The sequence below is a fragment of the Balaenoptera ricei genome, chromosome 8 (assembly GCF_028023285.1).
Source record: "Balaenoptera ricei isolate mBalRic1 chromosome 8, mBalRic1.hap2, whole genome shotgun sequence".
NCBI classification, from domain to species: Eukaryota; Metazoa; Chordata; class Mammalia; order Artiodactyla; family Balaenopteridae; genus Balaenoptera; species Balaenoptera ricei.
This window is the reverse complement of record NC_082646.1, coordinates 111051621-111121588: the sequence shown is the minus strand read 5'-3', so window position 1 is coordinate 111121588 and position 69968 is coordinate 111051621. Positions and strand designations below refer to the sequence as shown.

General features: G+C 55.7%; 2 protein-coding genes across 12 annotated transcripts in view; one reads left to right on the top strand and one right to left on the bottom strand.

Moving 5' to 3' along the window:
• Positions 1 to 18016, top strand: part of SHANK2 (SH3 and multiple ankyrin repeat domains 2) — a 552759-nt gene extending 534743 nt beyond the window's left edge. For all 10 annotated transcript variants that reach the window (XM_059932287.1, XM_059932286.1, XM_059932284.1 and 7 more), the window contains 2 exons: positions 1419 to 3825; positions 12849 to 18016. In XM_059932287.1, the coding sequence (XP_059788270.1) occupies positions 1419 to 3825; positions 12849 to 13419 (2978 nt within the window). In that variant the 3' untranslated portion in view covers positions 13420 to 18016. The remainder of the gene's footprint in view (positions 1 to 1418; positions 3826 to 12848) is intronic.
• A 16325-nt stretch (positions 18017 to 34341) lies between these two features.
• On the bottom strand, positions 34342 to 68518 carry CTTN (cortactin). Of its 2 annotated transcripts, XM_059932277.1 has the most exons (18): positions 68392 to 68518; positions 64456 to 64552; positions 62005 to 62091; positions 61795 to 61868; positions 59627 to 59756; positions 55574 to 55684; positions 54499 to 54553; positions 53432 to 53542; positions 50728 to 50838; positions 50072 to 50182; positions 49226 to 49336; positions 47915 to 47970; positions 44097 to 44166; positions 41873 to 42012; positions 39099 to 39188; positions 37043 to 37184; positions 36160 to 36231; positions 34342 to 35647 (listed from the first exon to the last, which is right to left on the bottom strand). In XM_059932277.1, the coding sequence occupies exons 3-18, from the start codon at positions 62089 to 62091 to the stop codon at positions 35511 to 35513; spliced, it is 1608 nt and encodes a 535-aa protein (XP_059788260.1). In that variant the 5' UTR covers positions 64456 to 64552; positions 68392 to 68518; the 3' UTR covers positions 34342 to 35510. The 2 variants fall into 2 exon arrangements, with proteins under 2 accessions (XP_059788260.1, XP_059788261.1); XM_059932278.1 differs by lacking the exon at positions 49226 to 49336 and having other exon boundaries at positions 68392 to 68517.
• Between the last annotated feature and the right edge of the window lie 1450 nt (positions 68519 to 69968).

Genomic DNA, 69968 nt, shown 5'->3' with positions numbered 1-69968 from the left:
TCGGCCTCTGTAATGTGAACGTGACCGTTTACTCCAGAAGGCGTATTCTTAAATTATGGCTCCTCGCGAACGTAACTGTGAGGCAGCCAGCACGCATGCGCGCTCAGCGAGAAGGCCTCTGAGCAACCAGCCTGGCGCTGCCAAAACGCCCTCCCACAAGGAGCATGTGAAATTTGGAATACCCTTATCGAATGGCAGTTTTCACTGGAATAAATTACTGTAGTTTGTCCTAGGAGCTTTTTTGATTTGAAGTAATTCGTTTTGTTTGTTACCTCTTTGAAAAACCTGCACGCCCCCCACGCGAGACCCTCGTACTTGACGTCTGTCAGCATCCGTGTCTGTGTGCCGCTTCCCGTGTCCGGAGTGCGTTCTGTTGATGTTTTTATATCTTGAACTGTCGGAAAGAATCTGGAAGTCCACCCAGTGGACACACCAGAGCTCTGGGGCCCAACGCGGCCGGATGCGGCCATCGCCCCTGCGGGCCCTCAGCACCCTCCCTCACCCAACACCCACGGGCTCCATAGGTCCAGTCCTCCAACTCGGACTGTGGTTAGTGGAGACCATGGTAAACCACCGGGCCTCTCAGCCCAGCCCAGAGGGTCTTAGGACCCAGAGGGGTTCGCTGGGGCAGGCGGCCGAGTGTTTGGTCAGGATCCTGCTCCCGGCTTGGGTTGGGGTCTTGGGTTAGAGGGTCTGGGCGTGTTGCAGCACCTTCTGCCAGGGCCGCTCAGCCATCCTCCTGAGGGCCTGGGGAGCTCCAGTACCCTTAGGGGGCCCAGAGAAGTCAGGCAACAAAACGGGTTCCTGTCGCGCAGGCGAGGCCACCCCAGGGTCCCCATAGGCACAGGGCTCTGCTCGAGGGCGCCAGGCCTCCCCGCATACCTGCAGCACCTGCAGGACGTCGGTGCTCCGATGCCCCCGGGACAGCGGCACCATCCGCGTCCCATCAGCCAGTGCAGCCACTTGTGTTCCCTGTGCCCTCGTTTCCGACATGCAGCTCGACAGCCTCAGTCCCAAACCCGAAAACACCCGCCGGGGGCCCTGGCCAAGCCTGAAGGGATGGATGCCCCCTGATGCAGGCCACCCCTGCCCCCGACACACGCTCACACGTGCGCACACGAACCCCGGGGAGTCACGCGCCCTCCCCGGCTCGCACCCGTAGCCCTGGGCACCATCTCAACAGCACGCACTCCGTGCCTCCTGGGGCCTTTCCCTTTTCTTTCTTTTTTTTTTTTTTTTTGGCTCGGAATGGGCCACGTGACCTCTTGGCATCGTGGCTTGTGCTGCATTCTGTGAACGAGTGTGCATCGTGATTCTTTGTGAGTCTGCAGAGACACAGCGTGTCGCACCATCCTAGGAGTTTACTGGGGTGTTTGTTATTGCCGTGATTTATATCTAAACCTGCCTTCTACTTGTAGGAATAACGGGGGAAGAGCGGCAATTTCTGGCCCCTCCGATGCTCAAGTTCACCAGAAGCCTGTCCATGCCGGACACCTCCGAGGACATCCCCCCCCCGCCACAGTCGGTGCCCCCCTCTCCTCCACCACCCTCCCCCACCGCCTACAACTGCCCCAAGTCCCCAACTCCCAGAGTCTACGGGACGATCAAGCCCGCGTTCAATCAGAACTCCGCCGCCAAGGTGTCCCCGGCGGCTCGCTCCGACACCGTGGCCGCCATGATGAGGGAGAAGGGGCTGTACCTCCGGGGGGAGCTGGACCGCTACTCCCTGGACTCCGGGGACCTCTACGGCCGCCACGCCGCCGCCCAGGCCAACTTCCGCGGCAAGAGGGGCCAGATGCCCGAAAACCCGTACTCCGAGGTCGGGAAGATCGCCAGCAAAGCCGTGTACGTCCCCGCCAAGCCCGCCAGGCGGAAGGGCATGCTGGTGAAGCAGTCCAACGTGGAGGACAGCCCCGAGAAGACGTGCTCCATCCCCATCCCGACCATCATCGTCAAGGAGCCCTCCACCAGCAGCAGCGGGAAGAGCAGCCAGGGCAGCAGCGTGGAGATCGAGCCCCAGGCCTCCGAGCAGCCGGGCCAGCTGCGGCCCGACGACAGCCTGACCGTCAGCAGCCCCTTCGCCGCCGCCATCGCCGGGGCCGTCCGCGACCGCGAGAAGCGGCTGGAGGCCAGGAGGAACTCGCCGGCCTTCCTGTCCACCGACCTGGGGGACGAGGACGTGGGCCTGGGGCCGCCCGCCCCCCAGGCACGGCCCTCCACGTTCCCCGAGGAGGGCGGGTTCGGCGAGGAGGACGGCACCGAGCAGCTGTCGTCACCCACGCCAGGGGCAGCGACCAGGGAGCCCGAGAACCACTTCGTGGGTGGTGGCGAGGCCGGAGCTCAGGGTGAGGCCGGCAGGCCACTGAATTCCACATCCAAAGCCAAGGGGCCCGAGGGCAGCCCTGCAGCTCCCCTCAAGGGCAGCAATGCGGCCGGCCCCGAGAATTACGTCCACCCGCTCACAGGGAGGCTGCTGGACCCGAGCTCCCCGCTGGCCCTGGCGCTCTCCGCGAGGGACCGAGCCTTGAAGGAGTCCCAGCAGGGCCCCAAGGGGGAGGTCCCCAAGGCCGACCTCAACAAACCTCTCTACATCGATACCAAAATGCGGCCCAGCGGGGAAGCGGGCTTCCCTCCGGTCACCAGGCAGAACACGCGGGGGCCCCTGAGGCGGCAGGAGACGGAAAACAAGTACGAGACGGACCTGGGCAAGGAGCGGAGGGACGACAAGAAGGCCATGCTCGTCAGCATCGCGGACGCGTCCCAGCAGAAGTCGGCCGGGCTGCTGATGGTCCACACCGCGGACGCGGCCCGCTCGGACGACTTCCTGCAGGAGGAGGAGGAGGATGCCGACGCAGACACGCAGCCGGACCGCCCGCCGTCCGAGGTGCCAGAAGGTGTTCCCGAAACTGAAGGTGCTTTACCGATCCCCGCTGGCCCCGAGCCCGCGGCCGCCGCGCCCGGCAGGACCGTCGTGGCGGCGGGCTCCGTGGAGGAGGCGGTGATCTTGCCGTTCCGCATCCCTCCCCCACCTCTGGCATCCGTGGATCTGGATGAGGATTTTATTTTTACAGAGCCATTGCCTCCCCCCCTGGAATTTGCGAACAGTTTTGATATCCCCGATGACCGCGTTGCTTCTGTCCCCGCACTCTCAGACCTGGTCAAGCAGAAGAAAAACGACGCCCCCCAGTCCCCTTCGCTGAACTCCAGCCAGCCCACCAACTCTGCGGACAGTAAGAAGCCAGCTGGCCTTTCGAACTGTCTGCCCGCCTCATTCCTGCCACCCCCCGAAAGCTTGGACGCCGTCACGGACTCCGGCATCGAGGAGGCGGACAGCCGGAGCAGCAGCGACCACCACCTCGAGACGACCAGCACCATCTCCACGGTGTCCAGCATCTCTACCCTGTCCTCCGAGGGCGGGGAGAACGTGGACACCTGCACGGTCTACGCAGACGGGCAAGCGTTTACGGTTGACAAACCCCCAGTACCTCCTAAGCCAAAAATGAAGCCCATAATTCACAAAGGCAACGCCCTTTACCACGACGCGCTGCTCGAGGAGGACGTGGACAGCTTTGTGATCCCCCCGCCGGCACGCCCACCGCCCCCCGGCGGGGCCCAGCCCGGGACCACGAAGGTTATCCCGCCGAGGACCTCCAGGCTGTGGGGTGACATCTCGGAGGTCAAAAGCCCAATTCTCTCCGGCCCAAAGGCGAACGTGATTAGTGAGTTGAACTCAATCCTGCAGCAAATGAACCGAGAGAAATCGGCAAAGCCGGGGGAAGGACTGGACTCGCCAACGGGAACCAAGCCTGCCAGCCTCGCTCCAAGGTAAGTGCCGCGGCCGGCGTGGGCGCAGACCATCCCGAGCCGGGCTTTCCCGTCCCGGCCAGTGCTGACCAGGAAATGCCCTTGGGAGCGACGGCAGCGGACACGGAGAGGGAAATTCCTAGAGCCTTCTGTGTCGGCCGCCTCTGTCGTACACTCACGTGCTCCTTTCTCGTCCCCTGGACGCCGGTGCAGCAGAGCTGAGGGTGCAGCAGAGCTGAGCACATCTGGCCCGGCAGGACGTGGCCCCCGCGTAGAGACACGTGACGAGACACAGCCACACAGGCCATCCCCACCTTGGCTTCCAAGGAGGAGCCCTGCTCTCTCCTCCCGCGTCCTCCAGATCTTGGCCAGGACCCCTCAAAGGCCATTCTGGAGCCTCACCCAGGGGTTGCAGCGGAGGGGTGCACCGGCCGGGGGTCGAGTGAGCAGCGTGTGTGTGGTCACATGTGCGTAAGGGGCTCTTTTGCCCTCCTCCCATCACTAACTGGTCTGAGGCCGGGGAGGGGCCGGGTTGCGGATCCACTAGTGAGCTCAGAGTGAAACGCAACCCCGGAGCCCATCCTGACCCAGGGCAGACATCGTGGAAGAAAAGCATCCGGTCCTCCCCACGTGGGTGCTCACAACATCAGGCAGAGCGTAAGGCACTGCCTAGGAACCGGGGGTCGCACATGGGGGGCCAGTCCTAAACCCAACCCCAGGGCTCTGTCAAGGCACACCACACTGTAACAGGCCCCCAACCCCCTGCCTGTAGCTGGTGGATGATCCCCACCAGAGCCCGGTGCCTCCGGCCATCACTCACAGTTCTCGGTTTCCTTCAACCAAGACACACACCACTTCTCGGGTCCCCAGGCAGCAGGGTTCTTCACGTTCCCCCACTGATGTTTACTCTCAGGTTTCATCATCTCAACTAACGAAGTTGTTCTTCATACTCCTTCTGGGCAGGCGTTTGATTCAAACATCTAAGTCCATTAATAGCAATGTCACACTACGGCTGGGTCCTGCGAGCAGGCTGAGAGCCACAATTTTCCCGGTTATCGTTCGGTGTGGGTGTAAGTAAGTTACGGGGACAGCTCCCACTACTCCTCAGAGGAATGTCGATGGGCCAGTCTCGGTAGAGAGAAGCACGCCGACCCCACCGTCCTTTAATGGGGCACCCATCAGTAGTGGCGTTCAAAGAGCACCCCAGCTGAACAGAGATTCCTTACAAGTTCCCTGTTTCCGGTGGACGTACGTACACACATACCTGCAAGTATTACGTGCTTGAAAGTCTCAAGGCAATGTTTAAAACTGGCTCCGTCCTGTAATAGTACCGGTCTTTAGCTGCTAGGTTATGTGGAAGTACAACAATGAAGATGTTTATCGCTGTGTTTCATATTTTACAAAACACTTGGACGTGGGTGAGTAATCTTTCTAACAGCTGCTGGAGAGCATGTATAATTATACCCATTTTTCAGAAGGGGAAATGGAGACTCAAGAGAGGCCAAGCGGCTTGTCCATGTGCACAGCCAGCAGAAGACAGAGCCAGGACCAGGCCAAGGTCTTCTGACTGGCACTTCCCACCGCTAGCGATGTCTGAAGTATGGAAGATGCAGAAGGGCACCAACTCTAGGGCTGCTCGGGCCAGTGGGGCAGCCTGCACGGCACCGTGCTCCCCGGAGCACTCCCACCCAGGAGACCAGGGGCCTCTGAACGGCATTCAGATCGTAGGCCTCCCCTGCTCCTCTCCTGGCTGGGTGAGCTCCTTGGGGCTCACAGGAGAGGGGGTCTCCGAGTTGCAGGGGTCTCTAGGGTTTCCCTGGGTGGGAGGGGCCTCAGAGCAGGGGTCAGCAGGCAGAATCCTATCGGACTTCTTGAGAGCAGCTGCAAGACCGATTCTGTCCGACCCAAGCTCAGCTGCCAGGAACAGCCACCTCCAGTCTCTTCTGTTATTCATACCCCAGTCCATCACGGCACAAGCATTAGCTGGCATCTATTATGCACTCACCAAATGCCGGGCATCGTGCGGCACAGGCACCAGAGGCAGGGCCTGAACCTGCTCCCACGGTGCAGATGAGCGAACTGGGGGTCAGAGAGGTGAAGCCCTTGGCCATAGGCACTCGGCTGGAAGGCACAGAAGCACTCCGACCTACGGAGCTGCCTCAGGGTTCGACTCCTCCCCTCTCGCTGGAGCCAGGGATTAGCCTGGAAGAAAGGCGCTGCTACCTAACCGAACATCCGCAGGGCCGAGCTCACCGGGGCAGGGCTATTCTCAGGCCTTCGGAACCCCCCTTGAGTCCAGCTGAGCACCCAGAAGTCTTCTCTGCTTACCTGGTGACTGATAATCTGCAAGGGTGGTCACCAGGCGGCCTCCAGCACTGGTGACCTCCCCGAGGCGGTGTCCCCTCCCCTTCCCTACTCACTGCTAAGGGCTACACTGAGTTGGACCAGGAATAGGTCGGCCTGAGGCCCAAGGACAAGGAGAAAGGTCAGTCACTGCAGGCACTAAGCTGGACACTCGCCTGCCTACTCTGGCTTTTCCGATCTCACGGCCTCATCGGGCAAAGCCCAGTGGACGTGAGCTGCAGCCAGGAGGTGGACTGACCAGGGTAAGCAGGGGGCAGCTGCTCGGCAGAGCCACCGGAGCGGGTGACCGAGCACCGGGCACCGGGCACCAGGTCCTTCTCATGAAAAGGCAGCACTCAACTACATTCTCCTTCTCTCACACACACTCACTCCCTGGGACAGGCCTCCGCTTCGCTGGGTCGTGCCTTCATTGAGAGGCCTGGGATTCAGCCATTCAGGCATCAGACAAAGCCCAGGACGCTCCCAGCCAGGGCTCACCTGCTTGGGTGTCTCATCGCTACTTTTTTTTTTTTTTTTTTTTTTTTATTTATTTATTTATTTATTTATCTATGGCTGCATTGGGTCTTCGTTTCTGTGTGAGTGCTTTCTCTAGTTGTGGCGAGTGGGGGCCACTCTTCATCGCAGTGCGCGGGCCTCTCACTGTCGCGGCCTCTCTTGTTGCGGAGCACAGGCTCCAGATGCGCAGGCTCAGTAGTTGTGGCTCACGGGCCTAGCTGATCCGCGGCATGTGGGATCTTCCCAGACCAGGGCTCAAACCTGTGTCCCCTGCATTGGCAGGCAGATTCTCAACCACTGCGCCACTAGGGAAGCCCCCTCATCGCTACTTTTAAACGCATCTACAAATTACGAGCTGTGAATGGCCCTGGGCAACATGAGGCACGAAACTGGATGAAGGAAATTCCTAGTAAGGGAAAAGAAATGAGTTTTTCTAGGGAAAACTGAAAACCGGCCATGCTCTTTGAAACGACAGACAAGCAGCAGTGCAAACACCCCATTTCCACAGAAAGAAGTTCGATCGCCAAAGAAAGGGACAGTTTTTTGAGCTGCTCCACAATCGTTTGTCCGCTAAGAGGGCAGAAACCTCAGGTGACCCTGCCCCTTTGTAAGTTACTTTTGCCCTCGGGTTCTTTCTTAACTCTGAGGTGCGGTGACCCCGGGCAGGGTCAGGAAGAAGAGGACATTGAGCGACTAGGCCCTTGCTTACTGGGGTACATCTGACTTAACCTGAGTCGTGCGTGGGTTTCTGCTATCACGTGTCCCCCGAAATCAGGGACGACACGGGCTCTGCCGACATCCTGACTACAGACGTGTTGGCGAAAAGAAGACGATCACGTCATTTTCTTTACTACCTAGCGTTCGCGGCGTCCCCCCAGGCCTGATCCGGAAACACCTCCTAAGAACGAGGCCTCTGGGGTGATCGGCTGCTTCTCCGACTCAGCACCGCCCCAAGCTGCCCCACGGGCTGGAGGCCCGGCACAGGCCCGGACCTTCCCTGCAAAGCTCAGAGCTCGAGAGGATGACCGCGAGCGGCCGGAGAGGCGCGAGAGCGCTGCCGCCACCCGCGAGCACGGCCTTCCCCTGCAGCGGGCGGCCCGCCGGGCGGAGCCCTTTGGAACTCTAGACACACGAGCAGCGCTTCCCTCGTTTCAGGGCACCTGGTGTTTTCCATAAAGTCACAGAGCCGGGTGAGGTTCCCCAGGTACAGAGCTGGGAAGCCAAATGAGCCAGAGCCCAGCCCCGTGGCCTCCTGAGGGCTTCTTTGTAGGAGCCCAGGGTCAGGCCTGAGGGGGAACAGTAACAAAAGGGGTGCACAGTCAACGAGGCCAGGGCCCCGGGAAGCTGGGCGCAGATTTAGTCACGAACTGTTCACTGGACCAGGGGTTACTGACTACCTCAGTGTGCCAGGCACCGGGCTGGGCCCCAGGATTCCTCACTGAACAAGAAAACATTCAAGGTCTCTCCTCCTCTGAAGGGCTACATTCGCAAGGAGGAATGGATAAGAAATAATAAACAAGACGAACCCAAAGTGCGCAGGCACTGCGAAGGGATGAAGATGTCCCAACGGGTCAGCGACCATGGGCAGGACGGAGGTGACCCTCCTTAAGGAAGTGGCATTTGAACCACCTGAAGTACTCAACGGAGCCAGCTGGGCAGAAATGCAGGAGCAGAGCATCCCGGGCACCAGGACCAGCAAACACGAAGCCCAGGCACTGGAAAGTGCTCTCCACGCTGAAGAGACTGGCCAGACCCGAGGGAGGGCTGGCGGGGGAAGGGTCCCCGAGGGGTCCCGCGCGCCGAGGGGAAGGGCTGGGTTGCGTCTGAGCGGTGGCAGCCACCGAGGGCTCGAGCAAAGGCTCGGCCTGAACTGACTTTCGTTTCATGAAGGTGACCCAGCAGCTATGCAGTCAGGTGGGTCACAGTGACACATGGGAGCCCATGAGCAGGCCCATGTGGGGTCCCGGGGCCTCTGCTCCGGAGACAGCGGGTAGATGATGGAGTCTGACACGTGCACTTTGACCTAAAACAAAGGGGCTTGACCTAGGAAACCCCGGCATCGTTTTTGAAGCAAGATAAATCTGTCCTTTGTCAGCACTGCAGGGGAGCGGAAGGTCGGTGTGGGTTTGGCTTTCATTCTCTGGCTGTTGGGAGGAGGGTCAGAGCAGTGAGCGGATGCCTGCGGGGGACCCACTGGCTTCCGTCCAGGGTGCCGGCAGCGGCTCAACCCCCCGGGAGCCCCTCTGGTTCACCCAGACTGGCCTTCGCTTCCGGGAGGCAACGGCGGCGCTCCAGGTCCCCCGGGGGGTCCGGGCCGCTTGCAGGGGAGCGCTGGCCGGTTCTCAGGCGATGCCCTCCGGCTTCCGGCTGCCCCTGCCTGGCCTGGCCAGTGGCACCAGCTCCTCGCTGGCTCTCCGCAGTATTATCCTGAGAGCCTCTTGGTTTTAAAATAAATCTGTCTGGGTTGTTAAAAAATGACCTCTGCCCAGCCGGCCCCAAAGCACAGACTTCAAAGCTGACTCGGTAACAGAAGCTGCTTAATGGCACTTTCATCACCTCAGCGCCGTCACGGAGGCTTTACCATTTCACGGCAGCAACTGAAACGTTCAGGCAGTGTCAGGGACTGGAATCGTGGATAAGGCGGTGGACACCAGGGAGGGTGGTCGTGAAGCTCGCTGTCGCCTGTTTCCTCGTACACGGGTTCGTGAAGGGGCTCCTCTGGTCCGGCTGCAGCATTTTATCCTTCAAGTCTGATTCTCACGCTCTCAGTTCCCAGTCTGGACGCCAGGACCAGTCAGCCAAAGTGTATCAGGGGATGGGTACCTCCCGCTGGAAACTGGGTGCCTTCCCACCTGCTCAGATGTGTCGAGAGGGCTGCTGAAGCCGAGGCAGCCCCCTGCCCCCGCCCAGTTCCGACCCCGTCTGCTTGGCCGAGTCACGTCACTTCCTGATCTGGGAAACCAGCTTCCCACATCCAGCCACCGTTCTGCGGGCCAGGCCCGGGACTGCAGACACACAGGGCCTCGCGGTGCTCAGAGCCGGGAGCCAGGGCCAGGCTCAGGCCTTGTGCAGGTCTGTTGACGCCTTGGGCCACTTTCCCCGTCTTTTGAACCGCCGACCTTTGGAGGTGCTATAAAGATAGAAACTAAGAAGAGAGCAGTTTGGAAACAAGTGCCATCTGACACGCAAGACAGGGGTTCCTCACGAAAACCCTACAGTCACTAGAAGGCAGAGGTCCGGCGGGCGTGCTGGAGAGAGGCTTGTGCGGGACGGGTCCGGAACCCCAGCACCGGCTCGCTGAGCGGCCTCTGGCCCACAGCCCGTCACTGCTCGACAGCCGAACTGCATTTGTGAACACCATGGGGAGGCCGCTTGAGTCCTCACTTCCCCGACCCCACTCAACTCAGCTGACCGATGAACTAACGGCGCCTCTCAGGGTGTCAGTTAACCCTCCATTTCTGTTTTAATCCTCACATTCCCATAGGGATTGGATTTAAGAGGCAGGATAGAGAGTAACAGCCCAAGAGAGGGCGTGTGTGTGCGAGTGTGTATGTGTCTGTGTTCTAAATCGGGGCAACAGTTTCTTGTGTGTTCCGCCCGGGAACCCAGTGGTTGCTTAGCAACATAATGATCTCTGCAACCAGGAGATCCAGTGAATGATACCCGCCTGATTAACTGAGAGTCAATCAAGCCGCTGAGAAGGAGGGCAGGGTGGACCGGCCCCGGGCAGGCCTCCACTCGGCTCCTCAAACACGCTGGTTCTTTTCCACGGCGACAGTCCGCAGGGCCGTGGGTGGCCCCAAGCATGGGGCCAGATCTGACAACCCCCTTTATTAGCTGCCGGGCTCTCCTCTCTCGGTGTAGACTTCACGCAAAGCACGGCCTCCCCCAACCAGGAACGCTGATCTGTCCTTCCTAAGCTGCAGGAGACAAAGGCAGCCCGGGAGCCCAAGTCTGGCTATCAGCACTGAGCTGGCTCTCAGGGGACTTCAAGCAGAGGCTGACGTCATCCTCCTTCTTAACATTTTCCTGGATGCTTCTCTTTATGTTCACATCATCCCCAGCCAGGGAAGGCACGGTTGTGAGCTTCCCATGCTAAACACGAAAGCGACGCCCCTTGGCGTTCTCTTCCGGGCAGCTCTGTGCTCTGCCCGCTCCACTCGGTGGCCGGAAGAGGAGCAGCACAGGTAGACTCTCGGCCAGCATCTGTGCCATCACTTTAATTTCATCCATCGAAAAAAGCTTCTTTTTTTAACTGTAATTAATTTTGCAGTGCTGTCTCAATCCATTCCATTTTGTCATTTCCATTTGCTCCCATGATGGGTGGTAACAGAAGAGGGTCGTGCTGAACAGAAGTAAGTGCCGTGTGCAGAAAGCTCTTCTCTCTGGTGTGTTCTCCTGTCCCTCGTTCTCACTGCCCACCCATCTGTTTGCTTCTGACGACACACACAGCTGCCTGCAGAGCCTTCCTTTTAAAAAACATCCCAACTACCTGGGAATCGCTGGGGTGTTCCCACAGGAGGGTAGTGCTGACACCCACCTCTGGCTCAGAGAGGCCCACTGTTACAGGCTGCTGGGTTTAGAGCAGTTGCTGTCACTTGGGGGGATTAACTTGCCTCTGCTTCACAAAGCCCGACGAACAAGGTCACTTCCCAACTGTACTGCCCCAGTCGACCCAGTTAGGGTCACAGGCCCAGCGCCACGCAAAGTCACCTTAGAGCAAGTGCCACGTGCTCCTGTGAGATACTGACCCGCTTCACAAAAAACCCCTCTCCCGCCTGAAGGTCCTAATTAACAACTCAAACCCCCTCTGGGTGGAGCTGCTTTACCACCTCAGCTTAGCTGTTGTCTCAAAGTGGTTCAAATGAGCCTTCCCCAGACAGGTGTGCCCACAGGCGTGGGGCAGGCACGGAGGGGAGACGGGCCCTCCGGAGTGGGAACTGGGGAGCATCTTTCAGTCCTACTTGAGCACCAGAATTTGCAGGTTAAATCCTAAATCCCCGCTGTACGCACAGCCCACCTCTCTCTCTCCAGGACCGAGGTCTGGGGACCGGAGGGGTGGCTCCCGCTTCTTGCGGGTGACGCCCTGGACCAGGAAGGCTCCTGTTTCTTGATTCTGAGTAACAAGCCTGGCAGTAGCGGAGGGGTCATCCTCAGAGTCTCGCCTGGGGCTGCCTTTACCTGCTGGTGCCCAGTACACCAGTACAACCAGTGACCAAGGCCCCTGGAAGTTCTCAACAGGGGTCTCCTCTGTGTAACAGATCCGGCCCTGGAGCCCCTGGCCCTCCAGGAAACCGTATCCGAACGCCCGGTGGGGGATGGGGGCCCCAGCCGCGTGCACCCCCCGCCCCTGGAAATGCTCCTCCTCAGGACAGGATCGAAGCCTGAGTCGGCACAGGTCCCCCCTCAGACCTGCTGCTGCTTCCTCACGCGGAGATGCCATACTCGACGTAGCATCGAGTGGGGAAGTGTCACCAGGCTGAGAGGCACCTCGGTAACCAACTGGTAGTTTCACCCAAATGTATATCCGTGGCAGAGAAAACAGACAGACAGCAGCAAAAGGACAGTCCAGAGCGCAGACAGACTGGGGCCCCGGCTCCGGCTCACTCCCGCCCGTGAATAAAGCTCCTCGTCCCGACCCTGACCCTGACCCTGACCCTTTCACGCTGGCGCGGCGGCGTCCGTGAGCGCCCCCAGGGAGCCGCGGGGCTTCCCACGCACTGAAACAGGGCCAGCCCGCGCGGTGCCCTTCCCTGCGCTTGTCCTTTAAGCCAAAAAGCCTCAGCTCTGGCAGGCGGTTAAGAGGGAGGGTCTCTCCTCAAGGGTGCCCCTCCCTCTGCTTGCTGAAATGGAGGCAAAAGATGCCACTTCCTCAGGCGGTACTGGTGTGGCACAGACACGCCCCGGCCAGGGAGCAGGACTTGGTTCGGGCCGTCTCCAGGTCTCCCGGCACCCCCCCCCCCCCACCAACAACCTGCCAGGCTCCGGTGAGTGGCCGCCCCGTGTGCTCTGGTGCCTCCCGCTCGTGTCCCCCCACCCCGCCCCACCCCCGGCATGGCAAAGCGTTTGCTCACTGCCGGTGCACCTGCCGTCAGACGCTCTGGTGTGGTTTGGGTGTCTCCCGCCCCCTCCTCGGGACGTGGTGAGCGGACTTGTGATGGTTTTCTCTGTTGCTGCCGTTTCAGAGGCCCAGAGGTCATGAGCACCGTCTCAGGTACACGGAGCACGACGGTCACCTTCACGGTTCGCCCTGGGACCTCCCAGCCCATCACCCTGCAGAGCCGGCCCCCAGACTATGAGAGCAGGACCTCAGGACCAAGACGTGCCCCCAGCCCCGTGGTCTCGCCCACAGAGCTGAACAAAGAGATCCTGCCTGCGCCCCCGTCCGCTGCCGCCGCGGTTCCCTCTCCCACCCTCTCGGATGTCTTCGGCCTCCCAAGCCAGCCCCCTCCCGGGGACCTGTTTGGCTTGAACCCAGCGGGACGCAGCAGGTCGCCATCCCCCTCCATACTGCAACAGCCAATCTCCAATAAGCCTTTTACAACTAAACCTGTCCACCTGTGGACCAAACCAGACGTGGCGGACTGGCTGGAAAGTCTCAACTTGGGCGAGCATAAAGAGGCCTTCATGGACAACGAGATCGACGGCAGCCACCTCCCGAACCTCCAGAAAGACGACCTCATAGACCTGGGCGTGACTCGGGTCGGGCACAGGATGAACATAGAAAGGGCTCTGAAACAGCTGCTGGACAGATAAGGGTGGCTGCGCTTTTCCTTTACAGACTCCTTGTTATAAATAGAGATGGGCTTGCACTGAAGTGTCTGGATGGCGAGCGCCAACCCCGTTCCGCGGGCTGGTCTCCTGCTACCCAGAGACATGCCGTGTGTCCCTGGCGTGGCTGAGCAGGGGCCTTCAACCCCCCGGCTCTCTGTGTGGGCTCCTTGGGCTGTTTCTGTCAAAGAGGGGACCAGGGGAGGGAGAGCTTCTAAGGTGGAAAGGTGCGCAGCTTGCCTCCTGCACGCAGGCGACCTGACCTCACGAGGCCCAGGAGATGCCCGCCGCCGCGCGGGCCCCTTGCTCCTGCAGGCAGACCCCACTGCACTCTAGACACATACCTCCCGCGGCCTCCTCTGCCGTCCGGCAGCTCCGCCCGGGCCCGGGCGCAAGGCCTTCCTCAGCCTGCGGCCCCCTCGAGGGCACTCACGCCCACGTGCTCCTTTCCTTCCTGGACTTGGCTCGCAGCGAGATGCCCGCGGATGTGTGTAGCCGGTGCCCCTTTGGAAGGTAGAGAAACTTTCCTCCCGTGGATCCTTTACCCCGTCTCCTCCGACGTGCACCCGTGGTTCTCTGGCCATGAGGTTCTTGGCAGTGGTGGGTTGTCCGAATGGGATCGTGCCCAGCTTTGCTTAGCTTTCTTTCTTTCTTTCTGCAAATCTGTTAGCATAATTCCAAAGTGGCCAAACAGATGTCACATGGAGTTAGTCAAAGCACAAAGTCACGATTCCAAGGAGGAGGGAGACCTGGCCGTGGGAAGCAGCCGGCGTGCAGCTGCTGGGCCCAGAGTGTCCGCAGGAGGGGAGCAGCTGTCTGCCAGGAGCAGCTCCCCAGGAGCGTGGGAAGGGGCTTCTCTGCCTTTCGGCCTTTTTTAAAATCGAAAGCGTGTTGAATTCCGCAAAGATCAGAGCAGGCAAGCAACCACTTTGACACGCAGGATGACACAGGGCTCGCGGTGGGCGTGTGCCGCGGCCACCCCCAGTTCTGAGCCCGGCCAAGGGGAAGCATCACAGCTGAGACAGCCCCTTTGTCCCCCCCCCCGAGGCCAAGGAAGACGGGACTTAGGAGCTTCTCCCCTTTTCCTCTGAGCGTCCAGGAATCCCACCAGCTTGTCTTAATAGTACAGCAGGTTTTCTTGAAAACCCAGCGGGTGTGGCGCAGAGACAGAACCCAGGGTGAGGGTGCAATGCAGATGAAGGAAGGAAGGGCAGAGCAGAGAGGTCTCGTGGGCCGCCAGCCCGGCCTCCGGCCAGGCTTTCTTGGGCCCCGCCGCATTCTTTCCCCTGGAGCCCCTCCCCGGTAGCAGTACCTCTGATGTCCAAGGGAGGTCGCCACGGGCACACGAGCCACAGGACACTCAGTCAGGGGTCAGCATGCTCTCCCACATATGGAAGAAACTCGAATATCAGGTTTTTGGCTTTTATTACGATTTCAGAACTAGCCTAGCCCATCTCTAATTATAAAAACATGGTTTGTTTTTTTTCCTTTTTTTCTTTATGCTCACAATCAAGTGTCTGATTAGGTCTGGAACAGCTCTAGAATGAATACGTAAAATTTAGCGATTTAAAATCATCTCTTTCTTTACTGCAAGTTTAAATAGTTGTACAGATAGTTTATAAGCACAATATTTTAAGAAAAAAAAGTGGCTGGTCTACTAGGCAGCCTTTGTGCCACTTCAGTGCTAGAAAGTTAAAGAAAAAAAAACTTTTGTGATTTAATAATACTATTTCTGTGGAATAATTATAAAAGTATGACCTTTTTAAATCAACCTTATTTGGATGCATCTGAACCAGCAGAGCTGTGTTATATTTTCTATCTTTGCTAGAACTTCGTCATCGAAGGACAATTATTTCTTCAAAAGTGGTTGTAATTCACAATGCAGCAGTTTCTCCCAAAACACACACTCTCACCACACACCCCGTCTTTCCAGCCACATGCCCCTGAATTGGAAACTGAGTTTCGGACCTTCTTTTCCAAAACCTTCTGCAGGTCCATCTTTGTATCTGAAAGATCCATTCCAACTTGAAATCAATTGAATATTAAGGCGCTTTACTTCCGTGTACTTTCAATTTTTCCATCATGAGATGAACAAATGTTACCCTAGAGAAATTTCAAGCCAAGATACTACAGGTGGCCTGCTGAGGCTGCCCGATAGTTCAGAAAATGTAAAATGGTGGTTTGGCCATTATCTGTCTTCCATTTGGTGATACTGCAAAATCCAGTAAGTACACCACCTCACCGTGGCTCTTTTTTCCTTTGCCTACTGTTGGTATTACCCCTCTGCTCGGTGCCAGGCAAAATGCTAGACAGGACGAGAGTAAAGGAGGCCGCGGGTAGACGGTAACCAACGGCAACTTGGGGGCGCTGGGGTTACTGAACTTTGGTAACCAGAAGGTGAGAGCTGGCTGCTACTCCCTTTCTTAGAGAGACTTCAAGTCACGTGCAACTGACCGGAAGCAAGCAGACTGAGAGACAAAAGAGCTGGTGACATCGGTTGTTTCACACTGTCTTACTGTAGAAAAGTAACAGGACCCATCAGAACCTGCCCTGACCGACAAAATAAACACATTGCCAAGACGAATCAGTCTCTAGCTCTATTCGCCAGGTTTGCTACAGAAAGCAATAGTTCCTCATTTAAACCACCGCCCACTGTTCTCCCCCTTGGGACATGTCAGGACCAGGCCCTACCCTATGCCCCCCTTTAATGGTGAAACAGATGTTAAACTGCTCATATAAAGATCATGTTAATACTATTCCAGGTTTTAAAAAGATCCACTTTTGTTATATACTGTAATTTAAATAAATTGCATTTACATGCCTAGTTTCTGTAATATTGTGTATACAAAACCAAAATTGCTCAAAATGTAAATTATGTATACCTGCCAAGATACCTTCTCCAGGGTGTCTGTGCACATTTTAAGTAAATCCATATAATATAAAAATGACTCAATGTGACTGTTGATTTGCTGAACTTTACATATCACAAAGTGAATTATTTGTGGTACTTTAGTTAATAAAACAGTGATTTTTTTTTTTTTTTTTTTTTTTTTTCTGAGTTACTGAACAAGCAAGCATTACCCAGGGTGATCTGGCAATGACTTTTTGCGTGTGGGCCACAAATATTGATTTTTTCCCATTAACAAACTTCTTTGTTTGTTTTTTTTAGAAACATACTTTTCACACTATAGTTTGTGTAACGTGTTCGCATTATCTGTTTCTGTTACTTTTGTGCTTTTATTCTTTTTAGACCTTATTAAAAACAAAAAGAAAAAACAAGCTCCTGTAATTTGCACTTTCTCCCAATCCTTAAATCTCTTGTATGGCAACCAAAATTACTGTAAAACAAAAAATAATAAATATACTATTGCACTAAGGTTGTGGTTCTGATTGCAAACAGTGAAAACTTCCTGAATCAAACAACAAGTGGCCAAGCTTACAATCCAGCCACTTGACCTCTGTGAAGCTGACCAGACGGTAGCTTTCCTCAAAGAGTGAAGATTCGCCTTTCGGTGAGCTAATCTGCCTTGGCTCCACTTCCTTAAAGTTTTCTCAGTGTATGGGTGGAAACGAGTATTCTTTCAGAACTGGGAGAGCGTCACGGCGGGCGGACGTCTGCGAACACTGGCGCTCCTGTTTGTTTGGGACGGAAGCAGAGGGGCCTGGAGGGCGAGCCGGATGCAAGCCTTCCCCCCAAGGGCACAGGCTCCCCGCACCCGTGGTCTTCTTGCCGTGGGGTCTGCAGAACCAGCCAGGCAGCCCCGCCGGCTGACACAGAGCCACAACGTTTCGGTGAACGAGGCAAGAGAACGCATCTTCTGGCCAAGAACTGAGCCCGGAAGACACGGGCTTATCCCTTCTGCTGGAGGGAAGCATATTTTCAACTTCAATACTGAACCTTCTCTTCCGCCTCACAGCAGTGAAAAGTCACTGTCTTTAGTTCCTGAACAGTTCCTTCTGTTCTGGCACATTCTCCTCTTGAACGGCAGCCACTCTGTTTCTATGTTCCTGAAAACTTCTCGGCCTCGTACCTTTTGTAGTTTACCCGCCCTGAACCCCCTACTGCTCCACCATCCAATGGTTCTTCCCAGACCCTAGCCACCACCCCCATCTTCACTGTCCAGTGGTTTCTTCCAGACCACTTCTTCCTGATGAATGTATCTGTTTGTCTTGTTAAGAAAAAAATAGACACTGGAAGATTTTTCTTTTATCTGTACTTTATTTGATGCATTTTAATAACCAGTGAACTGGAATGTCTTCTGTATTTGTAGCTATCCACATACACACGCAAGTAGGTGACAATTCCACAGTGGCTGGGTGACCACAGCGGCTGCATGCATACGGGCCTGCCCGTGCTTTGTGGGGAAGCGGGTAGTTTCCAGGCTTCTTTCTCAGACTTCAGCAGACCTGATCCCTTCGATTTATGATCCACGCCGTATCAGTGGTTTCGTTTCTTTATTGTTCCTGTAACCTGTTTCTACGTTTCACAGTCTTTACCGAGTTATGTTTAAAATTACAACATTCACTGTCCATTGCTTCTACTCTGGAACTCTTTGTTTATAGCAATTCTGAAACTTTAATATGAGCCTTCAAATAAATACAGAAACAAAAAAAAAAAAAAAAGGAAAAAAAAGCAAAGTGTGTGCCTTGGGTGTTTTGAACCTGATCTGCATAAAACCATATTGTACTCAAATGCTGTATATTTAATGAAAGGGTAAATATACCTTCACTGTATCAATGTAGCTGATAAAATAGTTATAGTGCCTTGGTTTCTGAACTGAGAAGCCCATATCAATGCACAACGAAAAGTAAAAAACAATTCGAGAAATGAAATGTTGAGAAGACCTAGACGTGATTCTGGAGCCTTCCTCATCATAAGACTGTGGGATATACACAGTCATTTAAGTTAAAAAAATAAAAAGAAAATTGAAATAAGACTGTGTTATCAATTAATTTTCCATTAAAAGTGCTCTCCACTACATCACTTTCAGTATTCTCATTTAGTTGAAATACAAAACATGGTTGAGAACTTCCAGGGATAAGAAAACGACATTTTTACCAAGAGTCCTGGGCTTTCAGACCTACTTCCCCACGTGCTGTGTCGCCCCCCAGTGGTACCTGTCGGTAATGCTTATCCAAGTCAGCAGTACCGATCCATCAACTCCACGTTTTGTGAAAAGTAAACAAAGTGTTTGTTTTTGGTGATTGAGGTCACTCATCACAAAAGAATTACTTCCATCTTTCGTAAGCTATAGGCGTGGCAACACACAGTCTGTTTTTTAAAAGAAAGACGATGTGAGAAGTACATCGGTCGAGGTCTCAAGGCCCTCGTCTGCACGTTACGCTGCCCCGCACAGCCTTCGTCACCGTGCAGGTTGGGTGTGAGGTGCAGGAAGAACCGCTGCCCTGCCTGGGGCTAGACTAACCACAGCAGCAGTGAGGTCCGCGGGGCGGTGCCGCCCGTCTTCCGGGGCCCCTCGGCAAGCGGGCCGGACCCTCCCGGAGGCAGGGCAGACGCCACACGCTGTGTCCACGGCACGCCTCTGGGTTCTCCCGCCAGGTGCCTGTGCCTCTCCACCTCACAAGACGATCAGTGGTGCTGCTGTTCACCGGGCCAAAGGCAACCAGATACCCAGGCTTTTTCATTTCAGTCAACAAACGTAGCCACCGTGGGAGAATCGGAACGGGGTGGCTGGGGAGACACGGCCGGGTTTCCCAGGGGGCGCTACTGCACACGCTGCTGCGGCCTCTGCTGGAGGTATGTACCAGCCCAAGAGCCAAAGGGGTGAGCCACCGACCACGGCCGCTGGGCAAGACAGACGGGCAGGCCAGCCCTGGGCCCCGCGTGAGATGGGGCCCCGGGAAACAGCCAGGTGAGCAGGACTGAGGTCGGAGACATCTGATCACTTGCCTGCATCTGGCGGCCGGCACACCCGTTCTGAGGCTCCAACACCTCAAGCCATCCTGCCACTGCCCACTCAGAGTCTTCCTTGCCAAGGAACTTAAACGGAATTAGATGTGTTCTTCAAACCCCAGAACACAGAGGGCAGGAAGGGAACACAGCCCTTAAAGCTCCAGGGAAGAGACCACAGCACAAGGCAGAAATCCATTACTCCTGTGCTGTGGTCTATGTGGTAATGGTCTAATCCATTACCTCCTGAGACGGGGTACAGGCTGGAAACAACAGTAAATCTCTCCACGCCAGGCACCATTCAGAGCACTGCACCCCTAGTGTCTAACAGAGCCGTGAGGCAGGAACAAACAGCCCCATTTTACAGATAAGGAGACAAAGTCTTGCCAAGGTCCACAGCGAGCGCCGGACCAGGACGTGCTGTAGAGCTTCCACAGCTACGCCCACTTGTAGGGAAGAACCCCAAGGAGTGCTGCTTGTGTCAGGATCTACCACTGGTGACAAGGACACATCACTCTGCCCCCCTCCAAATGCATCTGCAAAGAGCCAGGGGTCCAGGAGGCTGGGCAAGCTGGAGGATCCTCCCAGATGAAACCTCTCAGGGTTGTGAAAAAGGGAGATTTAATTCAGAGGCAACCCGGTTACCCTACTTCCCTTGGCTAGAATCAGGGAAGCCTGGACCTCAGGATCCCAGGTTTTCACAGTGCAAAGACATGACATGGTATTTGTAAAATGACCCCCCGCTTTGAGCCACGTGACACGTGGCATCTGCTTTTATTCCCATCAGAATTCCCACTCAAAGCTGATTATCTCCTTTACCGACGAGGAAACAGAGGCTCAGAGAGGGCAGATGCCACCTCCCGTGGGGCACAGCAGCTGGAGACTGTGAGTCCTAACGAGGGAGCGGCCCCGGCCCATTAAACTCATTAACTCTTCCTGCCCTGGCCCTGAGCTACCCCAATTCCTCCCAGCGCGTTCCTCTGTGGCCTAAGTCAGTCCAAGCCCGTCTCTATTGCTTGCAGCTGCAGCTTCCTGGCTGACACAGCGCCTGACCCCGATGCCAGTGTGTTTTCTCCCACACCCTGCAGCCTCCTTCTGCAGTGAGAACTGGGGCAGCCCCTTCCTCTCCCTTCACTACCCCCCTCAGTGGCAGAGACAAAGGCCAATTGAAAAGGAGTCACCGAGCTGCAGAATGGGTTTGAAAATGAGTCTAACAGGCCCACACAGCTTTGAAGCTTCACATAAAGCCAAAGGCAGGGAGCGGCGGCTTCCTCCCTTGGCCTTGGAGCCTGCCATCTGGGCAAGCTAAAAATAAAGGCTCCTTTTTCAAGCAAGAGTTTATAAATGTGACCACAAAGGCCCTGATGAAGACATCAAGGCCCTGGAGAAAACCACATGGCCTGAAACCTTTAGCACCCCACCGGCTCGTCAGGAAAGCCCAGCTCTCCCTCTCCCACACAGGCACCAGTGACCAGCTTTTTCTGGCAGCGGCCAGGAGAACGAAGCGGAGAGTGTGGGGGCTCTTTATGGTGGCAGGGAAGGAGACCATAAAAGGAGAAGACTGGGTATAACACAAAGTACAGGCCGCCGTGTATTCACAGTGGCAACACACAAACAGAAACGGTCACGCGGCTCCCAGCCCTGCCATCCAGCCGCGCGCCCCCAGCGTCCCAGTGACCTGGGCCCGCCCACCTCTCCAAGCCTTTCCTCCTTGCTCACCTTTTGCTCCAGCTGCATCCCCACCTTTGGGCCTCCTCCGTGCCCAAACCTGGAATGTTCTTCCCCCTCTCTGCGTGGCGTGGACCACCAGATTTCAAGTAGAATCGCCCCAATCACACGCTCACATCTCCCCATTTTCTCTTTTCATGGTGCTCATTACTACCTCAGATTGGCTTATTAATTTGCTTATTGATTATCTGCCCCCAACAAACACACACACACACTTCTGGAAGATAAGCCCCACGAAGACAGTAGCTCTGCCTACCTCATGCCCCGCTGTCTCCCTGGCAAAGGCAATGTCTGCACAGGCCTTCTTCCAGGGGCCCCTAGTTGCCGCTCAAGCCTCGGGCCCACCGCAGCCATCCTGCAGCCACTCCGGCTCCTGAAGCTTCCATCTGGTCCTCAGAGACCTGGGAAAGACAGAGACTTCCCTAGTGCCTCCAGGGACTCCTCCCGAGCACTGCCTGCCCCTGTACTGACCCTTCTTGACCCCTGGCCGGGAAAGTTACTGGGAATCCTCCCCCGGCCCATCCATGTTTCTGCAGCCCGCGTCCTAACCGTCTGCGGCCCCGCCACCCCGTGAAACCAGGCACCTCCTCTATCTAGAGCGATATGCCTCCCAGGTCCTGCCCCAGTAGCGGCTGCTGGGGCAGAAATCAGAGCCGTTCCCAGGCGGAGGGGGTGGCAGCTCCTCCCCAGGGAGGCGGTGGGTCACCAGGTGGGGAGAGAGGCGCTTCCCAAATCCCTCACCGGCGGCTAAGCAGACGGCGCTGGGCCGATGCCCGGGCTCAATCGCCTCCTGCCCTCTCCCTCGCCCGCCACGGGCCTTTCACACAGGATGGGCCGCACCAGGCAGGTGGAAAGCACCAGCACCATGGGGGAACTCGGGGGGTGGCTGGGGGGACGGAATACCCCAGGGCCGGGGCTGGGAGCGCAGTGATTCTCCCAGAACCGGGCGTGTGGCTAACTAACCTCAATTCCCAGCTTCTGGAAGAAGGCGCCCGTTCTGCCGTCCGCTGGCGCAGAGCTGCTCCGTGGACCACAAAGGCGCCCGCGGTTGGCGGGGCCTGCGCCCTCCTTCGGGGCCCCAGGTAGCCCCGGGAGCCGCTGCCAGGCTCCAGGTGGAAATGGGCCGGAAAACGGAGTGCAGAGGGGTCACAGGGACCGGCCGGGCCATCGAGGGGCTTCGCGCGCCATCTCGTCGGCCGCCTCCACCCCGCCCGCCCTGGGCACGGCCGATGTCGGAACCGCCTCCAGCCCGGGACGCCTGTGCCACCCCAGCCGCCATCCCCAGGGCCTGCACCGGTGCCCCAAGGCCCCGGCGGACCCAGAGGAGCCAGTGGACCCAGCAGACCCGCAGCCTAGCGTCGAGGTCCTCCGCTCTTCCCTTAGGCGGACGCTTGAGCAAAGCGCAGAGAACGCTGGGCCCGCGGGCCACGTGCCTCCTGTGAACCAATCACGACTGGCAAAAAAAAGGACCGCGGCGCACGTGCCCCCGTGGACCAATCACGACTGCCAATAAAGGACAGAGGGGCACGTGCCCCATGGAGACCAATCATGACTGGCAAAGAGGTGTGAATCCATGATTAGCCCACCTGAAGTAGGCCGGGCAGCTTCTGACCAATCCGGAGGCCAGGAGGCGGGCCATGGACGAGGCGGCCCCGCCCACCTGGAACCTCGGCTCTGGAGACGTGGGCGTCTTGGCCTTCCTAGGCGCAGTGGGACTTGGGAGCTACAAGTGTTCTCCAGGAGCCAGCCCTGGGGGAAGCGGGGAGAGCAGCTGCGGAGGAGACCGAGAGCTCCACCCTGGCTCCCTTTCCTCGGCGAGGCCCATGTTCCCCCGCCCCCGCCTGTCCCCACGCCCACTCTCAGCTGCCAGGCCAGGGAGACTCCTCTGTCGTGGGGCTCAGACAGCCGTGCGACCCCCGCTTTTCCATTGGGAGGAGCACACCGTTGAGGGTCATTGTCGTAATAGATTTGTCGTTTTGAGTTTCAGGGCCTCACAACCACAGTGGGTGTATATGGAGAAAGAATTACTGCAGTCCTGCCGCCAGACTTTTAGCACCTAGGCGAACGTATCGCCTTCCCTCTCTTCAACACCCATCCCCTTAACCTTTCTCCAATCACGATGCGCTTGCACTATATTGCTTTCCCTTCCCCCAAGCCTTGTTACAGGGTTGCAGTGTCCCCAGCTCTTCGTGGTAATGGTGGTGAGGTATTCTTCCCTGAAGAATAAACTTACCCGGCAACCCTCCAGCTGTGCAGCGTCGGGGTACAGCTGAAGTGCCACAGTGTCCTATTTGGCTGTGTGGCACTGAGTGCATGCCCCCCGACTCTCCCAGGGGCCGTGGCCCTGCAGTTTGCCGAGCCTGCATGGGGACACCTCTGAGGGCAGCCCATCCGGCCACTCCGAATGCCCAGAGGCCGCCTCCATCCCCCTGAGCAGAGGGGCCGGTGGTTTTGCCCTGGGTGACCCCACCACCCACCCATGGTTTACTATCCAGGGTGGGACCTCCTCATCTGGGAACCAGTCACCCGTTTCCCACCTGCACCAACCACCAATGAACCGAGCAACCTCTGGGCTCCTCAGTGTTTCCATCTGAAATATGTGGGCTGACAATCACTGCGGCCCCAGGACCTTTGTGGGGGCAGATGAGGTCCTGCATGGGAAATTCTTTGGCAATGCAAAAGGGAATAAACACACACAGGCTGAACTATTTATTTAACCAGGAGGTAAAAATACATGGGGTACAAAACTCAAATCAGGAAAAGGCATGTCTCCCTGCCCCACTGGGCTCCCCAGACCTGGGGCCCCACCCCAAAGCCTATTAAAGATTCCTTGTGATTCTTTCCTGGCCGGGTGCATACATCTGGAAGCATATGCGTATGAATCATTTTAAAAACCCCAATATATCTCACTCTACACACTGCTGGGTACTAGTCTTGCTCTTTTTAAAATTATTATGAAATATATTGGGCACGCCAAAAGGATGGGGAAAAAGGAGCACCCAGGTCCCCACCCAAATGAAGACACCAAACACCACAGGTAGCTGTGGTGTTTGGTGTCCAAGCCCCTTGCACCCTCCCTCCAGAGTCTACCTCCTTTCCTCCCACCCAGAGGTAACCACTGCCCTGAGCTTGGCGTTTATCATTTCTATGGATGTGTTTGTATGTTTATTGCTTGTGCATGTGCCCATAAACAATATGTAGTATTATTGTGCACATTTTAAAGCCTTATGTAATTGGTCTCTACTTCAGGCATGATAAACCCGCGATCCTTATGAAGAAAGAGAACAGGGCCCGGCACTCACTCACCACGCAGTTGTGCCCACTGCCGTCACCAGCGACAGTACCCTGATCATTGGCATTCATGAACTCTGCAGCTGTTCCAATACGACTTTTGAGATTCATCTAAGATGACAGATGCGTCTCTAAATCATTTGTGGTCACAGCTGAGTAGTATTTTATTATACGCATATATCAAAATTTATTTACCCATTCATTTGTTGATCCATCTTACAGAGTATTTCCTTTTTTTTTTTCTATAAAAACAACGCTTTTCGGGCTTCCCTGGTGGTGCAGTGGTTGAGAATCCGCCTGCCAATGCAGGGGACATGGGTTCGAACCCTGGTCTGGGAAGATCCCACATACCGCGGAGCAACTAAGCCCGTGTGCCACAACTACTGAGCCTGCGCTCTAGAGCCTTCGAGCCACAGCTACTGAAGCCCGCGTGCCTAGAGCCCACGCTCCGCAACAAAGAGAAGCCACCGCAATGAGAAGCCCGCGCACCGCAGTGAAGAGTAGCCCCCACTCGCTACAACTAGAGAAAGCCCGCGCGCAGCAACGAAGACCCAACGCAGCCAAAAATGAATAAATAAATGAATAAATTAAAACAAAACAAAACAAAAACAATGCTTTTCAACATTATGCTCAGTGAAAGAAACCAGTCACAAATGACCACATATTGTATGATTCCATTTACATGAAATGTCCAGAACAGGCAGATCATAGAGACAAAAAGTAGATTACTGGCTCCTGGGGCAGGGGAGGAATGGGGTGTCACTGATAATAATACAGGGTTTTTTGGGAGGTGAGGAAAATGGTCTGGAATTATATAATTGTGACATTTCCGTAACACTGTGACTGCACTAAAAGCTATGGAATTGTACACTCTAAATAAGTGAATTACATGGTAGGCAAAGTATAGCTCAATAAAATCTGGTTTTGAAGGGAAAAAAATGCTTTTCTAAACGTAATGCGGGATCCCAGAGTGGACCGTAGAACAGAAAAAGGATGTTTATGGAGGAATTCTTTTTTTAAGTCTTTATTAAGTTTGTTACAATATTGCTTCTGTTATATGTTTTGGTTTTTTGGCCACGAGGCATGTGGGATCTTAGCTCCCCAACCAGGGATCGAACCCACACCCCCTGCATTGGAAGGCGAAGTCCCTAACCACCGGACCACCGGGGAAGTCCCTAGGGAGGAACTTATGAACTCCAAATAAAGTCTGTCATTTCGGCAATAGTGTGGCACGAATGCGAATTTCTTAGCTTTAATAAATGGACCGTGGCTAAGTAAGAGGTTAATTTTGAAGGAAATTGTTAAGAGAGTACACAGGCATTCTCCATTTTTATTTACCACCTTTCTGTAAATCTAAAATTATTCCAAAATTTAAAGTTTATTTAAAAAATTTAAAAGACGGTGCTGCTGGAACCAGCCATGTGCACGTGTGAGTGTGCCAGGCGAGCGCTCGGAGGGGGCGGCTCCCCCTCCCTGCCTCCACAGGACTGCGGTGTCCATTCTTTGGTTGCTGACCGTTGCCCTACACAGATGTGCCACACTGCGTCAGACGGCCCCTGTGCAGGGAAACTTAGGTCATCTCCGTAGTGCGCACGTGTGAGCACACCCGTGATAACGCCTTAGAGGGAGAACTGTGGGGTTAAAGGGCATCTTATACATTCTGATTAATATCTGAAAACGCTGGCCCCTCCCGGATGGTATCAGCGCATGCCCGTCAGCATAGCAACATTCTCCAAGAGGGAGGACAGGCCCATTTTTTGCTGGATTCAAATGAGAAATTCAAACATAAGTAACATACATGCCTTAGAAGATACACCAAAATTTAGTGAAAGCTGCAGTAAACACTGATTATCTTGGGGGGCAGGGAATGAATTAGGAGTTTGGGATCAACATATACACACTATGTAAAACAGATAACCAACAAGGACCTAAACTACAATGGAAAAGAATCTAAAAAATGAATACATATATATGTATATATATAAAACATATGTGTATATTTAATATACATGTATATATATAACTGAATCACTTTGCTGTACACCTGAAACTAATGCATGTAAATCAACTATATTTCACTAAAAATTTTAAAATATATATATATTTAAAAAACCCATTGAGAATCTCACACTGTTTCTCAAGGTAAGGAATGGGGAACAGGTCAGCTGGGTGGTTCTAGTTCAGGGTCTCTCGTGAGGTTTCAGCCCTGGTCTTGATCAGGACTGGCTGGGGATGGAGGATTCGTTTCCAAGGTGACACTCACACAGCGGGAGGCCTCAGTTCCTTACCACCTTGCCCTCTCCAAAGGGCTGTCTGAACTTCCTTATGACAGGGTGCTGTTGGCTTCTCTCAGAGCAAATGATCTAAGAGAGCAAGGCAGAAACTTCAGTGTTTCCAAGGCCTTATGTTTGGAAGGGACACTCTGCCATTTTCACAGTACCCTATCGTTATGCAGGTCAGCCCGATTCTATGTGGGAGGGGGCTGCACAAGGACGTGGCACTAGGGGGCGAGGACCACTGGAAGCCATCTCGGAGACTGGCTCTGAAAACATCACTGCACAACTGACAGATGAAGGCAGGACTAGAGAAAATATTTCAGTCAATACTATCATAAAGCGGCAGGGTAAAAGGATGTAAGAAGAGGCAACAGGAGGAATCAACTTCCTCAATGTAATAAAAAGCATCTACAGAATGGATTAAAAAAAATGTGGTACAGATATACAGTGGAACACTACTCAGCCATAAAAATAACATCATCTATATCGTTTTTCTAGATTCCACATATATGTTAATATACGATATTTGTTTTTCTGACTTACTTCACTCTGTATGACAGTCTCTAGGTCCATCCACTTCTCTGCAAATGACACAATTTCATTCCTTTTTATGGCTGAGTAATATTCGTGTGTGTGTGTGTGTGTATCACATCTTCTTCATCCATTCCTCTGTTGATGGACATTTAGGTTGCTAGGTTTAACATATTTTCTATCAAAAGTCCCAGCAAGATTTTTTTATAAATTTATTTGTTTGTTTATTTATTTTTGGCTGCATTGGGTCTTCGTTGCTGCACGCAGGCTTTCTCTAGTTGTGGCGAGTGGAGGCTACTCTTCAGTGTGGTGCGTGGGCTTCTCATTGCAGTGGCTTCTCTTGTTGTGGAGCACGGGCTCTAGGCATGCAGGCTTCAGTAGTTGTGACTCACAGGCTCAGTCGTTGTGGCTCGCAGGCTCTAGAGCGCAGGCTCAGTAGTTGTGGCACACGGGCTTAGCTGCTCCGCGGCATGTATGTGACATCTTCCCGGACCAGGGCTCAAACCCGTGTCCCCTGCAATGGCAGGCGGATTCCTAACCACTGCAACACCAGGGAAGTCCGTTTTCAGTAATTTAAATATGAGGGCTTTTTTTCTGAGATTACACATGGAAAAAGGTAACCCCAAAATAGGGTTAAATTCCAAAAATTTAGGAACCCTACTCAATATTCTGTAATAACCTATATGGGAAGAGAATCTGAAAAAGAGTGGATATATGTATACGTATAACTGATTCACTCTACTGTACACCTGAAACTAACACAACATTGTAAATCAATTATACTCCAATATAAAATAAAAGTTTAAAAAAAAAAAAACAAAAAAAATACCAAAAAATTTACTTTTCTTTGTGGCATTCATCTGTAAGGACTTTGGTGCTGAGAAGTTAAGTATCATGTGATGTCCGGTGCCTGAAGGATCCTCCCAGCAAACACGAAGCCCTTTTTGATCCGGCCCTGCCTGGGTCTCCGCCTTCAGTGTTCACCATTCTCCATGAGGGCCTGAGGTTTCAGCAATACTGAAGCCCTGTTCACACAGTCTCTGCCCTGCTGACCCTTCTGCCCAGAGCACCCTGCATCTCTAAGATGCAGCCCAAGCCCGACCTCATCCCAGAATCTTTCCCTGACTCCATCTGCCTGCCATCCTCTGGATGCCCAGGGCTCCTGTGTTTTTCACACGTATCAGGATTGTCTGTCTGTCCCCACACCGACAAACTTCAGGACTGAGACTCTATCTCTCTCCCTCTCTCTCTCTCCTTTTTTAACACCATTCATCATTTTAGTGTACAACTCAATGGCATTTACTACACTCACAGTGTAGTGTAACCACCACCTCTATCTACTGTCAGAACATCTTCGTCGGGACTTCCCTGGTGGCGCAGTGGTTAAGAATCCGCCTGCCAATGCAGGGGACACGGGTTCGAGCCCTGGTCTGGGAAGATCCCATATGCCACGGAGCAACTAAGCCCGTGCGCCACAACTACTGAGCCTGCGCTCTAGAGCCCGCGTGCCACAACTACTGAGCCCGCACACCTAGAGCCTGTGCTCCGCAACAAGAGAAGCCACTGCAATGAGAAGCCCGTGCACCACAACAAAGAGTAGCCCCCGCTCGCCGCAACAAGAGAAAGCCTGCATGCAGCAACGAAGACCCAGTGCAGCCAAAAATAAATAAATTAAATTAAAAATTTAAAAAAAAATCTTCATCACCCCAAAAGGAAACCCCATGCCCGTTAGCAGTCACTCCCCGCTCCTCGTCGTCCCCCAGCCCCTGGCAACCACTAGTCTGCTTTCTATGGATTTATTGAGGCTGTCTTTTATCTCTACGTCACCAATTCTTATGCAAAAGGCAAGAATATATAGTCAGTCAGCCCTCCATATTCATGGGTTCTGTCTCCTCAGATTCAACCAACCACAGATTGAAAGTATGTGGGGGAAAAAAATCCCAGAAAGCTCCAAAATGCAAAGCTTGAATTTTCCATGCACCCAGCAACTATCTACATAGTACTGACATTGCATTAGGTATTATACGTAATCTACAGAGATTTAAAGTGTATGGGAGAATGTGTATGGATTATTTGCAAATACTAGGCCATTTTACATAAGGGCCTGGAGCATCCACAGATTTTGGTGTCCGTGGGGGTCCCGGAAGCACCCTCCCCCCTCCCCGGGATACTGCGGTACAACTATAGTAGGAAATACATCACTGCTTTGCTCAGAGAGGGCAACCAAGCTGTATGGAGTTATTGGCACCATCTAGTGGTCAGTTTGAGGAAATGTCTTGCTAAACCTCCTCCCCTTCTCTATTCTATCCACGCCCCTTACAGGATCCTGCCCAAGCTTGCCCTTTCCAGCTCCTTCCCACAATCATTCATCTCCTTTAGGCAAAATCTCCACCAAATACCACACAACCTCTTCCCCCACCCAGAAATGAGGACTAGACAAACGAGTGATGTCAGGATCTCTCTTTGCCAGTGGGCAGATTTTCACAAACGCAGCCACCCTTTCCTTGAGGCAATGTCCCCTTAGGGACCCAAGCCCTACTCACGTCCTCTGTTCCAGCAGCACACCTTGCTGGACCTAAAGCCTCATCTCCTGCCCCATGTGCCTAGCAACCCCCCAGGCTCTAGGTGCAGGTACTGACGCATCGATGACCTCGCATCGATGACCTCGTGGTAATCGGGATGTCAGGGCTAGCTTTCTGTTCTGTGTGCCTGCTTCCTCTGCTGTTTCACCCCTAAAGATGTTCTTTACCTTCTTACAGGCTGGACTCTGCATTAACAAGATGCTTGTTAAAATTTATCTAACACTCTTGGTGTTTTATGGCAAGAGGGTTTTCATAATGTCTAGTCCCAAATATTTCCAGAATTGAAAGTCCTTGTTTGAATTTCCCATGAGCTTGTAGAGAATCATTTGTGTATTTTTAAGAAAGGAAGCAAACAAAGGAGAAAAGGAAGAAAAAAGGGAGCCATTCACTGGAAGTAAAATTAAACACAAGCAACAACAAAAAAAATGTTTTCACTTACTAGATTGTCAGAGATTTAAAATTTTTACAATACTCATATTTGGCAAAAATACGAAGAAACATGCTCTCTTGTGTAAGCTACAGCAAACCTATTTACAGGGAAACTTCCTACTCATCAACCCAGTGAATCAATTGGGAATTGTGTCTGCGGTTACAACGGATACTGAAAATAACAATGGTTTAGATGGAATAAGTTTTATCAAGTTAAAAAAAAAAACCACACACACCTGAGCTGTGAGTTGAGTTTTACTCAGGTTCTTACTGAACTGAACCTGAACTGGAGACCACCTCTCAGATAGCTCTGACTATCTGCTCTGAGAGGAAGGGGGAAGCGCCAGTCTGTATATGGCCGGCTACAGAACATGTGCAGTCAAGCATACATCTCAATAAAAGGTCACTGTTGGGACTTCCCTGGCGGTCCAGTGGATAGGACCCAGCACTTTCACTGCCAGGGGCCCAGGTTCGATCCCTGGTCAGGGAACTAAGATCCCTCAAGCCACGTGGTGCAGCCAAAAAACATTTTTTAAATAAAAATAAAAAAACAAAAGGTCACTGCTAGTCACGAGCAACAGGTATCCATCTCAGTTAATAATTTTTGTGTGTGTGTGTGTGTGTGTGTGTGTGTGTGTGTGTGTGTTTTCTGTGAATGGGAAGATGCAAGAATCTGGGTTCATTAAAATTCTTCTGAGATATCTATCTATCTAAGGGGCCTGTCTTTCCAAAGTACAGAGAGCCTTGTCCTTTTCTTCATCCTGAATTCCTCTCAGGGTGCACTGTCCATCAGCAGCTGCAGTGACTAATGATTTGATCCTTGTAGAACTGGATGGTGGGCATCATTCTTTATTTTACAGTTTATTTCTCTGCCTCATTAAAAAAAAAAAAAAAAAAGTACTGAAGCAGGCAAGACTAGTGTGGCAGCTCCATGATGTCATCATGAACCCAAGCTCTGTTTCTGCTCTGCCATCCTCAGAGGGGACCTTCAAAGTGCCTCATAGTCCAAAACAGCTGGCAGAACGCCAGCCATCACACCCATATTCCAGACTATAGAAAGGAGAAACAAGGGAATGGGAACTGGCTGTGAATGGGCATGGGATCAGGGCCTCACCTACGAGGAACACTGGCCGAGGGGAACGACTCTGATTTGAAGCCACTTCTCAACACTCACACCACGGCAGCTTGGGTCACTCGCTCAATCACTACATCAGCTGCAGATCATTGATCCAGCATCTTCTGGGAACCTGATATCGGCCTCGTGGGGGAGGAGAGGGAAAACAGGGACCCTGCTCTTCAAAAACAGCCTAAGGACGGGAGATTAGCTCCCCGTGGCAGCTGTCACGAATGACCCCAAACCTACTGGCCCAGAACAGAAGTCTATGACCCTACAGTTCCATAGGTCAGCATCCAGCGGGGGTCTCTCTGGGCTAAGATCAAGGTGAGGGCGGGGCTCGTGGCTGCAGGAGGCTCCTGGGATGAACTTGTTCCCTTGCCTTTTCCGGCTTCTAGAGGCGCCCCCAGTCCTTGGCTCGTGGCCCCTCCCCCCACCTCCCAAACCAGCAACGGTGGGTCGAGTCCTTTTACAGGCCATCACTCTGATCCCCCTTCTGTCTCCCTCTTCCACTCTTAAGCACCCTTGGGATTACATGGCACCCATCGGGTAACCCCAAACCAAGGCCAGCTGATTAGAGACCTTACTTGCCCTTTGCCATGTAGGGTGACACAGTCACAGGCTCCCGGGACTGGCACGTGGACATCTTTGGGAGGTCACTATTCTGTCCACCCGAGGGTTATCAGGCCTACAGAGACGTTCACACGCAGCTCCTCACACAGCCCACTCGGGAGGCGGTGTTTCCATTTCTTTGGGTTTTTTTGAAAGTTATTTATTTTATTTATTTATTTTTCGCTGCGTTGCGTCTTTGTTGCTGCACACGGGCTTTCTTTAGTCGCGGTGAGCGGGGCTACTCTTTGTTGCGGTGCGCGGGCTTCTCATTGAGGTGGCTTCTCTTGGAGCACGGGCTCTAGGCCTGCAGGCTTCAGTAGTTGTGGCACGCAGGCTCAGTAGTTGTGGCTCATGGGCTTAGCTGCTCCGCGGCATGTGGGATCTTCCCAGACCAGTGCTCAAACCCGTGTCCCCTGCATTGGCAGGCAGATTCTTAACCACTGCGCCACCAGGGAAGCCCAGTGTTTCTGTTTCTAATAGGAGGTTTAATCAACAGAGAAAATACTGACATTAATCTAGAGATGGCGGATGTTAGCGGGAAATCTCTACAGCTCACAAACGACAACTGAACTGTCCCAGATGGTTTTGAACATCACGGAAAAAGCAATATTGTAACTCTGATAGTGGGTAGGAAAAAAGATGCTTCTCAGCCAACCTATTTCTATTTGCCTACATTCCCTTCCATTTGTCATTTTAACAATCACAGATGCAGAGTTTGTCTTCCCAGGGTAGAACAGACAGGTCAGAAGAAATATCCAAAGGGATATTGGGAAAAAAAAAAACCAAAACAGAATTTGAAACCTGGGTCTGAGAGGATAAGATTAGGGCCTCCTAATGTTTCAGGAAAAACAAATTCCTAAAACGTATTGTTATGTCTTATTGGTAAGATGCGCATACACTCTACCCATCAGATCCTTAAGGTGTATCCTGGCAAAACACTCCAAATTCAAGCACGGAGAATGAGTCCTGAAGCCCCTGCCTGGGAGAAAAGAGGACGTCGTTTTTAATCCCTTCTTCAGATGAAGAAATCGGAGCGTAAAGTGAAGCAGGTGCACGCTCCACGCGGCAGGTCCGGGGCGCAGAGCATCAGAACAGGGCATCCTTCCCCGAGAGGCCCCACCTGCCCGCCAGGCTCTGCGGTCAGCAGGACACACACAGACACGTCACGCAGACACGGCCAGACGTAGTCACAGGCAGAGACAGGCTGGGCAGACGCTGGGCCAGCGGGGCCTTCCTGCACCTGCCTTTGTCACGTTCTGCCCTCACCCCGCCGTGGGGAAACCTCCCTGCCCCGTTTCTTCAGGAGTGGCGTCCCCCGCAGGCAGCTGCAGGCAGGGCAGCCCGACTCCCAGCACTGGGGCCTCCCATCGGGCCCTACACATTGCCGTGGGGGAAGGGGCCTCTCAGGCTCGGGTCCCGTAAGCAGAGCTGGCCAAGGGGCAGCACGAGTGTCCAGGGGGCAATGGTGCTACCTCCAGGCTTGAAGGGGCTCAATGGGACAACTCAGCACCACGAGAAGGTTCCACAGGGGGGTCTGGTGGGAAGGAAATGAGCCCAGGCACTCAGGCCCCCAGCTCCCAGGAGAGCCCAGGTGACCCAGGTCAGCTCCCACCAGACCCAGGGAGTCAGGAACACGATGGGGGGCAGCCAGGGCCAACTTCCAAATTCCTGAATTTTCAGAGAGCGCCACTGTAACAGTCCTCCAGTTTTAGCTTGAAAACAAAAGGTCACCACCACACCTGCCTGAGGGTCTAGGCAGCCCGCCAGGCCAAGGTCCTCGAGAGGGGGCTGGGGAGAGCACATCTTCCAGAAGCTTCGAAGCTCTCGTTCCGCCACACGAGCCGCCTGCAAGGGGAGCCCTGCCTACCGCCTTGGAAACCGGCGAGCCGGGTTAGCACGCAGCACGCCCCACCCCTCACCGTCGGAGGCTCCAAAGCAGGCACCTGTACAACTGCGAGCGGGCCACCGCTCAGCGGGGCGACCTGGGTGTGTCAGTCCTGACGCTCCTCTGCTGCCGCCCACGACCTCCGGTGCTTCTCGGCCGACCTGGCGGCTGCGACCCCTCTCCCCCCGCCACCCGAGCCTGCCCATCCTCCGCTCGGCGCCACCGTCTCCTGGACACGACGGCTGCGCCCCGAGGAAAACGATACCTTTGGCTACGCTGTAACCATTTCGCGATCTATTTTGAAAACTGTAATTCAGAAATGAGTTTTAAACACAGCATTTTCCGTCTTGCTTGGAATCCTTGCACAAATAATTGATAATTCGAGAGTTAAAACATTTCATCTCCTAAAAAATACCTTTTAAGGAGCGTGCCTCTTCAAAAGGGAAGCTAGTTGGCCCAGAGCTGATAAATACAAGGCTTCACCTCGCTGGGTGGTGACAGCAAAGCCGTCCCCCACTGTAGAATGAAGCGACCAAATGCAGACCGAATCAGCAGCAAGTGGATCAAAAAAAGTTTATTTTGAATATTTAATTTAAAAAAATCATACCTATGAGGTGTGCTACAGAAATTTAGATACAAGAATTGCATATAAAACCCGACCTAATCGTGGTAAAGCAAATGCACTTCAGGAAAGAAAACGTGTACCTCATGGTCACTGGCGTCCCAACACCAGACACTTCCACATGGTCCCCCGGGAGGACACTGCCCCGACCACGTGCGGGAGCTGAGCTGAGGGGCCTCCCGGTCCCTCCCGGGGGACGGGCTCCCCGCGGCGGCCACGGGAGCGTCTTGGGCCACAGCGCTCCCTCTTGCTCACCTCACATTCTCAGCCAAGTCAATCCATCAAATTTTGCTGTCACTTAACATGATATTTTGGCAAAAAGAGCACGGCCTCCTTGACGGGAAGCGTTTCTGCGGTTCACCACGGGGAAGGGACCTGCCTTCCACCAGCAGTGGCTGTTTCCCCACAGGGCGGACACAGGCCAGCTGCCCGGGGTTGGGGACAGCGGGAGGACAGTCTCTAAGGGACTGGTGACACTGCAGCGGGGGGCCGGGGGCAGGGGCCCAGCAGCCCTCCTGGAGGCCCGGCATCGCGGGAGGCGAGAGAACGAGGACAAGACGAGGAGGGAGACGCGGAGAAAGGCGGGGTCTTTGCTGAAACCCAGCAAATACTGTGGGATTTCACAGCGCGAGAGGCTTTTCCGACCGAGCGGACAGCTCCCGTACTTTCCAGCGATTGCCCACAATTCTAACTTCCTATCAGGCCCTCCCTCTTCCTCCAAAACCCTGGGCGGGGACTCCTGCCCCCACCTTGTTGGAGCGGAGGGCGAGAGGCGGGCAGGGACAACTCGCACTCAGGACCAAAGGTCCCCGAAGTGGCTCCAGGCAACAGTTGATTTGGCAAAAAAAAAAAAAAAAAAAAAAAAAAAAAAAAAACCTTAAATGCATAAAAACAATCACCGAGTCCTCCAAGGAGCATGATTACAATATATTAGCAAGTTCTGTGGCGTAAACATTTTCAAAAGCATCGGCAAAAGTATTAAATATAAAAGCAGTATGCATACTCCCCTCGGCACCCTGAAGAAAACACCAGAAGGCAGGCGTGGCCACAGACAGCGAGGGCGTGGCCAGCTACGGCAAGGGCGTGGCCAGCTACCTACTGCCGCAGCTCGACGTAGTTGGCGGGGAAGAGCCCATACCTGCCCTTGCACAGCCCGCGCCACCAGCCATCGTCAATCATCTCGATGTTGGTGATGATGTCGTCAGGGTCGAAGGAGATCTCATCATCGCCCGCTAGGGAGGAGGGCACAGAGAGAGAGCAGCGGTCACACTCAGCGTTCCCTGCTCAGCCACCAGAGGAAAACCCTCCAGCAGCCCTCGAGCTGGCGGCCTCCCACTGAGGCTCCACGGGAGCGCAGGGTTCTGCGGGGGTAGGCTCGATGTGGGTGCAGGGTCCTGGGGGTGCAGGGTCCTGGGGGTGCAGGGTCCTGGGGGCAGAGGCTCCTTGGGGGTGGAGGGTTCGCTGTCTCCCCTACTCTATGAAGGGGGCTTTGCACGCACAGGGGCGGATACAGAGACAGGGCGGAGCCCTTCAAACAAAACCCTAACCCAGAGCAGATGAAGTGTGGCTGAGGGAGATACAGGAATTCCTTGCACTGTATCTGCAACTGTTCTATAACCTTGAAATTGTTTCAAAATAAATTCTTTTTAAAAATTGTAAATAACGCTCTGAGAGTCAGATTTTGAAGAGACGAACCACTGGAAGCCCCGCCACCACCATTTCCGGCCCTCGGGGCGCTTCTCACCAGCTTGGTAGTCGTAGAGGGCAATGGCTGTGATTCCAAGGTCATTCTCATATTCATCGTAGGGACCCTCCTCTAGAATAAACCAGAACAGGGTCTGAGAAGGAAGCAGAGCTGCACTCTCACTCCCGTCAGATGCCCCTTCCTAAGGTCCGGGTGGAGGAGCCAGTCAGGAGAGAATGTGGCAGGGGTGCCGAGCGTGAATCGGGAGGACGCACCGTGGGCCGTCGGGCACCTTCCGCCAAGGGGAGGACCCGGCCCCAAGGAGCGAAGCCCCGCGTCATTCTCTCGATAGAGGCACTGACCGTTTTCAGGGTGTCATGTTTTACACTTTAAAGATTTAGCTCTATTTTCAGGAAAGGTCATATCACGAATAAATGAATGGCAAGCAGGAGACAGCTGATCACACCTCACGCTGTGCTCAGGGAAGGTGAGGGCCCTGCCCTGGTGTAGGTTCTGATACTGATTTTCATGTCACTCCAAGTGGGAGAACGGACTTGTGTTAAATCTGTCCAAACACATTAAAGGAAACCTCATCTCTAGAAATCAAAGACCAATTTGAGTGTTCATCCATCTATGACATTTTCAGAGTGCGCAGAAATCTCCCTCTTCAGAGACCTCAACGTACTCTGGCTTCCTGGAAGACCTCACGAGCTTCTACCCTGATACAACAGCAGCAGAAGCCCCTTCCTCCACGCCCACCCCTCTCAGCGCCCTCAGCACAAGCAGGGATCTCCTGGAACCCCCCGGGAGGCCAGGCCAAGCCCCCCGGGGTCCGGGGCCCGCAGCAGGAGGAGAGGAGCCCCGCAAGCCTGACAGAGGTGGGGCAGGTCAGTCAGCAGGGGGCCAGAAGCAGAGGGGGGCGCAATGCGGGAGACCCGCGTACCTGCTTGGTAGTGGCCCGGGGCCTCCGTGCTTTCGTAGACGGCCTCCGGGGCGTAGGCCTCCTGGTACTCGGTGGCCTCCGTGCTGTACGCCGGCTCGGGCTCACCGGTGTAGCTCGGCTCGGCCTGCAACGGAGCCGCGGCCTGGGGAGAGTCCAGGAGACAGTTCCCGTGGCCCGCGCCGGGTCACGACCACGGCCACACGGCCAAGAGAGACACGCGGACCACTCTCAGCCCCGGCTGAGACGAGACAGACACGGGGATGGGGCGGCGTCACCTGCTCACACCCCGCGGACGCCTGGGTCCTAACGTGTCCCGCAGCGCCGAGAGGGCCAGGCTCCCCCTCACAAGCCCGTCCTCACACCCCCGACACCCTGAGTCCTGCCGTCACCAAACACCTGCCGGCCGCGAGCGCCCCACTTTCCTGGGGCAGGTCTGGCCCGTTTCCTCTCTGGGTCCCAGACCTCCGAGGCCTCCCAAAGCCCCCGAGGGCGCCCAGCCCTCCCGGGCCTCTGCCAGCAGCTCCGCGCCATCAGCCCATCCCGCCGGCTAGGGCAGCTGAGCCCGCGGGTGGCGGGTTCCATCCTCACGGAACCCTCCGTGGAGGTGAGGCAGGGGAGGGACCAACAAGTCGCACGCAAGAGGACATCAAAAGTGCTCTGCTGACAGCCACCTGAGCCGCGACCCCAGTTCCCAACCATCCACCACCAACGGCGGCTTCAACCAGCGTTTCCGACCGGGGTCCACCTGAGGGCACCCTCGCGGGTCAGGAAAGGAAGGCGCACACAGAGAGCCCAGGGGAGAGCCGGTGGTCAGGCCTCAGCTTCCCACAGAGGGTGACAGAGGGGTGCGGCAGGCCGGGAGTGCTACTCCAGAGGCCACAGGGCGGGGCTCCACCAGGGCCAGGCACCTGGCGCCACTCCAGGGCTAAACAAGGGAGTGACGGACTCCTACTGGCAAGTGCCCCTGGAGGCGAGGGGACCAGACGGGAGGGTGAGGAGCCACATGTGCTGCGGGGTCGCGCAGAGCCGCTCAGCGGTTGGGCCGTCACCCCGAGGTCACTGCGGGGACACTGCACAGGGCCGCCAGCAACGCCCTAACCTCCTATCTTCCCTCAGCAGCCCCTCCGCCCACGCCCACCCCTCCCCCGTCATGTGGTTCGGGCAGGATTCCCTGCCCCGCCCAGGACAACGTGTCATTCCAGCCTCCTCCAAGGACCAACTGCTAGTGACGGGCCCAGCAGTGGGCCCCGATGGGCGGATGCACAGGGGCCCCCTTTCCACGGGATTCCAGATCCTAAGACTGCACCCGCCACACCCGCCACACCCGCCAGGCAGAGGGGCGAGCCTACAGACCACCCTGAAGCCCAGGCCCGCCCACGGTGCTCCCGCACCCTCAGCCCCTTTGGGCCTCAGCCGAGTTGAGTCAGTTTCAGCCCCTTGTGACTCAGTGAGCTCTAAGTGGTGACGTCCAGGTGAGGGAAGACAGGTGAGTGAACGGGACAGAGGGGACTCGGGCTGGGCCGGGTGTGGGTGTGGGTGTGGACGGCAGGGGCCGAGCTGCTCTGGGAGGGGGGCCCCCAGAGCCTGTGGAGACCCCGCCATGGGGCCATGGGAAGGGGGGCAGGCGGCTCAGTGACCCAGGGGTCAAAGGAGCAGGTCCTGGGACTGAAGACTGAGGAGGAAGGGCCGAGGACAGAGTCTCCAGGAACACGGTGCTCGAGAGAGGCCAAGGGAAGAGAGCCGAGAGGCGGCGGCCGGGTGGGGACGAGGGTCCTGGAAGGGAGTGTGGTCCGAGTCGAGGGCAGCAGGGAGTGGGTGAGGGAAAGACCCGCACCGGCTGACCCTTGGAGGCTGGCTCAGGAGAGCGCAGCGGGGCCGGCGGGCGGGTGAGAAGGCCGGCGGGGAAACCGAGGAGGCGAGAGGCCCCGCGCTCAGGAGGGCTGCCCTCCGGGCGCCGCGCAGCACAGGGAGGGACCCCCGTCCACGGGGAGCTGAGCTGGGAAGGGCGTCTCCGCGCGGCGTCAGACTCACGGGCAAAGCAGATAAAAGCACCAACCTCGCAGACGGGGCTCGAAGGCGGCCTCTCCTGGGTCGGCTGGGGCGTGGGCGACGCGGGGGGCGTGGGCTTCTGGGCCCGGGCTTGCTCCTGGAATGCAGAGACAGCGGCAGTCAGCGCGTCACCAGGCCTCCACCAGGCCTCCCCTCAGTCGCACCCAAGCACGAGGCGCGCTCGCTGCCGCTGCCGGAGGAAGAAGCAGCAACGCGGAGCAGAGACGCAGCGCAGAGACGTCAAGGGCGCGTCTGCCCTGCAGCCGAGGTCACGCGGTCAAGTCTTCTCAAGACACGCCCGGTGGCCCACGCAGTCCTGCCCCCAGGGCTGACGGATCCAGCCAGAGGCGGCAGTGCCCCCGCACACCTGATCCGGAGGCCGCCACCTGGGCTCTGAGCTGAGGCTGTAACGGACTGAGACCTCCGGGGACCTTCCAACGGAGTGAAGGGAATTTGCACGTAGGACGGACGTGAATCTTGGGGAGGGCAGAGGATGGACAGCGGTGGACAGATGCGGACGTCCCAACCCCCAGGGTCCTGTGAACGTGTGACCTTACAGGGCAAGAGGCTGCAGACGTGACCAAGGTAAGGACCCAAGGCAGGAGGTGACCCTGGATTACCCAGGTGGGCCCGGTGTCATCACAGGTCCTTACAAGCGGGAGGCAGACAGTGAAAGCAGAGCTTGGAAGGGGCCACAAGCCAAGGCGGGGGCGGGGGCAGGTTCTAGAAGCTGAAAAAGGCAAGGACACGATTCCTCTCTGCAGCCTCCAGAAGCAACCAGCCCTGTAACCCCTCCCAGGCCCCCCGGCCTCCAGCCTGTGAGGTGGTAACCTTGCGCTGCCCTAAGCCACGGCGCGGGGCGGGACTTGACGCGGCCCCAGGAAACCAGTGCTGACGCCTGTCAGGTGGACTTCCTCCACGCCACCGACCAAAGAACCTGACGGCCCGGGGAGGGAAGTCGCAGCAGAAGCAGGAGCTGCGCCGCCCCCACCCGCTCCCCAGCTGCTCTGCCAGCCCACCCGACAGGGCTCAGCCTGACGGGCGTCGGTGGGACTGCCCTGTGGAAACCAACCCCTCCGGAGACCACGCAGCTCTGGACCCCAGTGTGGCTTTGCCTGACCCGCCCCAGCAGGACGGTCACGAGTCCTCACGGCGCTGGCAGCTTGCCCACGAGTTAAATCCCCGGGGCAGCATGACTCCCTGAAGGGGCCGTGCCTAGGCCGGGCTGAGCGTGGGCTTCTGGAGAGCCGGGCCTGCCGCCCGCCACGCAGCGGCACGAGGATCCGTGACAGCCCCCCTCCACCCGGCCACACCCCGATCTGGCGGGGAACAGACGTTCCTTCTCGGGGGCACGCTCGCTCCCGAGATGTGCGGGGCGAGCATCTGTGGCCGCCCCGCCTGCCAGAGCACTCGGACGCGTGCGGGCCGTGTCCTGCCCCGGGAGAGCGCCTCACAACCCAGAGGGCTCTGGTGCGAGCGGCACCATGCCGATCGATGGGAGTCACTCAGGGGACAGGCGGGCGGGGAGAGCTGGCAGGGGCTGGACCCGGCGAGGGACAACACGGCGGAAGGGACGGCGAGAGAACCTCAAAGGCCAAGGGGCTGGACAACAGCGACCGAGAGCCTCCTTCTCAAGCCCTCCAACCCTTCTGCAGCTTTGCGACTGCAGGGGTCAAATTCCGAGCCATAAAACGAGGAAGGCGTTACGTGAAAACGAGACCAAGTTATCGGAAAAAATGCCTCCTGGTGTGCGTGTGTGTGTCTGCAACAAAGAAAAACTTACAAGCGCGTAACTAAAAACTGAAAGGAGAGACAGCTTTAAAGTTTCTGGCAATTAAGGAACGGTACGTGATAATCAGACACGTTTGCTATCATCCCGACTTCACCACGGGTGATAAAAACGTTTTATCAGGGCTTATTTAATTCCCGGCTCCAGCGCCCAGCGTTTCCTGCCCGTTGCATGCTAACTGCCTCAACCACTCACTCTCCCTTGACGGGGTCTTCAGACTGATGTGGGGAGGAAACGCCCTTAGGTTTAAATAGAGCTTTACAGTCTATAAGAACAACACATGCGTTATTTCCGATTCTACTTCTTGGCCACCCGAGTCGTGGCGACTCCACACCCGTTTCACGGGCAAGAACGTGGGCCGCGGGACGGTGCACTGGCTTGCGTCAGGCCGCCCGGTTGGCAGGTGACGCGGCGGGACCCGAGCCGTCAGCCGTCAGCCCATCTACGCGAGTTTAGGAAGGAGCAAGTCCCCACCCTCCTGCTCCCTCCTCACAGCTCCCACTGCCACCCTCTCCAGCGGAAAGACAGTTTGTGAAGAATCCCAGAAGAACCTGCAGACCCGAGCTCCAGGAGCAAGAGCTCCAAGAGCCAGCAGACGGCCTTCTTCACAGGGATCCCTTCTGTGCCCTCAACCTGCCACCCAAGCAGACAGCGGGTTCCCGAGGGTGACGGCTGGGAACAGGCTGCGGGGGAGACGTGCGGACGGGGGCTTGGCCAAGGGCATGGGGGCCGCCAGCCTGACGGGGGAGGACAGGCCCGCAGTCGCCCAGCGCTGGGGCAGCACGGCTGGAGCCGGGGAGGGTCGACTGTCTCGTATCTGGTGACAAGAGACGGGATCGTCTGTGCGGCTGAAAGCCAAGTTCCTGAGAGCACAGCCTTCGGCGCGAGTTCAAAACGCTTCCTACTGATAGTTTTCTGCAGCAGACGCAGGAATGAGCCGGACACACGGCCCCCGCGCGCGGGAGGGGAGCCCGGGCGCCGCCCGCACTCACGTCCAGCTGCCTCCGCGCCGCCTCCTGCCCCTTCGCCGTCCTCTGCGCCCACTCTGCCTCCGCCTTCCGCCCGTCCTCGGGCTCCTTCTCCTTCGCCAGGTTCTCAAAGTTAGCTCTGATGTTGCTGGTCTTGCTGCTCACTAAAGAGGAAGGAGAGATTTACTCAGGGCGCCACCATCTCCCCCGGACCAGGCCCGCGCCAGGGCGGCCTGTCCCTCGGGAAGCAGGCACCCCAGCTGAGGGCGATGCGCCCTCCTCGGCTGCCAGCCCCCCACCAGGAACGGCCTTCACTGTTGTGTGTGCTGCACCCACAGCGGGAAGACGGCACAGCCCCGCATCTGGAATGCTCTTACGTTCCCAACACCACTGTATTCTTTACCACCAGACACTCACAAGGAAAAAAAACCCCCCTAAGGACGCCCTTGATAAAACAGTAAAAAGTACTGATTGTGAGTAGATCTCAACCCTCTTAACGTTTCGTGTGACAAAATGTGAGGGCGGAGCCCACTGCGACTGCCCCTGTGGACGTGCCGTGGGGCCTCCGGGGAAAACACGTGCAACTATCTGAGATGCAGGCCGAACTGATTTTTCCTGGAACATCATTTTCCCTGAAATGACAATGGACAAACTACGGTTACGCCGTTTGGGTACGTGCCAGACCCTTTCTCCAAAAGGAACGAGCTGAGCCTGTCCTGTTAAAAAACAACTACAGTATTTGTTGTCAGTGGGAAAACTCAAGCTCTCAAGCAAAATCAGAATTTTGGAAAATCCGTGTCCACTGCCATGAGTATGACAATTTCCCAGTTTTGCTCAGAGACTCCGTGACGAGGTTGGTACTGTCAACGGACGTGACCGGGGGGGCGCTGTATAATGAAAGGCGTCAGCGCGTGGAAGATCAGCGCGACTTGGTGATCAACGCTCTCCAACGACCCTGACGTGATGTCACAAAGTCTTGCTGCGCAAGAGAGACCAACCTTTAAGAAGACCACTGGACGGCTGCCCGCTGGACTGGGGTACAGAGAACACGACCGGAAACGGCCAGTACAATACTCTTCCCTTTTCCCACTGCTTATCTGGGGAGTCCAGATTTTCTTCACCACCCTAACGCGTCACGAGAGACTGAAGGAGTGAGAAGCAGCTAAGAGAGCTCAGCTGGCCGACACCGAGGCGATTCCACAGAAACGTAACACAACGCTACCCTGGAACCTAGCCAATATCGTATAATAACTGTAAATGGAGAATAATCTCTAAAACTTTTGAATCACTAGGTTGTACATCTGAAACTAATATTGTAAATCAACTAACTATACCTTAATTTAAAGAAATGCTACTCTTCTGCACTTTCTGGTTTTGAAAACGTAGTTATTTTTTTCATAAAAAGTATTATGTTAATATGTGATAGTTTCACTACTTTTAAATGTTTAAGTGAATTAATAAAATGGTAAATTCTTCTCGCCTCTGTTTTAATTCTAACACAGTAAAGATCAGAAAACATACCCCACGTAAACAAAAGTTCTTTGGGGCCTCAGCAATTCCTGCCAGTGTCCTGAGGCCAGAGCGTACGGACTGCCGACCACGGGGCGTCCACAGGAAATACATGGCGACCTCCACTTGCTGCGTGTAACTGACCACTTCTATCACGTGTAATAATTCCCCCAACTAAACGATACTCTCCCAGGCTGGCCCACGTTTAACGGTTCCCCAGCAGACACCAGGACCACAGGAGGCCTAGGCACGCAGCAGGCACCGGAAGGGCGGGTCGCGAGCAGCCTGGCGCTCACCCGTGAGTGAGGAAGGACAGGGCTGCCCTAACTCATGCGGACGCGGCGGCAACAGGCTGCGCAGACACACCACGGCCGGGGGAGCGGCAGGTGCCGCAGGAACCTCCCGGGGCCTGGGCCCCGGCAGTGAGCAGGGCCCTTGAGGACGTGCAGTTAACCCAGCTCTGCTTTGGGAAGCACCCCCCAAAACAGACCCCCGCCGCCAGAGAGCTGCAACGCCCGTGTCTGAAAGGTGCCTCTGAACCTCTGCAGGAACAAACAGCATCAAACGGGTAATCAACTGCCGTCCCCAAAACACACAGATCAACTACGGTCTCCGTTAATGCTTCACCTGCTCCCGCCGGCTCTCCTTTCCCCCTCAGCACCGTCCTGGGGACACCACACAGCGTGGAATTTCTCCCGGGAAAAACCACGGTGCTGCCAGGGGGTCTGCTAGGACTTACCTGCTTCGACAGGGACAGTCTTCTGGTAAGTGGAGGCCACCGTGGCAACGTCCTCAAAGGTGGAAGCGTTCTACCAAGACAAGAAAGGGGAGATCAGGAATGCATTTTTCTTTCTTCCTTTCCTCTCCCTGCACAAAGGCCTGCCCCAGATCCTCCCAAAGACCCAACCAGAGAGCCCAAATATTTCATATCCACCTGTTCTGCACATTAACAGAGGCATGAAAAGTGTGTTAATAACACATTGGCTGGTGACCATACGGGCCAGCGTCAGAGAAGAAACACACGTATAGGGGGTGAATGGGCAGGGCCAGGATGTTTAGGGCAGTGAAACTGCTGTGTAGGAATAGACAGTGGTACATACGAGTCACTACACACCTGTGCAAACCCGCAGAATGTAAGATCCCAGGAGAGAACCCTAAAGCCGACCTCAGCGTTGGGTGCCTATGATGTAGGCTCAACGTAGGTTCACAGGTTGTAACAAATGGACCACTGGGTGGGTGGGGGAGGGGAGGTAGGGAGTATATGGGAAATCTCTGCACCTTCCTCTCAAATTTGAGCAAACTGCTCAAAAAAGCAGAAAAACCAAAAGCCCTACCACGTGCCTCCATTTCACAACCATAAACCAAGCACGTGTTCCTCCCAAGCTCTCGCCACAGACAGAATTTGCAGGGGAGCCCAGAAGCCTCTGCTGCGCTGGGAGAGGACCCTGGGACGTACAAAGGCCCCCCCGATCGTCCACCTCTCCCAGTAAGCGCAACTCTAGTTTGGTTCTGTAGGGACCCAACTCGCGAGACTAAAAGGACAGCGACGACCGTCCACGTAAAGGCTGACACGGGCGCGGACTGACGGCTCAGGGAAGCACTGGCCGCTGGGCACGAACGCTTCCCAGGGAAACACGCCTGGGGCTCAGGACGGGCACTGCTCTCCTGACACAGGAAACCGGGAGAAAGGACGCGCGGGAGCCTGTCACTAGTTGACGCCCGAGGCTGACTGCAAGCAGCGGCTCTGAGAAGTGCGCGCCGCCCCAGACCAAGGTCAGGTACAGGCAGCTCCACGACGGCGACAGTGACCCACGGGGCTCCGGTCGGCACGCCTGGGGGCCGGCCCTGACCCTCCCGCCAAGGCCCCCTTCTCCTCCCTCCTCCTCCTCCTCCATCTCCGGGGTGGCTGCTCGGCTGCCCTGACCACCCCCTCCTCTGCTCCCCAAACCTCCCCATCTCTTTCCAGAACAACCTCTAAGGCCCCGCCCCCACCGGCTCGCCCACGAGGCTCCTGCCTGCCCTGCGGCCTCAGCGGGGAGGGGGTCAGCGCCCTCCCAGCTTCCGGGCCGTGGCCCCTGCACACCCGCTGCCCGTCCCGTCCGGCCAACTCTCCAGCACGATGCTCAGAGCCGCCTCTCTGCCTTCACCCACAGGCTTCCGGCAAACACCACGACCCCAAGCCTCTCATTTCCAGCTGCGGGGTCCCCACCACACTGCACCCCCATCACCAAGACCCGCCCACCGACTACAACCTTCCCCTCTCCCGCTGGCCACCCTCTTCCACCTGGACCCAGCTCCCCGCTCCCCAACGTCCAGCCTGACCAACTCAAGGTCTCGGCCTCTCCTGGGACCCACCTGCCGGGAACCTCTCACCTGTTTCCACCACCCACAGGGACTACGTCAGACCTGAGTCCCTGCGCCACCCGTCCCTAGGGATGATCTCATGCTGCCGCCAAGGCTGAGACCTGGGCAGGTGCCTCACCCTTCTAACCCCCGGGCTTCCCAAGCGCACAGCACAGACCACCATCTGGCCGCAGGGGGACCCCGCGCTCCCCACCACGCCCCAGGGGCTCCCTGCACCTCCCTGTCTGTGGCCTGGGCTCCTCCCACCTTAAAACAGAACCATCCCCTCAGCTGACCAGTGCCCAGCTCACCCCGATCTTGGCCCAAGCTTGCCAACGCCACGGCTCCCTTCCTCCCGCAGCCCAGACCCCTGCCAGCTGGCCTCCCCCAAACTCCCCACAACCTCAAAATAAAAAAACAGGCCCTGACCAGACGTCAAGCACCCCCACCTCGCTCGCCCAGACAGGACGTCCCCAGCAGCACCTCGGGGCACAGATGACCCCTCCCTCCTCGTAACTCTCCGCCCTCAGACCAGCACCAGTGGACCCTGTGGGCTCCCCGCACCTCGCCAGGTGCCCTGCCCGGTCTCCTCTGACCAGCCTGCCCGCTGCCATCCCACAGGCGTGGCCCGTGGCCCCCTCGCCGCTCTGCAGGCTCCCCAACTCCACCTCCGTCTGCAGGCACCCCACTCCCACCCCCTCCATCCGAACTACCTGCGCCGTCTGGCAGCCCAACCAGACGTGCCCACGGGGGACTCATCCCACCCAGTCCTGCCCCTCCCCCCGAGTTCCTGAGCTCAGCAGACGGCCCCACCATCCACCTGGGAGGCCCTCCTCCTCACCCCTTAAACGCAGGGGCTTTGGCACCCACGCTGGCTCAAGGAAGTTATCTCTCTCCCTCCGCCGCCATCCCCAGCCCGAGACAGAAGCACCCCGATCGAAGCACTGAAGCCGCCTCCTAACCGGGGCCACAGCCTTGCGGCTTCCTCCGCGATCCTCTCCACCCTGAGGCGGGGGGCTGCTCGGTGCACGTCCTGTTCACCTCGTTTGCCTGTCTAACCCTTGCAGGGCCGCTCAGAACCTATCTGACGAAACACGAAACCTCACGGGGGTCCGCAGGGCTCCCTGAAGTGGGTCATGACCAGCCACCCGCCCCCACCCCCCACAGTGGGCCCCGCCTGGCTTCCCTCAGACCTTCTGTATCTGCGACAACGCCTACCCCAGGCCCGCAAGGTCCTCGGTGTCCCCGTCCCCACGGCCACACACACACTGGCCCCATCCTCCCGGGCGAGCTCCCACCACCCGCAAAGCCGAGCTCAGACTCTCAGTTCCTCAGGACACTCCCGGCCCCGCGGCCAGAGCCCTGTGCCCTGCCGCTCACTCCCAGGGCCCACACGCGGTCACGTGATGGGGTCCCCCGAGGGGTCAGCTGGGAGCCTAATGGAAGGGGAACTCCACAGGGACCGGCCCTGGCGCCCAGACACCCGCCCGGGCAGGGCGGCCTCAACCTCGGTCCAGCCGAACCGATGGGAGCCAGGCCAGGCCCGGTCCCCAACGAGGACCACTCCACGCGCTCCTGGGTCTGCTCCTCTGACACGGTTGGAACTTAGGCCAGAAACCCAGCCACGTGACGCGCTGAGACTCTGAAACCACGCAGGAGGGACCAGCTGGACGAGGGCACCCCAGGGAGAGCCGAGGGGCCGTGTCGCCCTGCCTCTGGCTCGGGGCGGACGCTGTGGGGACCCCTGCAGCGACGCGCACCTTCTGGATCCGCCTTCCCCAAGACAGCAGGCCCCACGACGTGGCCAGCGTGACCAAAGAGCTCGGTTTCCAGCTGGGTTCACTGATAAGTACGTTCACAGCCACGTGTCCGGGAGGCATGCACGACGGCGGCCCAGCGCTGTGCCTGCCTGGCCAGGGACCCCGCCCCCCCCCAAAACGTGGCAGGGACAGCAACTGCCTCACAGCATGGCCTCTAGGGGTCCAGGAGAGGACACCCGTGACACAGGAGACGAAGCCCAGCACGCGTGTCAGCTACTGGCCCCGCCGCGGTGATGACACATGCCGGTCTGAAACGTTCGCGCTTCTGCAAACGCACGCCAGGCGCCCACCAGAGACCAGAGACCACCCAGGGAACAGCCATCGGCCCGCCAAGAGCGTCAGACGCCCGATCCTGTCAGCAGAAAACACCGAGCCCCGCACGAGAAGCACTCACCTTATCCATCCGGTCCTTCTGCACCCCGTATTTCCCACCGAAGCCTCTGGAGTAGTCTGCAATGTGACAGCACGGCACTCAGTCCCAGGCTGAGGTCCGCCAGCTGCCGGCAGCAGGCGCATGCAAACAGGTCCAGAAAGAGCCCGAGAAAACGCGCCCAGAGCCACAGAACGAGAACACGGAACGATGAGCCTTTGCTTGCAAGGCGAGTTGGGCTTCTACCCGCGGTGCTCGGCAGCAAGCAGGTGAGAGGCGGGACGGAGGCGTGGCATGCTCCCCGCGTGCTCCCGGGGGACAGGGGTGCGGGCGGCAGGCGGGCGCCACCTCCTAGCACAGTCTCTGCTCTGCGCTCCTGCTCTACTCACCGCTAGAAAGAGGCTCAAGGGCAGGGATTCTCTTGCTTTTTTACTTATTTTTTTTTCTCTTGCTTTTTTAAAAGAGAAAAAGTTTCCCGGAACTTCTACCAGCCAAAGACTCATGTTGCAGCAACACAGGTCTACGTGACAGTCAGACTGCCGAGCGGTATCAACGCCACGTCCGTGCGGTCTGCCAGGTCAGCCCGAGGGGATTCTCTCCCTGAACACTGGGGCTGAGCGCCTAAACTCGGCCCCGTAAAGTAAGGACACGACTCTTTGCCAACTGTGTGTCCCGGTTCTAATGACTGAGCCTGAATTTTGACAGATGTTAGATAAGTGCTCTGAGCAAAAGCACGTCTGCCATCTGGACTCCCAATGTATGCACCCAGAAGCCTCCTGTCGAGTTCCAGCTTTGCGTACGTACTGTCTGGTTCTGTGTGAGGGAGTCACACGTAGATGGTGTCATCAAAAAAACTAGCAAAAACCAAAAAAACACCACCACAAATGAGACACAGAAACCACGTGGACACGCCTGCCCCACGCCCCTGGTCCAAGGCCAGTGATGGGGCTGAACTGGACACGTTTCTCCCGGTCTCGGAGGCAGGGAGGTGGCCTACTCAACACTCACAGGAGTCCCGGCTACAGCAAGCGCTGCTGCAGAAGGCCGCCGGGAGACCAGAGACGGCCCACTCCAGGAGCGAGGCACGTCACGGGGTTAGAGTGACCTGCACCTCACACCACCTTTGACCAGACACACACCCCAACGGTTACGGGGGAGAAAAAAGTGAACAGGGAAGAAAGGGTGCGAGTGAATTCCGCTCCGGCACAGCACTGGGCTGGAAGTGCCCAGGTGCCCCTGCAGGTGACAGCGGGTGACTCGGAGGCTGAGCGCAGAAGTCTGTGCTAGAAGTGGCGGCACTGGGCGGGGCTGGGGGGAGCCGGGGAGCAACTGTGCCTTGCTGGGACTCGTGCTTGGCCAGTCTCTCCTTGTAATCAAAGCCCACAGCACAGGGGTCCTGCCTCTCGGACTGAACACCAAATCTGCCTCCGAAACCAGTCTTATAATCTGAAAATCCACAGGTGACAGCAGAGAAAACAACCAAGAGAAGAAACACAAGTTTGGTTAGACTCAAACACGTCTCCTGGAAGAAACAAGGGCTGCGCCGAGCTCGGGGACGACAGAGCCAGCTCCCAGCCTCACCAACAGTCACAAAGGGCTCAAAAGGTTAAATGACAAACAGTGTCTGAACACGCAGCCCAGGCCCGAAAGCAGGTTAGCAACTGTATTTGAGCCGATTCAGAAAAGCCGCTCCGTGCTCCGCGAGTCTCTCCGGGGCCCCGCCCACGCTGCAGACAAGAGCACGCGTCTCTGCTCACTTGAAGAAAGAGACACGTTACACACATGGCCCACCCCACAGCGGCGCAGCAGCCCCGCTCCCCACCGTGCTGGCCGCGAGCCCGGGGACGGGGCGCCTCTCGGGCTGGGACCACCGTGCCGCCCCTGTGGCAGCCCCAAGCGGCGGGCAGCAGCCCCTCAGAACACTGCCGCAGCAGCTGGGGCTTCAGGGCCCAGGTGAGCACAGGCGCCCTGCCCCGCCCAACCGCAGCCCCCCAAGGGGGAAGGGGGAATCACTACGGGCGGAGGGGTCCTTCCAAAGCCGTGGGGATAGAGGACCCCCTCCCCCACTGAAGACAGGACAGCACTGCGACACAAGGACCGCGAGGCCAGGCACACGTGGACCTGTAAACAGAGATGAACCTCCCAAAGGACCTCGCGGACGAGCAGCCAGCGTGAATGTACCTTTTTGGGATTCGTGCAGATGCAGCTTCTCCTGGTGATCCCAGCCAAGGGCACACTTGTCCTGTCTGTCCGTCTGCACACCGAACTTCCCTCCAAAGCCTTTCACGTAGTCTGCGTGGACAATAAAAGGCCATAATCGAGTATTAGTGGGCAGCCTGCGTAACAGGGAGAAAGCAGGTTTTCCACGAAGTTCAACATACACAATTCACTAAACCATCCTTTCTCTTCCTGACCTTTGGTGAAACTTCAGGTGACATTCGTTAAGAGGACTGCCTCGCAGTGTGTCGGGAAAATAACCTCATCTACCATCTCGGTACCGTGGATAAACACGGACGGAACCCTCTACAGGAACCCCCGAGGCATGCAGTGTCACAGCACTGACACGCCATTGGGTCTCACCACTTACACAGACGTGCAACACGTGGCCCCTGCGACACGCCACGCTGCTGCAGTGTTCAAGCTAAAAGAGGTCTAAGGACGGGATTTCTTAGTTAGCAGCTCTGTTTTTGGATTTTCTGTTTTAAAGTTCAATGTTTAACAGAAAGAGACATCCACCCTAAGGGTTCCCGGTTACGTCTGTTTTTCCATTTCTGTCCTGGTTACCACCGATCATGTTAATAGCTGCTAGCTGGACGAAAAGGTAACACTGCAGCCACCTTTCTGGGACTCGTGCTTCTCGGTTCTGCCTCGATACTCAAAGCCGACCGCGCTCTTATCCACCTTGTCCTTGTCGATACCGTACTTGCCACCAAAACCTCTGGAGTAATCTGCAAACAAGGACAGCACTGTTCACAAACCAGTCACCAGATCAGCGAGCACGCTGCGGATTTTAGCAGTCTTTAGGGAAGTATTTTTATCAATTTAAAAAAACAAACCTAGGACTTCCCTAGTGGCGCAGTGGTTAAGAATCCGCCTGCCAATGCAGGGGACACGGGTTCGAGCCCTGGTCCGGGAAGATCCCACATACCGCGGAGCAGCTAAGCCCGTGCGCCACAACTACTGAGCCTGTGCTCTAGAGCCCGTGAGCAACAACTACTGAGCCCGCGAGCCACAACTACTGAAGCCCACGCACCTAGAGCCTGTGCTTCGCAACAAGAGAAGCCACCGCAATGAGAAGCCCGCGCACCGCAACGAAGAGTAGCCCCCACTTGCTGCAACTAGAGAAAGCCCGCGTGCAGCAATGAAGACCCAACACAGCCAAAATAAATAAATTTTAAAAACCTTTAAAAAAAAAAAAAAACCCTAAAATCTTTGAGGTTCACTCTAAGATCACTTACGTAGGAAACATTTGAAAATATTATTTGTACGCAATAATGGAACTACGAAGAGCAGCAAATAGAGCGGACGAACAATTGTAGCACCTCTCCTTCATCCCAAAAGACAGCATGAGATAACAGCTGACATGAAGCTTCTGAACTCAGGATGAGCCACAGGAGCAAGCTTGTGGAGGGTCACCCTACCTCCTAACCGAAGCTAGCAGAGCCGTGCCAGGGGCACCGCCAAAGGAGCAGGATAAACACGGACTACCTTCCAGAAATGTCAGTTCAACTCAAAGCTGAGTTATCATTATACTACACAGCTATCTTTACACTAAGGCATGACTCCATCACGGGCACACGAACGGAGTACAATGCACGCAGAGATCAAACCCCTTCCGGGAACGCCTAGGGCTGCTCCCGGCACTTTGGCCTCTGCTCCCCGACTGCCCAAAGGCGTATTTATTCTTCTTCAAGGGCATCTCGGGGAGAAAATCTGGTAAAAATGAACAGGATCCAACAGCAGGTGCTGACTGGCAGTGGGCATACAGGGCAAAGGAGTACAGGCGTGTGCCTAGCAGAGAGAGAAGGCAGAGTTTAAAGGAACCCCATGCAGTAGGCCCAGCGGCCGCAGGGCAGGCAGGCCCTGCCAGGTGTAAGGAAGCGACACCCTCAGCAAACAGGAGCCCCTCAGGCCCAACGGCCATCCCCTTGGGGAAACGCCAGGCCAGTGGGGTTTCCAGTGATGGCTTTCATTTTTGTTTCTTAAAAAAATCTGGGGTTTTAAAAACTACGGGAGCTCTCAGTTTATATGCTGGCCATTATTCAAATAATTTGCATGTGCAGGCCAAACAAAACAAATGATGCAGAACCACCAACAGATCAAGAGCTCTGCAGCAGGGGCTGAATCTTTAAGTCAAGCTCCATAAACACACACCTCAGCGGGCAGAGGGCCGTAACTGATCACTTACAGGGTACATCACAGCGAAGAGAAAGTCAGGATGGCTTCTAAGGACAATCTAGAAGGCTCTATCAAAATTTTAAATTCAACGTCTTTTGACCCAGCAACTCCATTGCTAGGTATTTATTCTTTTAAATAATCACTTATGTATATAACAGAATATTCACTGCAGTCAATTTTTTTTTTTTTTTTTAATGGATTTACTTATTTTACTCTCGGCCATGTTGGGTCATTGTTGCTGCGTGCGGGCTTTCTCTAGTTGTGGCGAGCGGGGGCTACTCTTCGTTGTGGTGCGCGGGCTTCTCATTGCGGTGGCTTCTCTTGTTGCGGAGCACGGGCTCTAGGCACGCGGGCTCAGTAGTTGTGCCTTGTGGGCTCTAGAGCACAGGCTCAGTAGTTGTAGCGCACAGGTTTAGTTGCTCTGCGGCATGTGGGATCTTCCCGGACCAGGGCTCGAACCCATGTCCCCTGCATTGGCAGGCAGATTCTTAACCACTCCACCAGGGAAGTCCCTGCAGGCAATTTTTAACATCAAAAATTGGAAATAACCTAAATTCCACATTCCAGAGAGGAACAGTTAAGTGGACCACGGAACAGAGGACTCAGCAGTCATCAAAATTACAACAAACTGCGACTTCCCTGGCGGTCCAGCGGTAAAAAATCTGCCTTACAACGCAGGGGACGTGGGTTCAATCCCTGGTCAGGGAGCTAAGATCCCACATGCCGCGGGTCAACTAAGCTCACGTGCCTCAACTAGAGAGTCTGCGTGCCGCAAACTACAGAGCCCACGTGCCCTGGAGCCTGCGTGCCACATCTAGAGAAGAGAAAACCCGCACGCCACAACTGGAGAGAAGCGGGCGTGCCACAACAAAGAGCTCACGTGACACAACTAAGACCTGACGCAGCCAAAAACAAACAAAATGGATAAATAAATAAATCTTTAAAGAAAAAATTACGACAAACCATCTACACCATCCAGAAAGTAACAGGGACATCCAAACACTTTAAGTTAGAAAAATTATATAAATGTAACATAAACCGATTTGCATCAGGGAGAAGTTCCCTGGGTGTGTGTCGGTGAATGCCTGAGAAACGACGGGGCCCGGGGTGCCTGACGGTCAGCAGGGCGCCGCTGCGGCCCACCTCTCTGCGACTCGTGCTTCTCCGTCTTGCCCTGGTAGTCGAAGCCCACCGCGCTCTTGTCCACGCGGTCAGACTGCACACCATACTTGCCACCGAAACCGCTCGAGTAGTCTGGGGAGACAGGGCAGCGGTCAGGAAAACGTGTCAGGCCAAGTGCCACCTTGGTTAAACGAAGCAAGACTCACCACGAGGCCAAGCACACATCTTAAAATGTACAACAAGCTACCCGCTGTCACACGCGGGTGACGCTGGATGCGTCTATGTGCCCCTGCAGTCTGGTCCCTTTCGACTGCTGGAGAGCAGAGGTGAGCTGCAGGCCCACTTTGGGAAGTCACCGTTCAAATAAAGGTCAGTGTATAAAGACAGCTACGCAGCTGCATGGGTCTTTCTAGAAAAGACCCGACCCCTCCAACACATCGAGCCAGGTGGGCTGGGTGGACCGGTGGGGCCTAGAGCACTCCCAGGCTGAGCTACTTCCTTGGGTCATCGGATGACCCGCAAGAGGCAGAAGTAAACAAGCTTGCAAAGAACACCTCAAGGGACTTCCCTGGCGGTCCAGTGTTTAAGACTCCAGGCGTCCACTGCAGGCGGCACAGGTTTGATCCCTGGTCGGGGAGCGAGGCTCCCACAGGCTTTCATTTACAAAAAGGCTTTACCAGGGAGTACTACCTCATAAAGATTAGCCTACGCCGTGTTAAAGACGCACGTACACGCTGAAAATGTCGGTAAGTTAACGGCTCTGTTTCCATCCTCAGGGGAAAGTTAGTTTTGCCAACCAAGTTAGAGAGGGAACTGTTAGGGGGCAACGCTGCTCGGATGAGGGGAAGCAGCTTCTGCTGCCACACGCGAGGTGGCACAGGGACACGAGATGCCAGCGCTTCGTGGGCTGCGTGGCAGGGACCCCACTGTCACACCACACCCAGAAGACCAGACACCTGAAGGCGAGAGCAGCGAACTGCCCGTGGCGACACCCCTGCCCCCAGGAAGAGCCTCGAGTGACAACGCGCTCCTGCCCTTCAAAAGCAGGTGGGGCTACCTTCCCGTCACCGGCATCTTTCACATCTCACCTTTCTGCGAGGCGTGTTTCTCAGTTTTCCCCTGGTACTCAAAGCCCACAGCAGACTGCAGTCACAGAGAAAAGGGAAATGCAGTTTTAAATGCCTGGATCCACGATGCATAGGACACTTTAAAAAACATGAACCATGTTATCTTTTGATCTTTGATTTCCTAAGCCATTAACACCCAAAGCCCTGCTGTTTTGAATTCGTACCCCGTGAAACGCTCACAGAAGCCCGGGGGCTGCCCGGGCCAAGCAGCGAGCGAAGCGGCCTCCCCCGGGTGGGCGACCCCCGCGGGGCGAGCTCAGCCACAGGACACCGAGCTGGGCCGACTCCCATCAGCCCGCTTCTCAAATGGGCTCCGCAAGAGCCACACGAACAGCAGGAACAAGGCCCGGCACTGAGGTGGGCACCACGCACGCAGCCCGGGGGAAGGGCAGACGCGGGACCGTGGCCACGCTCAGCCAGGCCTAACCCCCAAGCCCAGGCTCTCCATGCTACGACATAAAACAAAGGGGCTGACGGCCCTGAGGCAGGGCCTCGAGAACAGCGGAGCAGCACCCGGACGCTCGGCACAGCGCGGTAAGCGGGCGGCACTCTGCCGGTCCGCTCTGGACACCCTTGGGGGATCCCTGTCACGGTGACATCCAGGCAGGGACAGTGGATGTAAACAGTCCCCGCTGGCATCCTTGGACAAATCTAAGGCTGTCCCGGGGTCATCCCCTGAGTAGATACCAACATGGGGGTTTCTACAGCAATCAGTAAAAAAAAACCCTTACACTTGACTGTTCTGTTTGTTTGTTTGGCCGCACGGCCTGTGGGATCCCGACCAGGGATCGAACCCGGGCCCCTGGCAGTGAGAGTACGGAGTCCTAACCACTGGACCGCCAGGGAAGTCCCTGTTCTCGCCTCTTAAAGAGCCAATCATCTCAAAGCAGCTGGAAAGGGGGGGCCCTGTGAGCCCTGTGGTCAGGACACCCACCCTGCAGTCCCACAGCACACACACCTGGCGGTGGGCTCTGACCTACGAGGACTGGCTCCCTCGCCCTCCCCGGGCCCCAGCTGCCCACGATGCTTCACTCACCTGATCAACTCTGTCCACCTGGACACCAAACTTGCCTCCAAACCCCCGGACGGAGTCGACCTGCGAGCAGTGCTTGGAAAGCTTCGACTGATACTCATGGCCGACAGCTGACTGGAACAGGTTGCAAAAATAAAGCGTCAGACGCCCGCCAGTATCGCCACATTGCCCGCCCCCCACGCGGGGTCTAAGGGGGCGGCCCGCACCTGTGGTCAGCGTGGGTGACCCTAATTGAAACCACTCAACGTGGAAGTTGGCCTGGGGGGAGCTGCCTCCCGGGGGGCATCGCAAGCCACGGCCGCCGGCCAGGTGTTGCCCTAACTCTCTCCGCACCGGCCTTCCCGGAAGCTGCCCAAGAAGCCCGGCCACAACGGGGGCCTCTGACATGACTGGGCATGAAGAACCAGGAGGCCAGGCCCATCCGGAAACCGCAGAGCCAGCAGCGGGCAACATGACTCCTGAGAGCCAGTTCCGGGAAGACTGCTGGCAACGATCACCCTGCTCAAACGGGACATTTCCGCACCACAGGACCCAGGAATCAGGACACAACATGCAATCTGCTAACACATCGAGACACAGACAGGTGCGCTGGAGTCACGCCTCGCGTCCAGTCAAGAGCCACTGTGCGCCCAGCCTGTCCGGAGCGGAGTGGGCCCGTCAGCACAGCACCAGCCCCACGGACGGGCAGGAAGGGAGTTTGGTGACACCCTCTCAAGGTCATGTGCCAAACAAGCAGTCCACCTCGGGGTTTCCACAGCGTTTCCCACGGTGGGGTCAGCAAACCGTGGCCCGGGGCCCACGCCCGGCACTGAGGCTTTTTGTAAATAAAGCTTTTTGGATCATACCACCTCTATGCACTCACAAAACATCTACGGCTGCCTCTGTGTCTCGACAACGCAGCTAGTTCGGGAGCTGCCTGAGATCCTGTGGCGGCCGCGAGGCTGAAAACACTCCCCAAATTCTGAGCGGACCCCGTCCAGCTCCAGCCTCCCAGGCCCCTGACCCTCCGTGCTCGGCACCAGGGTCCCAGGCTCCCTCAGCAGAATGGACAGGGGTCACGGACCCCTTGGCGGACATCGAGGACACAGGACGCGTGCCTGCCACGTGACCCAGCGGCGGGCGAGGAGGCACATCCAAACCCTGGTTAACTATTACTCCTGTGAGCCACCCCGCCTAGGGCCCCTCCTACAGTGAGGGACCCGCTAGCGCACCATGGGCCCCCTTCCTGTTTATCTAGAACTTCAGCAGCTGGGTTTGGGATCCAACCACTGCAGAGTCACCGCCACAACTGACAACTCTGCAGGCCACTCAGAGCGTGCATTCTTTCCATAGCCCAGGGAGCAAAGTAGGTTCTACTTTAAAGTTCGGAGCTGGGCTTCCCTGGTGGTGCAGTGGTTGAGAATCTGCCTGCTAATGCAGGGGACACGGGTTCGAGCCCTGGTCTGGGAAGATCCCACATGCCACGGAGCAGCTGGGCCCGTGAGCCACAACTACTGAGCCTGCGCGTCTGGAGCCTGTGCCCCGCAACGGGAGGGGCCGCGATAGTGAAAGGCCCGCACACCGCGATGAAGAGTGGCCCCCGCTTGCCGCAACTGGAGAAAGCCCTCGCATGAACCGAAGACCCAACGCAGCCAAAAATAAATAAATAAAGTAGCTATAAAGTTCGGAGCTGTTACTTTCTCTCCTCTCCGGGTTGGTTCCGATGCCCGTAGCTTACAGCAGATCCCAGGCACTGCAGCCTCAGAAAACCTCCGCGGCAGAGACCACCCACCCGCAGCTTCTAGGGTCTCACCCAGAGAACGTCGGCAGAGTAACACGGAGGCAGCAGCACGCAGAGGATTCCCCAACTTGATTCTTCATCACAAAGAAGTTATAAGGACACTGCTCTAAGAATATGGCCAGTGACAGCTTATTAATTTTTCCAACTTTTTGATCAAAACAGATTTATCCCTCAAATTTCCCTTGATCTTATACTGACAAGACCGTATTTATTACTGAACAGTCAGCAGCGGGCAGAGCGTTGCCAAAAGCAGGAATGTACACTGGTCCCGAGATGGGCCTGGCGAGGAACAAAACCTGCACCGTGGACCACGGCCCCTCTGAGACCCGAAAGCGGCGTGCGAGATGCTCAGACCACAGCGCAGATGGGATCCCGATGGCCGCTGCGCCTTCCCAGCCCACAATCCTCTCACAAGTAGGTGCCCACCCAAGATGTGTTTTTTTCTGGAAGTCTCTATCACACAGTCTCAACACGCAGATCTCAGGGCTTTTTTTCAATTTCTGGAAAGGACAAGTTGCAAACGACTTCAGGGTTATTTGTCTCGGTTTGGAACCTTAGTGATTCCTGGCGACAGGCCGGCCCAGCGGTGCTCACGTGAGCCGCCAGGTGTGCAGGGAGGCGCAGGGGGAGGACGCGCCCGCCGACCGCGGCGCCCCCGCTGGATCCACCTGAGGGGAACCGCCCGGCTGGAGGGAGAGCTCGGCTCCCTGAGCCGTCCGGGTGCCGGTAACACACGGCTGCAGGCGCTCACACACCGTCCGCTGAGCGCCTCGACGGGAGGACAGCACAGCTCGTCCAGGCCTCGTCCAGGCCTCGACGGGAAGGACAGCACAATGCAGGAGTGGCGCTGACAGAGGGCAGCACAGACAAAGCACGGGGGGAGGCAGCCGCGGGCCGGCGGGAGGCCTGCTGGACCAGAGGGGCCAGGGCCGGAGGTGCCGGGGGTGATGGGGCTCAGCCGGCATGGGGCAGGCCGGCAGCAGCCAAAGCAACTGTTCCGTTGTCCTTATCCAGAGCTTCCTGGATACATCCGCAACGTTTTCCCCACAGGTTTTTCCGACCCAGAGCTGGGGACCCAGGTTTATACTGAACGTCTCTTTGCTTTCACTCCTCGTAACCCTGAGAGCCTGGGCTCTGTTGGGTGGGAAAGGTTTCTACCTCCATGATGCTTTCATTGCCCGAAAAACATGGGGATTTTGCCCGTTTGTGCTCCTAAAAGCCACCAGACTTTCTAGGATCCAAAGATGGTTTCCGCTCCCCACTCCCCTGTGTGCTGTCCAGACGTCTCTGGGAGTGACGGGGTCACTGGGGGCGTCCCTGTCTCTCTCCTGCAGCCTGCCCTTCATAGACTCCGTCTCCAGGCTCATTTCAGACCTGGCTTGGGGTGCCCACAGGTCCTCATGTATCCACTCTGTGGTGACAGAGCCCAGACGGCACACCGTGACACAGCCGTGTCATTCCAGGCCCAGCTCAGATGCCGAGTCCGATCCAGGCACAAGGGGGACAGGGGTGGAATTACAGCCCAGAACCCGACCCAGCTGATACCTCTGCACAAAATAAAGGCAGGCATCTCGCATTACCAGCCTGGGAAACCTACCTCTCTGGGGACGTCTAAAGACTGCAGACCTGCTTCACTGCAAACGCGCTACGGTCTACCGTCCTCTCTGCAGGGCGGACACGAGCCCCACCAGCTGATCCAATCCCTTCTCTGAGTGCCAGCAAAGGCTGCTGCATTGCTAACAGCTTCAGTCTCCACCTACTTGGACTTGCCTGCCCCCAGCCTGGTGGGCAGTGGCATGACGCCGGGGGCCAGGGTCCTCTCTGAAGTTCACTAAATGTGGGAAGGACGTGAGCACGCCTGGTGGCTGAATTTCCACCCTTGACGGGAAACAAGGCCCGCAGGCTCGGCTCCGGTCTGCAGATGGGTAGCGTTCAGGCCGCAGGCTGAACCGCCGCGGTGACGACCACACCTGCGGTCAGGCAGCTTCCAGGCCTCCGTCCTGGTCACAGAGCGGCCTCTGGCAGAACCTGATCTCCTGCTCCGGGGCTCCCGACACACCACCCACACCCCAGCAACTCAGCATCTTAGAAGACCTTCCAAAAACGGGAGCCCTTCGCAGGTAAGGTCAATGGAGAGAGGATTACTTCTGGCAAATCCGTCCTCAACAAGTGGACTCCCAACTTTTCATCTAAGGGGGAGGTCTGAGTGACCACTCCGCCGACCACAGTGAGGTCAGGCACGCCAGGACCCCAACACGACGTGGCCGGGCACTTACTTTGTCCATTCTGTCCTGCTCCACACCAAACTTCCCTCCGTAGCCGTGCGAGGCTTTGGGTCCCGTTTCGAGCTCCTTCTCCTTGAGGGTCTGGTGTTCTTGAAACACATTCTCTCTCAGCTTGTGTATGCTTGGGGGGAAGAGATCAAACAGGAAGAAACCGGTCAGACAGACGTGCGTCCTTGCTTTCCAGGAGGACAGACGAGGACAGGACGTGTCATCTCGGCAGATCTGCAAGGTTTCACTACTCGGTGGCTCCCCAGTCCGTCTCCCTTGTGCCTGCTTTACTGTTCCGCCAGCTGGTCCCCCAACTTCAGCAGTTCTCAGAGTCAGATGCAAGTTAACAGAAAAGAGAAACTAATCTGAACTCACGCAGTGAATCATCCCAAACCCCCTCCCCCCTCCCCCCCCCCCCCCCCACACACACAGAGCTGTACTGAAATGTGGACTTTCTCCCACAAGGGGAAAAGCTCCTCAGGGTTTATCAGGCACCTGACTCGGGAGAGCTAGTTCTGTAAATGTCCCCAGAGGCAGAGGGGAAAAGCACAGTCAACGGCCCCGCACCCCAGGCAGCCCTAGGACAGAAGCCCGGAGACGCAAAACACTTAAGACAGTTGCTCTTTCCTTGGGGTACTCCAGCTTTTCATTCAAAGGTGAAGTGAGAGGTTTGCAGAATTTACAATGTGAGCACCATTTTTACTTTAAACACTGGGAACAGTGGGACAGATCACAAGATGTGGCCAAAACCGGGCAGGCCAGGAAGCCTCTGTAGCTGTCTCCGTCGGGAGACCCACAGCCACACAACGGCCACCTGATCCGGTGCCTCTCTGCCCAAGGGACAACACATCCACACCTCAACATCTGGACAACAATCCCAGAAGTTCGGCTACAAAACCAACCAGGCCTGGCCACCTCCCGACCCCCTGACGAGCGCGGGAGGAAGCCCAGCCTCCCAAGAACATGAGGACCAACAGCCGTCCCGACCCTGTGTGTTCTCTGAACCCTAACCACCTGGAGGCTGCCTGACGGGAGAGAGTTCCGTTCTTCTCCAACCCGCCCTCCCCAGCACGTTCTGAAGTCACGGGGAACAGAAGAGATGAGAGGCCCAGAGGACATCAAGTCAGAAGGCAGCCTCACCCCACAGCGGGGGACCTGAGTCAGCCCCCGGCACCATCTCCTCTGGCCGGTCCCAGGCCCTTCTTCAGGGGCTTGTGGAGGGGGAGGGGGGGCTCAGCGACTCAGGGAGGGAGGAACACTGGTGTCTAAAATGCCCGAGCTGCAGACTTCACCTCCTTTTCGGGACGATCTACTGAGTCTCTCTCAGCCAAGAACAGCTTCATTTTACTGCAAAGATCCTAGGGCCAAGCAAGACCAGCTCTCTGCCGATGACCAAAGCGGGTCACCAGTCCGTGAGGACACCTTCACAATCAGGGCACGGGAGCACACACTCTGAAGCCGGCACAGCCCGAGCACACTCTAAAAGGTCCCTTTATCTACACCTCCCGACAGGGGAACAAGCTGCCCCGGAGGGGGCCAGTTACGACAGTGCCGAGTCAGACAATGACACGCTTCAAGCAGCTCCTCCTATTTGAGGCTTTTACGAGAACACAATGCTTAGAATTCAGCTCATGGCATCCAACTGATGACGGTAAAATAATAAAAGTATAACAAAATAATAAAAATTAAAGAAGGGTGTTTATAGTCTAAAGTATTCAGACATCCCACGCTTTAGAAACCTCCCATCAGCAGACAGAAGAGCTTAGGTAACTGTGTTCCTCGATGAAAACCACAAGATTGAAAAACAGACTCTAGAATTAGAAGCACGAAAGTCATTTGCGATGGGAATTTTTAAGTTACTGAGCACGTTCGTATACGTACACGTACACAAACACGTAGATATATACGTCAGGTCTTACATTCACCTACTGTGTAAATATCGAGTCACAGCGTGCAGCAACGAAGACCCAACGCAGCCAAAACATACATACATACATAAATAAAAAGAATAATGCTGCAAAAAATAAAAAATAAAATTAAAAAAAATATCGAGTCACAAAACAAAACAAAAGCGATTCCACCATATGAAGCCATGACCTTATCTCATCCCTGCCTTATCTCTTCATCTTTCAGAACATCATTGTCACACAAATACTGAGAAAGTCTCTTACTTGATGTGTTCCTGGTGCCCAGACCCCTGGACGGTTTTGGCCCCCCATCGCTGCTCTTTTTCACTTACATCATTCTGAAAAGAAAAATAAATGATGAGTGCACCCCACAGCCTGGATTGTAAGACAATCACCTACCCGCCCACCCAAACCCAAACCCTGGGGAAATCCACTCCGGGAGACATGAAAGGCAGGCAGACTGGTGACTTGTACCACGAAATCGGGGTCGGTTTCCCAGTCGTCGGCTCCCGCGTCGTCCTGGGTGATGGACACGGTGTGGCCGGCCGAGGCTTTCCACATCTGGAAGAGCAGTGCCGCAGTTACAGAGACTGACGCAGACACCTTTGCCTGGGACCCCAAAACCCTAGAGGGCACAGGGCAGGCTGGGGGGCTACAAGCTCAAATGGTCACTCATAATCCCCGTGCCTGAGTGACACCCGTAGGAACAAAAGAAACGCCAACATTTTTTAGCTCTAATACTGCTGTCAACCAGCATCAGAAACACATAAGAAATGCTCCTGGCTTCAACTCAAGTGAGGAAATTTTCTGGAAAATAAAAAAGTCACATGTGCACTTACTTCACTCATTGGGAATATCTTCCTCTCCCACTAAGTCTCATGACAACGATACTGTCCAACACTGGGAATGCACCGAATGTCACCAATGGTAAATTTTGTTGTATTTTATCACAATTTTTTTAAAAAGCACCCATCTTGACTTCAAATTGGAAATTTGGAAATTACTGGAAACCTAATAATGATTTTCTTAACTCGGACTCTGACAAGTCAATAAATATTTCAAGCGTTGCTTTGCCATCTACTTGGGGAAATTCACAGCACATACATGCCAACCTGTCCTCTACTAGGCAGCTCTGAAGACTGGCCGCCTTGCTTCCTCAGTAGAGTCCTGAAATTCTGTATGTTTTGTCTAGTGGACAGAACAATGATGTAGCTTCACAACTGAACCAGATCGTTCTTTTCATAACTGCAAAGGCAAAATCTAGCTATTAAGGGTTTCAAAAGAAAACTATGTGTGAGAAGAATGGACTCATTCTCCCCAAAAGTACTAATAAAATTTCACATAGGCCAGGAAGCAACTGAAAGCTTATTTTCATCTAATCAACCAGAAGCCCCATCCCAGCATCTGAACTGAGGACGAGGGAGTCTCGCTTCGTGGGGTCACTGTGCTTCTGTATGAATCCAGACTGGACGAGAGCCCTTCACAAGCCTGAGACTCCCCTGTTCAGGTCCACCAACCCCCACCAGCTCCGCTGGGTCACAAGTCCATGGCGGTGGCAGGGGCGAATCAGGGTGCAGAGCTATCAGATTTCCAGATGCAACTCCCGCCATGTCACCTGGGCAGGGAATCATGTGCCACCAGGTGGGACAGGACCAGCAATGTCCCTTCATGGCCACTTCAAACCTTGTTACCCTCTGACCAGGTATGGCAAAGCATGGCAACAATTTCCCAGACGTGGACTTCCCTGGTGGCTCAGTGGTTAAGAATCCGTCTGCCAGTGCAGGGGACATGGGTTCGAGCCCTTGTCCGGGAAGATCCCACATGCCACGGAGCAACTGAGCCCGTGCGCCACAACTACTGAGCCTGCGCTCTAGAGCCCGCGAGCCACAACTACTGAGCCCACGTGCCACAACTACTGAAACCCATGCACCTAGACCCCGTGCTCCGCAACAAGAGAAGCCACCGCAACAAGAGAAGCCACCGCAATGAGAAGCCCGCGCACCACAACGAAGAGTAGCCCCCGCTTGCCACAACTAGAGAAAGCCCACATGCAGCAACGAAGACCAAACGCAGCCAAAGATAGATAGATAGATAGATAAATAAATAAATGAATGAATGAATAAATAAAAAGACCAGTTTCTTTTGAGATTAAAGTAAAACATAGAACTTAACCAAGAAATAGTTTCTTTAAAAAAAAAAAAAAAAAGGATTTCCCAGACGTGAACTGCTTGACACAATTCTGGAGAGCAGACGGACCAGGCTCAGCACAACCGACGCGCCCGTTCACAGATGGAGAAACAGCTGCTTGAGGCTAAACGGCTTGCCCTCAGCCTCTGACTCCCCAGGCCACGTGTGCCCCGGGACACCACACTGTCCTGGAGAAGGGGCTGCCCACCTGCAGCACTCTAGCTGCCTAGAGTTCCAACCACTGACGAGACGGTCACACAAAAGACGGGGGTCTCCAGCGAGGCTCACTGCCCCCCGAAGGCAAGGGTGAAAGCCGATGTCCCGGCCTGAGACTTTTCCAGACTCACGGGGCTAACGCTAGCAGAGCCCACTCTCACCCATCTTTCTGGAAGCCGGCTTCACCCGTGCACAGGTGAGCACTTCCGGGCGCTCCCTAACATCGCGCCCGCGGCCTCCCCCGCCCACCATGGGACAGGAGGAAGGCGCCAGGCGGCTGCTCAGACAGGACAGAGATGCTCCAGGTCCTGCACTCGAATTCTGCGGAATCCCCTCCACGTCCTAGACCACAGGCAACACTGGAAATTGACTTTATTTTTCCAACAAGGAAATTTCCTCCCAGAGAATTATCATCCCAATCTCTGCAAACCCAGCAAAAGCGCGCCCCTCGCGCCCCCTGTCAAAGGGGTCGACCTTGCCCACCCACGGGAGAGCACGGGAGAACGTTCACAGTGCACAAACCTTTCTTTTCCAAGTAAAGATGAAAGATGCTCACAAAACTCTGTTTAAAACACGGGAATCCAACGAGGAATTTCCAGGCATTTGTGAATGATCCTGTCTGTAAAAAGATTAAGAGTAAAAAGCTCAGAAGGATATGTGCTGACGGGCACCCAGGGCAAATCTTTATGTGTGGAGATCCTTTTAGAACACCTCTGAAATCCTCCCAAACATAACGAGGTTTTGCAAAGCAATCTGAAAGGAGGGTGGGAAGAGTTGCGTTTTACTAACCAAAAAACTCAACAGATTTTCAGCCACAGTGAGAAACTACAGAAAATAAAGAAGTTCCAAAAGATTTATAACTGTTTGAAGTTCCTTCTTAATGCAAACAGAAGCTATTCCCTCAATTGCTAACATACATTTCCTGTTTGCTAGAATCCTGATAGCTTTCCATTTCTGGTCCATCCTAATTTATGACTCTACTAAAAATCATAAAATTCTATTACCCTGGGTTTTTAAGAAAAAAATAACATAAGAGAAGCACTCCCTGAAGGAAGGGATCATGATGTGGCCGGGATAAAACCCAGCGTGGCGACGGCTATCGGAACGTGAAGAGGGGCGCCTCGGGGAGCAAAGGAGAAGAAGGGTGCATCTCTAATCAACGGGTACGGTTACTGCACAGGACCAAGACTCCAATTCCCCAAGCCACCAGCTCAGCACCTCTTGACTGGACACTGCACTGCCAGACATTACAGATGAATCCAATCCCCTTGTTGTCCAGAAACAAACCAGTCACAGGTACAAACCATTTGTATCGGCACACAGCTTGCCACGCTTCAGGAACTAGAGGGGCGATGTTCTGCTGGCCCTCCTCACGCTCAATTTCCCCTTTGGAAACCCTAACTTCTGTAGGTTGCTTAGTACATTCTGGGTACCGCAGTTATCAGCCAGCATCTATAAAAGTCTACCCAAGGGCAGCTAGTGATAGGCTCAAATCTACAATAATTTATTACCCTCTCAATACGTTAAGCTTTTGAAAAATCATGGAAACAGCTGTTTGAAAAATTAAAAGCCTGGGTTTTTTTGGATCCAGAGGTAATGCCTCTGGACCCCTACCTCACACCACACACAAAAACTAACTGAAAAATGGATCAAAGACCTAAATGTCTGAACTAAAACTATTAAACTTTTAGAAAAAAAAAAAAAAGCATAATTTTTAAAACCTTGAATTTGGCAATAATTCTTAGATATGACACCAAAAGCACAAGTGAAAAGAGAAAAAAATAAATTGGATAAAGTTTTAAACTTTGTGCTTCAAAGGACACCTATCAAGAAAGTGAAAATAATTCACAGAATGAGAGACACATATATTTTCAAATCATATATCGAGAATATATAAAGAGCTCTTACAATTCAGTAATAAAAAGCACAATTAACCGTATTTCTAAATGGGGAAAGGACCTGAACAGACATTTCTCCAAAGATACAGAAATGGATGATAAGCTCAAGAAAAGACAGTATCATTAACCATCAAGGAAAAGCAAATCAAAACCAATGAGGTACCACTCCACACGTTCCAGAATGGCTACTATCCAAAAAAACAAACAATAATAAGTTTGCTAAGGGTGTGGAGGAATCAGAAACCTCTTATGTTGCTGGTGGGAAAGTAAAATGAAAAAGTCTGGCAGTTCCTCAAAAGGTTAAACACAGAGGCACCGTATGTCCCAGCAATTCCACTCCTAGGTATATACCCAGAGAAATGAAAACTTCCACAGAAAACCTGTAAAGGAATGCTCATAGCAGCATTACTCCTAACAGCCCCAGAGTGAAAATAACCCAAATGTCCATGTTATGTAATAGATACATAGCAGGTAGTCTATGCATACAATGGAATATTATTTGGCAATAAAAGGAGTGAAGTACTGACACAGGCTACAACATGCATGACTCTTGAAAACATTATGCTAAGTGAAAGAAGCCAGACACAAAAGACCATATATTATACAGTCCCATTTATATGAATGGCCAGATCTGGCAAATCTACAGAGACCAAAAGTAGATTGGCGGTGGCTTAGTGTTGGGGGGCTGGGGGAGGGGGACAGGGTTTCTTTGTGAGGTGATGAAACCACCCACGCACAATTAGCTTTCCATTAACCTCGCCCTCTCCAGGGCAGCAGGAAGCCAAAGGGAACAGAAGGGCATCTGAGCAGCCAAAACAGACATCACAAGGCCCACTCTCTGCACCACAACCGCTCAGAGGACCCCCCTCCCACCTGGGCCTCCTGCAAGGTGACTCAAAGCACCGCCTGCCCAGTGAAAGACGAGACCCCTGGTGGACAACGCGGCACCCCAGGACGTGGGCCACTGCAACACAAGGCAGTCCCCGGGGCTCACCACCATTCTCTCCCTCAACCATGTGCCTCCGCAGCCCCTACTGCGTGCCACGGAGCAAAGATATGCATCACCAATGCCGTTCATCCAATTTAAGTGTTTTATAGATACGTCCCGCAAAATGTTTCAACTAAAAGTCACAGGTAGTGGGGGCAACCTGCCAGTTACGGGGGGTAGGGGCAGGGCATCAAAGACAACCCTGCATCCCCGGCTCTTCACTCTTGTGTCCGGAGGGGCCTTTAGGACCCTTCCTTGCTCCTTGGGCTCCGGGAGTACCTTCTATCCAGGAGAGGCGCGGGCCCGCCTGCGGCACCGGCGCGGTGACTCACCCTGCCGTCAGGCCCGGCCCGGCCCAGCGCCGGCCAGAGGGGCCGCCGGGCCGAATCACGCGGTCGGGCCCCGGCGGCTTAAGCCCCGACCAAGCTCCGCGGGGCCAAGTCACCGCGGAGCGCCAGCGGGGAGCGCTCGCCCGGGACGCCTCCGGAGCTGCGTCCAGCGGGAGGAGGATTCCTCGCCCCGGGGCCCGACGCGGCCAGATCCCAGGGGGAGGAAGCCCTGTCCCCCTCCACCCGAGACCCTCCGGCGGGGCCATCCAGCTCGCGTTGGAATCCTCCCCAAGAGCCCCTTCCAGCTGATTTCCAGCACACCCAGAGGAGGGGCTGTTCCCAACCTACAGCCTCTCAACTCTGCAGCTGCGCCGGTCGCTGCATTTCCACTGACCTGATTGCAACACCTCCCGCTAGGTGCGGGCCCGGGCCCGGGAGCGGGGTCGGGGTGGGAACTGCCCCGCCCGGCCGCCGGGAGACCCCAGCCCCTCCGCCCCTGACCCCCCGGGTCCCGAACCCCTTCCTGTAGGGCTCCTCTCCTACCCTAGTGCCCCTCAATCTTCCGCCCCGGCCCCTCCCTCTCGGCTCTCTGCCACCGTCTCCTAACTCTCCAGGTCCTGGATCCCCTCCCCGTAGGGCCCCTCTCCTCCTAGTTCCCCTCGGCCCTCCGCCCCCTTCCCCTAAATCCTCGGGGCCCGACCTCTCCCCCTAAGCCCTCTCTCTGCCCCTTCCCCCGACCTTGCGGGTCCTGCACCCCCTCCTGGAAGGCCCCTCCTCTACCCTAGACCCCCTCGGCCCTCTGGCCCCTTCCTCCTAGGGACCCGGGCACCCTCCCCTCATACCCCGGACCCCTCCGCCTCTGGCCCCTCTCCTCCGCCTTCCTGCCCGCAGCCCCGGGCCCCTCCCCCTCCATCGCCCCCGGCCGCTCAGAACCGCGTGCCCTTCCCCCTCAGGCCCCGACCCCTTCCCCTTCCCCCAACCCGCCCCCTTTTCTCAGACCTCAGCCCTTCCCTCCGGCCCAGCCCCTCCCTCAGCCCCCAGCCAGCCCATCCCCTTCTCTCCGACCTCAGCCCCCGGCCCCGAGAAGCCTCGCCCGCGCTCCCCCCGCGCCCGAAACCGCGAGCGGAAATGCGGCGAGACCGCCGCGGCCGCCGCTTCCTTCCCGTTTCAGGACCCGGCGGCGCCCCGGGACCGCAGCTGAGGAACTGGCCCTCCCCGCCTGGCGGAAGGCGCGCTCGCTCACCACCGCTGGAGTCGGTCCGGTCCGTCCCGGCTCCGCCCTGTCTCCGCCGCGCCCCCAACTCCCGCTGCTCCCGCCGCTCCTGCCTCTCCTAGGCTCCCCTCTCCACTTCCGGTTCCGCGGGGGGGGGGGGCCGCATCCGGGTCCCCGAGGCCCCGCCCCCGCCGGCACGCCCCGCCCCCGCCCGGTCAGAGGCCTACGGCCGGCCTTGCTGAGACGGCGGGGTGGGAGCCGTGGTCCAACCCCGGCTGACCGGCCCGCGGTCCCTGCCGCCTCCCTCGTCCACGTGGCGCCGGAAGCGCCCCCCGCTGGCGCAGGCGCGAGCTCCGCCCAGGTGCCAGCCTGCAAAGCATGCTTAAAAGTTAGATGACTGTACAGAGTATATTTAGGCCCACCGTGCGCGGGCCAGACTGTGCTCAGATGCACACAGTCCAAGGTGGTCATACTGAATTCATAGCACCGCCCGAGGGAACAAAGGGAAAATGAGCCCGTTAAGGGGACAACACAAGTGCTCTGAGCCCTGAGGACACAGGAGGTAACTGACGGCCAGTCACCTGGGAGGAATAGCGCCCTCCTCGTGCATGCATCCGACCATCCATTACCCATACGTACATCATCTATCCATCCATCTTCTCCATCCACCCACCCATCCATCCACCTGTCCATCCAGAGAAGGCCAGATATGTGTCAGGAATAAATGTGTCAGCAGAATAAATATGGTCCTTGCCCCGAGGGACCTTTCAGCCTAGAAGAGGGGTCAGGCATTAATCGAATAGGTATATACTTAGGAAACAAGGTAAATGCTATAGAAGAAGTCAAAGGTCATGACATTATATTGGGGAGAAGATGGGACCCGAGCTCATCCAGGAGATCGCAGGTTTCTGTGAGCGATTAACATTTGTGCTAAGATCTGAAGGCCAAACAGAAGTAAACAAGGTAAGAAGGGAAAATTTTTCCAGGCAAGGAAAGAGCCTGTGCAAAGGCCCTGAGGCAGGAAAGGTCTTGCCACATGGGAACTGAAGGAAGTTCAGTGCAGCAGAAGTGTGGTGATGAAGCAGGGCAGTGGGGCAAGATGGGGCCAGGTCATGTAGAGATTGAGAGGGCAGAGCAAGGACCTTAGTCTTTATTCTAGAAGAAATGAGAAGTCCTTGGAGGAGATTAAGCAGAGGGGAGACATCATACAGTTTGAATTGTAATGAAATCCCTCTGGCTGCTGGGTGGAGAGTGGATGGGTAGAGAGCCAGGTAGGATCCTAGTAACCTACTTGCTACCACCAGTTCAGGCAAACTGGTGGTAGCAAGTAAGATGGAGAGAAGTGAGTAGGTACAAGATACATTTAGGAAGTTAAATTGTCAGGTTTGAGGATGGACTTGGGGTATGGGGTGGGGAAGGAGATGTCAGGGGTCAAAGGATAATTTTTTTAAGATAAAATCATGATTTTCATACACATGTAAAATGAACACATGTCAAAGATCTTATTTCACTTAATAATAAATGAAGCAAAAATGTGTTACAACTTGTTCAGAGGAGAAGTCGAAGGTATGCTGAAATGAATTTGCAAAAACCGGTCTATCCATAGG

Coding starts and splice junctions, on each gene's coding strand:
- CTTN (XM_059932277.1), bottom strand. CDS start 62,091: ATGTGGAAAGCCTCGGCCGGCCACACCGTGTCCATCACCCAGGACGAC. Junction 59,757..61,794: donor GGGCACCAGGAACACATCAA/GTAAGAGACTTT, acceptor CTTCCCCCCAAG/CATACACAAGCTGAGAGAGA. Junction 53,543..54,498: donor GAAACACGCCTCGCAGAAAG/GTGAGATGTGAA, acceptor CTGTCTCCCCAG/ACTACTCGAGCGGTTTCGGT.